Consider the following 63,399-nt stretch of genomic DNA (forward strand, 5'->3'; position numbering starts at 1 on the left):
TTTTTGGAAAATGATTTTTTTCTAAGTGTAAAGCTTAGGCATTCATCTAAACATTCAATCCTAAACATACATCTAAACATGCATATCCTAGCCATACATTTAACAATATCTATGTGATGTGTGTGCATGTGTCGGTGCTTGTGTCGGTGTACATCATTAGAGTCCATTGTCCTTTACATCATTGGCCTAGATACATTCTATGGTCTTGTAAGAAATTAAAAATTGCATGAAGTAAAATACACCACCCCTAAATTTTTACATTCTAAGTATTGCATGAATTGTAAAATGGAAGGAAATAAGGACTAAAAATGTGAGAGGGAGTATGAAATGTTTATGAAATGAATGGAACACAATGAAATTGTTAGTAGCATATGGTAATATAAAGAAAAATAAGGCAAGAAAGATACTATAGCAAAAGCATGGAACTAACACAAAATAAACCAAAACAAATGCAAAATATGACTAAAAATTCACCCATGGAATGCAAGCATCACATAGCTTATAACTCTCATAGTTCCATGCATTTTTCAAAAGTATACACTCAGTTCTTAAAATGAGAATTAAAGCCACATGATGAACCCTACATTTTCAAGTGAACTTAGACACATTTGCACTATTTATTTATAGACATAACTTGCAAAGCAAGTAACTAACCAAGATTCACACTCATGCAGCAAAATTATATACAACTAATAGCTAAAAAATTCCAAGAATCACATGACATGTACCTCAAACAATTTATCAAGAATTTTGAAAAGGGATTAGACAATTTTTATAAAAATTTTCATATAAAATCAAGAAATAAAGCAAGAAAATGTACTATAATTTTTTATTAAGATTTTCAGTAAACAAATTGCATAAAAACATCACAAAATTGACAAGAAATATACACAAAATTTTATAGAATTTTCAAGAAAGTTTTAAACATGAACAGAGGTGCAAAAAGTGAAGCAATGTCAGGAAATAGCAAAAAAAACTCAAAGAAACTAAAGCCTGCACATACCTAGGCCCAAGCCCACATCTACATGGATCCTGGATCATCCGAATGTACCAGAGACGTTGGATTGATCCAGGATCTGAAACCCTAGATCAAACGGTGGAGAGTCAACCAGAAGTGAACCAAGGTTGAACCGGTCCGGTTCAACAGCCTTTATAAAGATTTGAGGACCAGTCCACCTCATTCTTCACTTCCCTTTCTCTCTCTTCTCTCAAATCTAGTGAGAGAAGCTCTCACTTCTCTCTAAACTTCTCCGTCGGAGAAGATGACCGGAGGAAGCTCCGGTACGGTGGTTCGCCGGTGGCGCCACCGTATCGGAATCTTTCTGACACCTTTTCAAAATCTTTTTATATGATTCTCCTCGTCTTCTTCTCCTCTTCATGATTCTGAAACTCGTTTTTTGAAAACAGGCCTGGATTTGAACAGATCTACACTTGAATCTACGTCCTAGGGTTTCAAAATTTTTCCTAATATCTTTGAAACTAAACCCTAACTTGACTTATTTTTCATGCTGATGATGATTATGAACCTGGATTTATGAAATAAACGGTGAATCTTGGAGGATTTACATTTTAGGGTTCGGTCTTCAATCTTTTTCAAATCTTTTCAAAATTTTCGCTTTGATTCACCGTTTATTCTCAATTTCAAGCCTTCGATGATGATTATGAGCAAAAACGAGAAGGTTTTTATGAGTTTACCTGAATTTGATTGGAGATTCGAACGAACAGATCCTTGCGAAGGCTTCTGGTGAGTTCTTGAACTGAAAATAAATCAGTTATTCTCTCCTTCTTCTTCACCGGTCTGATTCTGCTTCGATTCTTCTTCTTCTCACTATCTCGTCTCTGTGATCGTTTGAGTTTGTCACTTTTGTGACGAATTCAAGCTTGAATTGCAGAGATATTGATTCGATGATGATGATTTCTCAAGAAATCACTGAGAATCAACATTAATTTGTTGAATTTTTGTTCAATTGATACGGTTAGGGTTTGTGTGTTCTTGAGTTTCTGGAGAATTCTGAATTTGATCTATGATTTTGGAGAGAGAATGTGAAATGGTGTTTGTTGAGTTGGCGGTTAGAGAAGGGTGTGATTCTGACACATGTGATGAGTTGGCTGGTATTTATAGGCCAGCTTGTAACTTCTGATCCAATAAGCCCTTGACACCTGTACTGGACTTGTGAGGAATTCGTCCTTGCTGGATTTTTGACAAAAGGACCTTTCTGCAAAATTAAATCTTACAAGGACCTATTTGCAAAACAACTAAAAAAATAGGACTAAAAAAAAACTGGACAAAAGGATTTAATTGCAATTGACCTAAAATAAAAGTTTGACCAAAAAGGACTAAAACCTAAATTTTTAAAAGAAATAAAAAAAATGAAAAGGGACTAAAGTGCAATTTTTAAAAGTTTAAAGGACTGAAATGCAAATTTAGAAATCTTGAGGACTAAAATGAAAAATTACAATAAAAATGAATTTAAAATTGGTAAATGGAAAATAACGTAAAGTGGAACCAATAAAAAACACAAAATGGACTAAAACGAACCACCTACTTAAATGAGGTACTTCAAAGTAACCTCTCTCTGTCAAAATTTCGTGTGAAATGACCAAAATGCCCTTGGGGACTAAAATGACTCAAAATGACTCAAATGCAAATTAAAAATGGATTTTATCATGAAATTTAAGCAGGAGTTTATTCAAACCAATTGAAATAACTCAGGGACAATTTTCAAAGATTAAAAGGAATCTTAACATATGAAATGACTAAAATGCCCCTAGGGGCTAAACTGACTCAAAAATGACTCAACTGGTATTTTTGGAATGGATTTTGCCATGAGATTGAAACAAGGACTTATACAAACCAATTGAAAAGACTCAAACAATTTTTAAAGGACTAAGATGAGTTTGGGTACAGGAAATGACTAAAATACCTTTTTTCATGAATTTTGCAAACAATATTGAAATAAGATGCAGAGGAAGATGCAATTGATCAGAGACAAATTCAAATGACTTGAAATGCAAGAAAAGAAGAATTGAGCTAGTATTTTTAGGTCCAAAATTAGGGTATAACAGCTGCCCCTATTTAAGTTTCTTTGTCCGGAGAGTCAAGAGACGAAGCCTTTGATTTGACGGGACGAAGATACTTAAATATTAACATTTGCACTATTTTTGGACATAAAAATATGGTTCTCACATTTTCAAAATATGAATGCCATGCAACATTTTTGATTATGAATGCAAGACAAGCAACTGGAGTCTATGGAGCATGTCATGTCACTGGGGATTCAGGTAGACATTGACAGGGTTGACAAACCAGGGGACAAAAGAGAGGTACAAGCTTGTTCTTTGGATCGAACTTGCCACTTGACCAAGAGATACAAACAAGAGGTGGATACAAGCTGTTCTTTGGATCGAACTTGCTGCTTGACCGGGAATAGAAATACAAGACAGGTACAAGCTGTTCTTTGGATCGAACTTGGCACTTGACCGGAAACATAGACATACAGGCAGATACAAGCTGTTCTTTGCATCGAACTTGTCGCTTGATTGAGGACACAGACAGATAGGCAGGTACAAACTGTTCTTCGGATCGAACTTGCCATTTGACTTGGAGACATAGACGATAGGCTGATACAAGTTGTTCTTTGGATCGAACTTGCTACTTGATTGAAAACACAAAGAGGTAGGCAGGTACAAACTGTTCTTTGGATCGAACTTGCTGTTTAACCAGAGATATAGACATGCAGGTAGATACAAGCTGTTCCTTGGATCGAACTTGCTGCTTGATTAGTATCACAATCATGCAGGTTGGTGCAAACTGTTCTTTGGATCTAACTTGTCGTTTGACCGATAACAAAACATAAGCAGGGTACAAACTGTTCTTTGGATCGAACTTGTCGTTTGTTTGGGAATGTAGGCATATAAGCAGGTACAAGCTGTTCTTTGGATCGAACTAGCCACTTGACTAATAACAAGCATATAAGCAGGTACAAGCTGTTCTTTGGATCGAACTAGCCACTTGACCGATAACAAGATACAAATTGGAAGTTTGAGTTGACAGGATACAAATTGAGTGTAAGTTGATATTAACTTGATTTGAAGATAGACATGACCATTTTTGTTGGCCCAAAAGCAAATTGAGAGTGAATTGACGGAGACATTGAATTGAATTGAAAGTTGACATTGAAAGTTGAAATTGAAGGTTGAAAACAATCAGAGACATAGACATAGGCATTGAATTGAATTGAGGGTTTAACAGAGACATAGCCATAAACATAGACATAGACATAGACATAGACATAGACATTGATATTGATATTTGATTTGAGAGTTGGAATTAAGTTGAATTGGGAGTTGAAAATGAATTGGAAATGCAACATGTATGCATGGTATAACAGTGTTATCAAATGTATGAACACGTAGAATGCATGATTATGCATGTATGAATGCTTGGAGATGCATGATTGGCTTGTAATTTGGCAGGGCAGTTTCACAGAGGCAGACAAGACATTGGAATATTGGGCACGTAGTGGCTCGTGCTATAACATAGAAATCCTCTTTGGGGATACCGTCGTTGAGAGACGTATCGAAACCATGGCTGAGGGCAATACATCACACATCACATATTTACAACTCGCAGAAGAGGGAACCTTAAAAAATTCTTTTGATACAGGTCGCCGTTGCTAGGCGTGTCAGTACTGGGTAAACATTGGATGCTCGCATCTGTGGTCAATGCTTTTTATATCATTTTTCACTTTCACTTTTCAATCCCTTTTTGCCTGAACCGCCCTTTTGGGTTTTCGATTCACCGGGAATAAATTCTTTTCATTGCCCCATTTTTGCCTGAATTGCCTTCATAGGTTGTCAATCAGCGGGGTGCTCATTTTTGCCTAAGCCGCCCTTTCGGGATTTCAACTTAGCGAACTTTTCATTTTCATTTTTCATTTTTCCACTTTCATTCTGTTTTTTCATTCTTGCCATTGACCACAGATCATCCTGGGGAATAACCTGCTCGTAACATGTATTGAAATGGATATTGATAGACATTTATTCATGCATGTTTCATTGAAATGTACCCTATTACTCAGGTTTGCTTTCAAAATAGACATAAAAAGATTTTTCAATTTTCAAAGATGTTTGTTTCAGATATTGTCATTATCAAACAGAAAATTAATATTTGTATATAGCATTGAAAGTAGAAAGAAAATAGAATTTCAAACAAAAGCACAGGCTCAAATTGATGTAGAAGAGTGAAAGTCAGCCAATGGCGTAACTTCACGGATTTACAAAGCTTGGAAAATGGTAATTTTATTGGTTGGTGATACATTGAGCACGATGACCACTACATTTCATAGAAATTTTGAATTCACAAATACAGAAGCTTCTGATGAAGACAATCATTGACAGTTGCAGATGCCCCAAGGGGTGATGGTGATTTGCCAGATATAGTTACTTGTCTTTTATTATCAACCTCATTTTTGCATGAACCGCCCTTTTGGGTTTTCGGCTCATCGAGGCGCTCATTTTTGCCTGAGTTGCGTACAATCTCAGCGAGCTTTTTCATATTCATTTTTTTGTTCCTAACTTTTGCCTGGATCGCCCTTTCGGGTTTTCGATCCACCGGGAAGCGCATTTTTGCCTAGGCCGCCCTTTCGGGATTTCGACCTACCACGCTGTTCTTTTCTTTTTAGACAAAGTATTTCTTGACTATATCGGCATTAACAGGATTTGGAAGCTCAACACCATCCATGCGTGTAAGAATCAAAGCACCACCAGAGAAGGACTTCTTGACAACGTAAGGACCATCGTAATTAGGTGTCCACTTGCCCCTTGGGTCGGGTTGCTGGCTTACCCTTCTTTTTAATACAAGTTCGCCTTCCTTGAATTCTCGAGGTCGGACTTTCTTGTCAAAAGCATTCTTCATTCGCACTTGGTACAACTGTCCATGAGCCATAGCATCCATACGTTTCTCTTCAATCAGATTCAATTGATCGTACCGACTTTGACACCATTCAGCCTCAGTTAATTTTGCTTCCATGATTACTCGAAGAGATGGAAACTCCACTTCTAGAGGGAGAACTGCTTCCATGCCATATACCAAAGAGAAAGGAGTTGCCCCGGTTGAACTGCGCACTGTAGTACGGTAACCATGCAAGGCAAACGGTAGCATCTCATGCCAGTCTTTGTAAGTAGTGACCATCTTCTGAACAATCTTCTTGATATTCTTGTTAGCGGCCTCAACTGCACCATTCATCTGAGGTCTATAATGAGAAGAGTTGTGATGTTCAATCTTGAATTCTTCACATAAAGCTTGCATCATGCTATTGTTCAGATTGGAACCATTGTCAGTGATGATTTTGTTGGGAACACCATATCGACAGATGATGTTATTCTTGATAAACTTTACTACCACTTGCTTGGTCACATTTGCATAGGAAGTAGCTTCAACCCACTTGGTGAAATAGTCAATTGCCACTAGCATGAAACGATGTCCGTTGGAAGCTTTTGGTTCAATTCTTCCCATCATGTCAATGCCCCACATAGAGAAAGGCCATGTGGAAGAGATAACATTGAGGGCATATGGAGGCACATGAATCTTATCAGCATAAATTTGACATTTGTGGCATCTCTTAGCATGTCTGTAGCAGTCACGCTCCATAGTTATCCAGTAATAGCCGGCTCTTAACAGTTTTCTTGACATAGTGTGACCCGAAGCATGGGTCGCAAAGGTACCGTCATGTACATCATGCATCAATTTCTCAGCTTCTTGTTTGTCAACACACCTTAACAAGACCACGTCGTAGTTCCTCTTGTATAGGATTTCTCCGTCCAGAAAGAATCTACTAGCCCACCTCCTCAAGGTCTTTTTATCCCTGTTGGAAGCACCAGGTGGATATTCACGATTTTGCAAGAATTGTTTGATGTTGTAATACCAAGGCTTTCTATCATTCACATCTTCATTAGCCTGATCTGGCACTTTTTCAATAGTAAACACATGAGCGGGTCTGTCAAGACGCTGTACTTTGATTACGGGCACGTCATTCCAATGATTCACACGAAACATGGAAGACAAAGTAGGAAGAGCATCAGCCATCTGATTTTCATCCCGAGGGATATGGTGCAGCTCAACCTTTGTAAAGTATGCCAACAGACGTCTTGCATAGTCACGGTATGGGATCAGCTTCTCATGATGAGTCTCCAATTCGCCTTTTATCTGGTTAATAATAAGTGCAGAATCTCCATAAATGTCAAGGTGCTTAATTCTCAAGTCAATTGCTTCTTCAATTCCCAAGATGCATGCTTCATATTCAGCCATATTGTTTGTGCATTCAAAAGTTATTCGAGCGGTAAAAGGGATGTGGTACCCCTGCGGAGTTACAATAATGGCCCCAATTCCTTTACCGTAAGCATTGACAGCACCATCAAAGACTAACCCCCACTTGCTATTGGGATCTGGCCCTTCACTGATCAATGGTTCTTCACAGTCTTTTGCTTTCAAGTACATGATCTCTTCATCAGGGAATTCAAACTCAATCGGCTGGCAATCATCAAGAGGTTGATAAGCAAGGTGTTCAGCGAGGATACTGCCTTTGATTGCTTTTTGAGCTTTATACACAATATCATATTCGGATAACAACATTTTCCAACGTGCAATCTTTCCAGTAACAGCAGGTTTTTCAAAGATGTACTTGATTGGATCCATTCGGGATATCAACCAAGTTGTATGATTCACCATATAATGACGCAGGCGTTTGGCAGCCCAGGCTAAAGCACAACATGTCTTCTCAAGCATCGTATACCGAGTCTCACAATCAGTGAACTTCTTGCTCAGATAGTAGATAGCATGTTCTTTCTTTCCAGTCTCGTCTTGTTGTCCGAGAACACAACCCATGGATTCATCTAACACTGACAGATACATAATCAAGGGCCTTCCTTCCACCGGCGGGACGAGGATAGGAGGTTCTAACAGGTATTCTTTGATGCTATCAAAAGCTTCCTGGCATTCATCATTCCATACAGCAGGCTGATTCTTTCTAAGCAATTTGAAAATTGGTCCACAGGTGGCAGTCATCTGAGATATAAATCTTGAGATGTAATTCAGGCGTCCGAGGAAACCTCTAACCTGCTTCTCAGTTTGAGGAGCCGGCATCTCTCTGATGGCCCGGACTTTGTCAGGATCAACTTCAATGCCTCTTTGGCTGACAATGAAGCCTAGCAACTTTCCAGATCTTACACCAAATGTGCATTTGTTGGGGTTCAATCGCAACTTGTACTTTCTCAACCTTTCAAACATCTTCTTCAAGTATACAACATGCTGCTCTTCATCACATGATTTCACAATCATGTCATCAACATATACTTCAATTTCTTTGTGAATCATATCATGAAACAGAGTGGTCATACCCCTTTGATAGGTAGCACCAGCATTTATCAAGCCGAAAGGCATCACTTTATAACAGAATGTTCCCCACGGAGTGATGAAAGACGTCTTTTCTCTATCTTCAGGTGACATCCGTATCTGATTATAGCCGGAGAAACCATCCATGAACGAGAACACTTTAGATTGAGCAGTACTGTCAACAAGCACATCAATATGAGGCAATGGGAAGTTGTCTTTTGGACTGGCTTTATTCAAATCTCTGTAATCAACACACATCCGAACTTTCCCATCTTTCTTTGGCACTGGTACAATGTTGGCAATCCACTCAGGATATTCAGCTGTCATGAGGAAACCCGCATCAATTTGTTTTTGCACCTCAGCCTTGATCTTAAGAGCCATGTTTGGACGAGATCTTCTCAATTTCTGTTTGACAGGAGGGCATTCGGGTCTTGTCGGTATTCTATGTTCCACAATCTTGGGATCTAGACCCGGCATATCTTCATAGGACCATGCAAAGACATCTGGATAGTCATGGAGAAGCTGAGTAATCTTCCTTTTCACTTCTGGCTCAAGTGCAGCACCAATTTTGATCTCTCGCTTGTTCTCTTCAGTACCCAGGTTGATAAGCTCAATCTCTTCCTGGTGAGGCTGAATGGCTCTTCTTTCTTGTTCGAGCAGTCGAGTGATCTCATACGGTATCTCTTCGTCATCATCCTCATCTTCAGCTTCATATATAGGGAATTCAAGATTTGGAGGAAACGTAGGGTTACCGTGCTCAACGGGTTTATTATGGTTCAATATGCATAATATGATTGGGATGATTTTAGAAAAGTTTTTTTTTTATGCAGATTTTTGAAATTAATAAGAAAATACAGACGTTTTGGTTTTTTCTGGCATTACCATTATTTCCAAGGAAAAAGGCACTAAAAAGTAAAAACAAAGAGTCGTGGAAAAAACGACAATTTTTATTAATAACGGCAATGCCGAAACAAACATGCCCTTACAAAGATATCACTTTCGCCTTGGGCAGAGCGAAAGGATTGTTATTTTGAAAACAAAAAACGTGAGCAACAAGACACATTACACGGAAGCATGCATGACTAAAGGGATGTCAATGGCCTCCCAATTTCTCACAGTGCCTCCTGGTACAACAAACGCAGGCACATGACTACTTTCAACATCATCTATAGCATTGATAAACCCAGCACTGTAGAAAGTTCTTGTTGATACGCCTGAGGTTGGGGAAAATCCAAGGCCTTCTTTGCGCTTATTCTTCAGAATCTGTATCACTTTGCCCCAGCCAGCAGCTTGCCCCTCTTGAACAGCCCTCTGAGCGTCCTTCAACGAGGCCATAGTAGCACCAGCTCTTCGAGGCTCCGCACCTTCGATAGTCAACCCTTGAAATGATGTCCCTTCAGCAGACCCTGCTTCAACACAAGAGAAAGATGACACTTGGCTAACCAGATACGCTTCTTCACCATGCACAGTAACAAGCTTACCATTCCTCACAAACTTGAGCTTTTGATGCAGAGTAGAAGTTACTGCCCCAGCATCGTGAATCCATGGTCTTCCAAGGAGGCAGCTATAGGAAGCATTGATGTCCATAACCTGGAAAATGATCTGGAATGTCTCAGGACCAACGGTGATTGGCAGGTCTACCTCACCAAGGACATCCTTACGGGATCCGTCAAAAGCCTTAACCAGGTAACTGCTTCCCCTTAGGGAAATTCCATGATGGCTCAACTGTCTCAGCGTAGATTCAGGCATTACATTCAAAGATGATCCAGTGTCCACCAGCACATTGGATAGCATATCAGATTTACATTGCACAGAGATGTGTAAGGCTAAGTTGTGGTGTTTCCCTGCTTCGGGGAGTTCATCATCACTAAACCACAGGTTATTACAGGCAGTAATGTTACCCACGATTCCGTCGAATTGATCCACAGAAACTTCATGATCAACATAAGCCTGTTCCAACACCTTCATTAACACTTTCCTGTGAGCTTCTGAGCTCAAGAGCAGAGACAAGATGGATATTTTTGACGGAGTTTGAAGCAGCTGGTCAACAATCTTATAATCGCTCTTTTTAATAAGCCTCAGAATTTCGTCCAGATTAGACTCTTCAATAGACTGGCCTGATGGGCCGGTGTTCTTGTCAATAGGAGGAGCAACCGGTGGAGTTACTGTGGCAGCAGGTGTAATAACCTTCTTCTGGAACAAGGGTGGACGGACTCTTCCACTTCTTAGAGTTGTAGTTGCTTCGGCAATGTTACTAACCGTAGCTGGGGATACCAAAGGTACTTCTACCCCATTCTCAATCATAGTTGCACCATACTTGTAAGGGATGGCTTTAGTAGAGGCATAAGATACCGGGCCAGGTAGTCTGATCACCAAAGGCTCGACCTTCTTAGTCTGAGGCACATCCTTGGCAGGGGAATCATGAAACACTGGCACAATCATACAAACGTCGCTGACGATCAAATGTCTGTTATCCATCAAGCTCTGTATATCCCCCTGCACTACACAACAACCCATAGGATTCCAAATACATTCTGAGCAAGAAGCATGATCATGATTAAACAGAGAAGCGTTGCAGAGTTTGACGTGTAGCGGGACCAGAGGAGTAACAACATTACGGACATCTAAATCGGGGGTTACCCAAGACACTTCCTCCTCATCAAAGTCACAGAATTTTTCAAAGGCCTCAATCATGTTGACACCCCCATGATCTGGAAGTGGATTATCAAGAACGTGCGGGACACTGTTTTCAAAAGTCAACCAACCCCTGTCCATTAGATCCTTCACAATATATTTCAGAGCATAGCACCCCTCAACATCATGACCTTGAGCGCCTTGATGGAATTCACACTTAAGATCTTGTCGGAACCTGGGAGGCAGTGGATTAGGCGGAGGCTTGCCTGGTCTAGTGACACAATGTCCCTTAGCAAGTAGAGATGGGAGCAGATCAGCATACCGCATTGGTATCGGTGGAAAATGAGTTCGGGGCCGTGGACCCTGCTGTTGTGGCTGCTGTTGTTGAGCAGGAGGCTGTTGTTGTACCTGTTGAGCAACGACATTAACGGGTGCTGGTGGTTGACCCGGTGGCAGAGGATATTGCTGGAAGAACGGTGCGAAGAAAGGATGTTGAGAGTATTGCATGTAGTGATAAGGTGAAGGTAACTGAGCATTTGGAGCGACTGCAGCTGTAGACTGACTACCGGATACCATCCCTACTTCGGTTTCCTTCTTCTTATGATGGCCGTTACCGTATTTCTTCGGTGCATTGGCTGAAGATTCACCTTTCTCAAGAACAATGATACCTTCTCTGACAGCCTCCTCTAAACGAGTTCCCATGGTAACCATGTCGGAGAAATTATTTGGTGCAGAGACTATCATTCTTTCCATGTATTCCTTCTTCAAAGTTTTCAGGAATGTCTGTGTCAATTCTTCCTCATCAAGCCGAGGTGTCACACGGGCAGCTGCCCCTCTCCATCTCTGGGCATATTCACGGAAAGTTTCGCCTGATTTCTGAGACAGAGCCTTAAGAGAATCCCTATTCGGCTTCAAGCGGGTGTTGAACTCATAATGACTTTCAAAAGCAGCAGCAAGTTCCTCAAAGGTATGGATATTATCTTTACTCAAGCTGGTGTGCCAGTCCGCCGCATCATCAATCAGACTATCCTGAAAGCAATGGATCATTAGTGCATCATTGTCCGCGTAATTGGCCATCTTCCGGACATACCGAATGACATGGCTATGTGGACAAGTGGTCCCATTGTATTTGTCAAAGTTTGGCATCTTGAACTTCTTAGAAATCTCAAATCGGGATACCAAGCATAGATCACGGGCCTTAGCAGAAACACCATTCCCACGGTTAGCTTTGACCTCACGGAGCTCTCCAGCTAGCTCTTTCAACTGTTCCTTCATAGCCTCCATTGCGGGGTCCTGTCCACGTGGAGTGTCAACTTCAATTACCTGAGGTACGGTGTGTACGACAGGATTGGTAACAACAGCAGTCACTTGAGGCATGGAAGTGTTTACGGAAGCAAAGTTTGTAGCAGGATTCTGTCCTTGATTGGCAACACCAGAAGCACCGGCTACAATATTTGGAGCATAGAAGGCTGAGAGTCCATAGGGACGGCCATTGGGCATAACAAAGCGAGCATCAGAAGCCACAATAGACAGTGGGATAGATGGAATCCCTTCAGTAGAAGCTGGGACAGATGTAGCTGGTTGTTCTTGTGCAGCTAGTAAGGCAGACATGGTGTCATGAGCCTTAGCCAAGTCTTCTTTCTTAGCAGCCAGTTCGGCGCGGAGCTGAGCATTCTCTTCTTCAACATTAGCCATATTCCTTCTCTTGTGTAATCTTGTTTGATGAATTCTATCTGGCTGGTAAACCTTGCGAGCGTGAGCCACCTTTCAGACTGCGGCAGAAGAACCAGGAGGTAATGAGCACAAGGGAAGTTCTTTTTGTGACCAATGAATGCATATGATGCATGATATGTGTCAATGCATATGCAAAAGACTCTTTTTGTGTTATCGAAGGGTTTTAGACAAATTAGAAGTTTGTAAACATTACTAAACAATATAAATGGGAAATAAACAACCAACATGTAGTTTTACAAGACGATTCCCTTTGAAATGCTAAGCCAAGGGATAGACTTTTAAAATGTAAACAACTTAAACCACAACTGGTAACAATCAACAGGAAACAGAAATCCTCAAGCATAGGAAGTAGAAGGATCATCCTCAGGCTCAGACTCAGATTCATAGCTGCAATATCGGGCATAGAAGTCATGGGCACCCCTAACCCTCTTGGAATCCCTCATAAGCAACTTATCCTTTTCCTCAATTTCTTTTCTAGCCTTAGCTAACTCCCTCTTCAATGTCAAGACTTCATGAGTCTTCTGCTCATCCTTTCCATCCAAAGTCATGATCAAGTTCTCAGCCTCATAATATCTAGACTTCCACTGATGCTTCTCTCGGCTCTCCATAGCTAGATGCTCCTGATACATCTCCTGAGTAGGCAAAGGCAAAGGCAAAGGCAAAGGCATGGATGGAGTAGATGCAGACACATATCTCATAGCAGGGTAAGGCATGCCAATCTTCTCGGCTTGGTTTATCACCCACTGAGTGTAGGCCTCATGAGCAATACCAGATCTCACACCCATATGCTTCACATCTTTCTTCCGAATCTTAGGCCAAGCATCTATGAAATCTTCCTTTATCCCGGTAGGAGCATTGGAGTAATGAAAGAAATAAGGAGATGTAGCAAGATTGATAGGCTTATCTTTCATCGGGAAACCAAATTGTCGCAAGGCGAGCTCCGGGTTATAATTGATTCCACCCCGGGTACCAAGAAGAGGTACATTGAGAAACTTTCCACCACCGAAGATAATTTCTTTGACCTTAGCTGCGGGAGTGAGCCAAACTACTTCATTAGGAGTGAGAGCCATAATCCGCTGTGAAATAGACCAATTCTCCGGATTATCATGGAAAGACTTTGGAAGGTGCGAAATAAACCACCTATATAGGAGAGGTATGCAGCAAAAGATGTATCCACGACCCTTGCCGGATCGATCATGAATAGCATGGTATGTGTCAGCTAGCAAAGTAGGAACCAGATTCTTGGAGCGGAAGATCATGATAGCATTCATATCCACGAAGTTGTCAAGATTCGAAAAGAGAATAAGCCCATAGATGAGTAGTGCAAGAATAGCCTCGAGAGTGTCTTGACAAGTGGTTTTGAGATTGGCTTTCTCAAGTAGATACTTCAAAGTGAACCCTCGGATGCGAGCCTTAGTGACAAGATTCTTGGAAACATCGGAGGTTGTAAGATGGAGATCCTTAGCAATAACCAAAGAAGTAGGAGGATGCTCAAGACCCGCGAAAGGTGTTCCCTTGGCTATAGGTAAACCGGTCAAGGAAGAATAAGCCTCAAGAGTAGGCACCAACTGAAAATCCGGAAAAGTGAAGCACCGATATTTCCGATCATAGAATTGCACTAGAGTGTGCACAAGCTTCTCATCCACATTAGTCCGGAGAATAGTGAGTAAGTCCCCATAACGATGTCGGAAACCAGTCGGATCCTCAATCTTGAGTGCCAAATCCCTCAAACTAGCCAAATCAACCTCCATGAACTTGTAAGACTTAGTCTTCCCCATTCCTACAATGTTTACAAATTCAATTTGTCTAAGCCCTTCGATAAATGCATGAAAAAAAGTTTATGCATGTATGCATGTATGCATGATCACGTTCAAGTACGGAGAAAACATGGAGGGTTAAGATTCAAAGTCAAGGAGTCAAAGGTGGACACGGTGTCCGGTGAAACTAGGGCTTTAGGAAATAGTAACCGGGTTCTAAAAGGTTCCCAAGTCGCAACCTCTCCGACGTATATCATGGTGCCACGAGACGACACTCGCTCCATGATTATCCGTAAGAAGGTATAACTTGAGCGTAGTATCGCGTGACGACTAAAACTCGAGACAACACTCGGCTTAGCCTCCGCACTACATCCTAGAAGAATGGGCATGGATGGGTTCGGTTATCTACGGTTCATAGCGTCATAGAACAATTGGAAATAAAGTGCCTAAACGCGACAAACACGCGTCGACAACATCACCTCCAAAATGCCTTAGCTATGTGGGATTGATCGCATAATCCAAAACACGAGGCAACCCCCGGAATGAATTGTCGATTATATCCCCCCAAAATCCTAAGTCCACTCAGCCCGGGTGCAGGGCTTTGATATTCTCACCCCCACACGTTTGCAAGAGTTTAAACATTTATTTACATAAGAAAGCCAGTAAAAGAAGCAAGTAAAAATACAAGCGCAAGCGTAAAAATAAAGACTAGGCGTAACTCTCAAATCTCCCCAGTGAAGTCGCCAACTGTTTTATCTTGGTTTTTCGGGTGTCAAACATTGATTAAGTTTGAACCTTTTTAACCTTTGATATCTCATTTTTTCTTGGGAAGGGTAAAATAAGAAAAACCCTTGAGAATCGAGGTTCGGGAGTTGTTTTCGTTATGGGAAGGTGTTAGGCACCCATAACGACTATAGTATTCTATAGGAACCGTCTTTAATTTCTACGCGCGCGCTTTATTTTTAAATGCTATTTTGAAAGATGATATTTACACCTAAGGGTTTACTAAATGAAGAATTGGAGGGAGAAGAGTGTTTGAATTTTTATTTTATTTGAATTGAAGGAATTTTGATTCCTTGCCTACGTACCCTTTTAAGGGATCAAATCCACCGTAGTTCTCTTCCAAAAAATGTTTTTGTTTTCGTTGGTTGATTTTAAGTTTGAAAATTGGAATTTTGAAGAATGGAGATTGAGAGGCCTTAAAGGCATGAGACTTTAAGAAAAAGTGAGGTTTGATTAGTGATTTTGGAAGAAAAAAAAAAGTCAAGTATGATTAATTTTCATTGAAATTTGATTAAGAAAATAAAGAGAAAAACAATGGGATTTTGATCCCAATGTTTTTTAGGAAAAAGATTTGAGTGATATTGTTCATATTTTTTGGAAAATGATTTTTTTCTAAGTGTAAAGCTTAGGCATTCATCTAAACATTCAATCCTAAACATACATCTAAACATGCATATCCTAGCCATACATTTAACAATATCTATGTGATGTGTGTGCATGTGTCGGTGCTTGTGTCGGTGTACATCATTAGAGTCCATTGTCCTTTACATCATTGGCCTAGATACATTCTATGGTCTTGTAAGAAATTAAAAATTGCATGAAGTAAAATACACCACCCTAAATTTTTACATTCTAAGTATTGCATGAATTGTAAAATGGAAGGAAATAAGGACTAAAAATGTGAGAGGGAGTATGAAATGTTTATGAAATGAATGGAACACAATGAAATTGTTAGTAGCATATGGTAATATAAAGAAAAATAAGGCAAGAAAGATACTATAGCAAAAGCATGGAACTAACACAAAATAAACCAAAACAAATGCAAAATATGACTAAAAATTCACCCATGGAATGCAAGCATCACATAGCTTATAACTCTCATAGTTCCATGCATTTTTCAAAAGTATACACTCAGTTCTTAAAATGAGAATTAAAGCCACATGATGAACCCTACATTTTCAAGTGAACTTAGACACATTTGCACTATTTATTTATAGACATAACTTGCAAAGCAAGTAACTAACCAAGATTCACACTCATGCAGCAAAATTATATACAACTAATAGCTAAAAATTAGGGTATAACACTTGCCTACGTACCCTTTTAAGGGATCAAATCCACCGTAGTTCTCTTCCAAAAATGTTTTTGTTTTTGTTGGTTGATTTTAAGTTTGAAAATTGGAATTTTGAAGAATGGGAGAGAGAGAGAGGCCTCAAGGGCATAAGATTTTGAAAAGGTGAGGTTGAATTAGTTATTTGCAAAAGAAATCCAAGTATGATTAGGATTCATTAAGATTTTTATTTAAGAAAATAAAAGGGAAAATACAATGGGGTTTTGGATCCCAAGGTTTATTTAGAAAAATATTTGAGTGATATTGTTCATATTTTTTGAAAATTGATTTTTCCTAAGTGTAAATCCTAAGCATTCATCTAAACATGCAATCCTAAACATACATCTAAACATGCATAACCTAAGCATACATCTAAAGTAACCATGTGAGGTGTGTGCTAGTGTCGGTGTGAGTGTCGGTGTACATATTTAGAGTCCATAGTCCATATTTCATCCTTCACCTACATACACACTACTTCCTTGTGGGAACTTAGTCCCACATAAATGAATTAAAAGCAAAAGGAATGTAAAGAAATGAGATGAGAAAGTGTGATGGAGAACATGCTTATGATGTATGAAACATGAAACAAGAAAATGTTAGTAGCATAGGGTAATATCAAAGAAAATAAAGCAAGTAAAATATCAAGGCAAAAGCATAGAAAACTTCACAAAATAAAGCCAAAAAGTGCAAAAATATAACTAAAATTTACTCACAAAATGCAAGCATCCTATTGCCTAAAATTCTCACATTCTAATACATTTTTCAAAGGCTTAGAATCAGGCCTTAAAATGAGAATTAAGGCAACATGATGAACTTGACATTTACAAAGTAAACTTAGGCATACTTGCATTATTTATTCACAAATGTAACTTGTAAACCAAGCAACTAATCAAGATTCACACACAAGCATCAAAATTATGTACAAACAGTAGCTAAAGATTCATAGAATCATATAACATGTATATCAAATAGTCATCAAGAACATAGAATGGAATTGAGCAATTTTTTAGAGGTTTTTTCACATAAAATCAAGAAATAATGCAAGAAAATGTGATAATATTTTTTAACAAAATTTTCAGTAAACAAAATGCATAAAAACATCACAAAAATAACAAGAAACATACATGAAAATTTTTAGAATTAATAAGGGATTTTTTAAGCTTGAGAACATATAAAACTTCACAAGTTTTAACAAAAATGGTAAACAATTAATAAGAAAATGCCACACATATTTTTAACCAAGATTTAACACATAACAACATCACAAAAATGTTAAGAAAATGATCAAGAACATATAGAAATTTTTTAGGAAATTTTTTATGAAAAGAAAATAGACAGACAGGGGTACAAGTAATGAAACAGTGTCAAGAAATAGCAAAAAAACACAAAAAAAGGCCTAAAGGCTGCGCATACATGAACCCAAGCCCACACCTGCATGGATCCTGAATCATCCAAACGCATCAGGGGCGTTGGATTGATCCAGTCCCTTAAACCCTAGATCAGACGGTGCAAACACATGGTCCAGGAGTGAACCAGACTGGTTCAGGTGAACCGGTCTGGTTCACGCTCCTTTAAAAGCTCAAGAGGCCGGTCCAAGGCCATTCCCCACTTCTATTTCTCTCTCTTCTCTCAAACCTAGTGAGAGAAGCTCTCACTTCTCTCTAAGATTCTTACGTCTTCTCCGACGAGCACAACGGTGCAGGTACGGTGGCCCGCCGGTGGCGCCGCCGTACCTGAAGTGGTTTTCTGAAAATTTTAACACCGTTATGTTCGTCTTTGCCTCTTCTTTATGGTTCTGATGCTGATTTTTTGAAACGAGGCTTTGATAAGAGCAGACCTATACGTGAATCTTACAGTTTCTTTAGGTTTTCAAAACTTTCGAAACTTCTCGAACTGAAACCCTAATCTACACTATTTTCTTCACTGATTATGGATTTGAACTCAGATTTGAAAGATAAACGGTGAATCTTTGTAGATCTACATTCTAAGGGTTCGGTTTCAATCTTTCCCAAACTTTTTCAAACTTTTTTGAAAGAACAAGTTCTAAACTTGTTAATCTACGTTGTTTCACCGTTTACTTTTGATCACGAACCTTCGATGATGATTTAGGATGAAAACGAGAAGGATTCATGTGTTTACCTGGATTTGAATGGAAATTTTGAGGGAGAAGACGAAGAAGATCTTCTCTAGGTCTCTGGTAAGTGCTTCGTTATTGTTCGTCTTCTTCTTCTCTGGTTCGCTTCGGATCCAATCTCTCTTCTTTTCTCTTTCACCAAAACCCTTCGTGATCGCAAGGAATTCATCTTTGTACGAGTTCTTGCTTGAATTGCGAAGGTGATGGTTCAATGATGATGATTTTCAAAGAAAATCACTGAGAAACTTCTGCAAATTCGAACTAATTTTGCTGCATTGAACACATTTTTGTTTCGATCTTCTGGAAATTTGAATTGATTTCGTATGTTGAATGATGAATTTGATGGAGAATTGGTATGAATTTGAGAGTTTGTGGTGGTGATTTGAGATGGTTAGATTCTGTTACGGTGGAGGAAGTGGTGGTGGGAAGTTTGTTACGGTGGTTAGGGTTTGGAGAAGAGAGAGAAAGTTTGTTAGAACTTTTTTGTGATGATGTGTCAATGAATGAATGGTATCTCCTCTGTGCAATTGATGAATTGGCTCCTTTTATAGGCTGTCATGTGTATTTGAGTCCCAATGGAATGGTGACATGTGTCCTGGACCTTAACTGATTCGGCCTTGACTGATTTTTGGACTTGAGGGCTTTTCTGCAAAAAATAGAAGTTGTGGACTAAACTGCAATTTGAAAAAAAAAAAGAACTGGACTGCAAAAATTTTAAGACTGAAGGACTTAATTGCAATTGACCTAAAAAGGACTTAAAATAAAAGTTTGACCTAAAAAGGACTAAAATTTAAAATAAAAAAGGAATTTAAAAGAAATAAAACGAAAAAGGACTTAAAGTGCAATTTTTTTAGAATTTCTAGGACTAAAAATGAAAAAATTAAAAATAAAATTGAGTTAAAATTTGATAAATGGAAAATAACGTAAAGTGAAACGACTAAAATTAACAAAACGGACTAAAATGAACCAACTACTAAATGAGGTACTTTAAAGTAACCTCTCTCTGTCAAAATTTCGTGTGAAATGACCAAAATGCCCCTAGGGACTAAAATGACTCAAAACGTCTCAGATGCAAATTTAAAATGGATTTTGACATGAGATTGAAACAAGGACTTTTACAAACCCATTGAAAAGACTCAAACAATTTTCAAGAATTAAAATGAGTTTGAATGCAGAAAATGACTAAAATACCCTTTTTCATGGATTTGGTAAATAACATTGAAATGAAATGCAGAGAAAGATGCAATTGACTAGAGACAAATTCAAATGACTTGAAATGCAAGAAAAATGTTCTGGGATGACTTGAAATACAAGAAAACATAGACAAATACACAGTTGAAAAGATTTTTAAAACTGAATTGAGAGATAAAGCAGGGTAAAATGTTAGTGTAAACAACATCAAATTGGCAATTCTTCAAGAGTGATAGACATATATCAAAGATGGAAGAAAATTTTGAACAAGTATTTTTATGTCCAAAATTAGGGTATAACAGATGCAAAGGTGGCTGTTGGATTAGTAGCTACAGCAACTTTAGAAGCTGGATCAGAATCAGACTCTGAAGATAAAAATGAGGTATATTCTAAAATTCCCAGAGATGAACTTGTTGAGTCACTTAAAGAACTTCTTACACATTTTGAAGTAAGAACCAATGAGTTGAAGGATTTAAAAGAAAAATATGCTGATTTGGTAAAACAGCAAAAATCAACTCTATTGGATCTGAAAGCTTCTGAAGAATGACTTAGGGGCTTTGACTTCATCTGTAAAACTTATGAAGATCAGCTCAGATTCTTATGTCAGAAGCTACAACAAAAGTGTAATGAAAAACCTTTAAGCAACCATGAAATTGCTCTTGAAGATTTTATCATGTTTGGCATTGACAGAAGCACAGTGGCTTCTATGATTTATAGCATTTACAGAAACAATGAAAAAAGGATTGGATTTTCAGGAGGGAAACCGAATGAAATCAGTCTCAAAACATGTTGTGAATGCATTAAGGAAGGATTGAAAACCTTCTTTGTTCCTGAAGGTGCTGAGTTGGAAACTGTTGTTCAATCAGAACCTGAAGCTTCTAGCTCTAAGGCTAAGATTACTTCAAAGCCAAAGAACTCTAAGCCAAAGGCTATGATCAAATCTGATTCTGAGACTTCAAAGATCAGGATCCTGAAAAGATCAAAACCTGTTCCTCAGAGTTTGGTGAAACCAAAATCTGAGGTTCTGAAGTCTAAGTTTCAGAAGAAGACAATTACTGCTTCTGAAGTACCAAAACCTAAGGTAATGGTTAATCAAAAGCAACCCAACCTACAACACAAGGTACAGGAAGTGAAGAGTAAAGCCTCAAGTACTAACCTTCCAGGACCCATAGGACAATGAGTACCTAAATCTCAAATTGTGAAAAATGCAGATATGTCTAAGAGCAGCGCCAAAGCAAAGATCATGGTACCTAGACAACAGTTGCTCAAGGTACATGACAGGAGAGAAGTCCATGTTCCTCAACCTAACAATGAAAGAGGGAGGAAATGTGAAGTTTGGAGGCAACCAGTTTGGCAAGATCATAGGTACAAGAACTATTGGTAATTCCTCTACCTCAATTAATAATGTATGGTTGGTAGACGGTCTTGAACATAACCTTTTGAGCATTAGTCAATTTTGTGATAATGGTTATGATGTGCTATTTGAGAAAACCAACTGTACTGTAATCAACAAGGAAGACAAATCCATTGTGTTCAAGGGAAAGAGGATTGATAATGTCTACAAAATCAATTTTTCTGAACTGGCTAATCAGAAGGTGATTTGTCTTCTATCAGTTAATGATAAGAAATGGATGTGGCACAGAAGGTTGGGACATGTCAACTGGAGATTAATCTCTAAGCTTAGTAAGTTACAATTTGTCAAAGGGCTACCAGACATTGACTATCATTCAGATGCACTCTGTGGTGCATGTCAGAGAGAGAAAATTGTGAAATCATCTTTTAAAACCAAAGACATTGTTTCAACCTCCAGACCCTTAGAACTACTCCATATTGATTTATTTGGACTAGTCTGTACTGCATCCTTATATGGAAGTAAATATGGATTAGTCATTGTTGATGATTATAGCATATGAACTTGGGTGAAATTCCTGAAAAGTAAAGATCATGCATATGATGTATTCAGTAACTTCTGCACACAAATTCAATCTAAAAAAGAGTCAAAGATTTTGAAAATCAGAAGTGATCATGGTGGAGAGTTTGAAAACGAGCCATTCGAAGCTTTTTGTGAAAAACATGGAATTGTCCGTGAATTCTCTTCTCCTAGAACTCCACAACAAAATGGGGTTGTAGAAATAAAGAATAGAACTTTACAAGAAATGGCCAGAACCATGATCCATGAAAACAATTTAGCAAAACATTTTTGGGCAGAAACAGTGAATACAACATGTTATGTCCAGAATAGGATCTATATCAGACCTATCTTGGAGAAAACAGCATATGAACTCTTTAAAGGAAGAAAACCCAATATCTCTTACTTTCATCAATTTGGATGTACATGTTACATTCTGAATAACAAGCTCTACCTAAAGAAATTTGATGCCAAGGCCCAAAGAGGAATCTTCTTAGGTTACTTTGAAAGGTCAAAGGCATACATAGTGTATAATTCAGAAACACTTTGTGTTGAAGAATTTATGCACGTTAAATTTGTTGACAAAGAGTTTGAAGATAAAAATTCAAAGCAAGGTGAAAGTTTTGCAGAGATACAGGTTCCTGAAGGTACTCCAGAACCTGATCAGATAGCTGAATCTGAAGACAGTCCAGATGCTGAACCCACATCAGAAGCATAAGATGAAGTTTCTTATGATGAAGCACAAGATGGCTCACATCAAGCAGATCCTCCCAGAAACACTTTCAAACACAAGTCTTCACATCCAGAAGAATTAATCATTGGAACATCAGTTAGAAGACTATCAGATAATTGCTAACAGTATTCCTATTTATTGTGATAATACTGCTGCTATTTGTTTGTCTAAAAATCCAATTTTGCATTCAAGAGCTAAGCATATTGAAATCAAACACCATTTTATCAGAGATTATGTTCAAAAAGGAGTTTTAGATATACAATTCATTGATACTGAGAATCAATGGGCTGATATATTTACTAAGCCTTTAACTGTTGAAAGGTTTGATTTTATAAAGAAAAATTTGAACATGCACTTCATGTCTGATTAAAGCTTGCTTGCTCCTGAATAGGATTTGAGGTTCTGAAGTCAGTTCAGAAGTTGTGGTCCATCAAAAGCTCTTTATTGAGGTTCTGAGGAAAATACGCTTCTGATGATGACGTCAGCATCTGAAGTCCAAAAGCTGGATTTTATGCTTCTGAATAGTAGAGTTAGTGGAGACGCTGGAAGTTACTTTTTGTAGTAACACTGGCCCACTAACTTGGCAGCTACTTTGAAAACTTCTGACGTGGCTTATCTGTATAGGTGTATAACTTAAAAGGGCAATGATGATTTAATAGCTTTGAAAGTACTTTCACGCGCCTCCAATGTCATTAATGTTATGTTTGTTTGTCTCTTTTGAATTGCAATCGTTTTTACTCTTAACACATTGTCAATTCACACACTACTCACTTCACAACAAACACTTTGCTTTCAAACCTGTTCTTGCGAAGTAAGCGCTATTCCAAAAACCCTAGAACCCTAAATCATCTTCATCATCATTCAATGGTGTCATCAAGCTCTAATCAACAAGACGTTCCAGAATCTGCTGTATAAGAGGCCCCTGCCTATGACATCAAAGGAAGAAGCATGGAACTAGAGGAATGGAATTTAATGGTTCAAATAGAAAATCCTGTGGATTTTGCATCTCTAGCCTTCCATGATTGCTGGATCAGAAGTTACTACGAAGAACAAGGTCTTATGCCATACTTCAGTATGTTGAATGGACCAACATACGAAGCCATGGTTAGGCACTTCTGGGTGAGAGCATAAATTTATGACAAAGCTGCATCAATTGCTGAAGAAAGGGAGAAGATTTTGCTTTATCTAAGTCTGAAAGGGATGACAAGAAAAGAAATGGGACTTAAATCATTCACTTGCATAGAAATCAGGTCTAGCATCTGTGGAATTCCAGTTGTTATTGCTGAATGGCAGATAGAAGTTGTACTCGGTGTAGAAGCGTCTGGGAAATATTCAGGGGTTGATATTTCAGGTTCTGAAGAACGCTTCTGGAAAGAAAAAGTAAACATGGTTATATACAACTCCACGAAGGAAGGAAAGTATGCTGACTTAAGAACTGAAAAGAAGCTGCTTATGAAGATTGAAAATGAGAATCTGCTCCCAAAAGGTGCAGGTGATAAACCTACCTTGGCGCAGAAAGTTTTTCTCCAGCACTTCATCAAGAAGGAAAAGGTGAATGTGCCCAAATACATGTTCAAGTATTTGATTGATTGTCTGAAAAAGAGTCAGTTGCAGAATAGACCCTGGGTACCTTATGGAAGGCTCTTATCAGAAATTTTCTATCAAGGAGGGATTTTGGATCGTCTCAGTAGTGTTGGAACCTACACAGATGAGCTGCTTGACACTAAGACTGGGAAGTTCATCAATGCTTATACACTCAAGCATATGAAGCTTATCAGCAATGTCACCAAGCTTGAAACTGACTTGAGTGAATCCAGTGCCAAGTCTGATCTCATGAAGGACTTTCCACCCATTTGCAAAAAGGATCCACATGATGTGCAGATGTATTACATCAAGGATCACTTTGAGGCAACTAACAAGTTCATCAGGTTGGAGGATGTACCTGAAGAAATGTATGGTGGTGCTCTGCCACGTGCTCGAGGCAGAAAATCAAAGAAGAAGTCATCTGGGTGCAAGCGGTTCTGAAGATGTTCTGATGGATTCTGATGCTAAGCCAGAAGATGTTATCAATGTATCATCAGATTCCTCATCCTCATCCTCATCATCTTCTGATTCTGATGATGATATACCCATAGGGCACCGTTTTCCAAATCCAGTAAAAAGCCATCCAACATCAACCAAAACATACAAAAAGCCCTCTCAGACATGTTCCTATGAGCCTGTTAGTCATGTGATTAATCAAAAATTAGATGAAATGTCTGAGAGAAGAAACAATGTCATTGATAGAATACTCCTCCATCACCCTCAACCTCTAAACATCAAACCCCTCAACATGGTTGTATCTAACAATGTTGATATTGAGTCTAACTTAGAAAAAGCCTCTGAAACAGCTTCTGAAGCAGTTGCTTCTGAGAAGGTTGTTTCAGAAAGCCCCCAACAACAAACACCTGAACCAAAACAGACTTCATCACCCCGACAACATCAATCAACACACACATTGAGCCACAACCAAAGCAAGCTATACCCCAACCTACATCAATGGATATTGACAATTCCCATGCTTCAACTTCATCTGAACAAATTAACCCTGACCAACCATCCTCTTCAACCCAATCTGATCATAACCTCACCATTCCAGAGTCTAACCCTGTTCAAGACCTTTCCCTTAGTGCTTCTGACCAACCCTCAGACCTAGAAATCCTTGAACAACCACCCCAAGACATCCTGGAATCTGAGTACACTGAATCTGAGCTACTCAAGATCAATTAAAAAATGCAAGATCTGATTCAACTCAGAAGATTGATTGACTTGCCAATTGCTTACGAAGAACAATGGGCATCCTTGAAGAAAAGAGCTTCTGACTTGTTAGAAGATGTGAGCAACAAGTGCATCAGAACCAAAGCTGCTACTGTCAGGAGATTCTTTAAGAATTCACAATCAGCTAAACGAGCTAGAGGTCCAAAGCTGCTTTTGACAAATGAGCCCTTCTACTCAGAAGCAGACTATGTGACAAGGGAAGCAAGAATGTTCAAGCTGCTGAAGCAGAAACTAGCATGGCAACAGGAGGAATCTAAGGCAAGGGAAAATGCTCTTCTTCAGAAGCAACAAGCTCTTGAAGATCTGGTAAAGATGCAAGCTGAACAAATGGAGAAGATGATGAACATGATGCAAAAACAACAACAAACCAAACCTTAGTTGCACACCCTAGTGTTTATCTTTGTTGTTTGTTTTAGTTGTTTTAGTTTTTGCTTCTGAACATCTCATGCTTTGAATTTCTTACTGTTTCTGAATGATATTGAATTGCTTAGTTGGTTCTGATTCATATTGCTTTGATATTTTGTTTATATATATATATATATATATATATATAGATATACATTGCTCTGATTCACTCTATTATTTGTGCTCTGATTATATTTTTTTTAAGATTATAGGTTCTGATTATATTTATACTCTCTTCATGTTTGAGTTTTTCTCAATATCTTTTTGTCTTAATGGTTAATTTCTTTTTGCTAATGACAAAAGGGGGAGTATATGTGATAGTATTTAAAGGCTCTGAGCCCCATTAATGATATTTGAAAATTATTTTTGAAAAACTTCTATCATTTTTACCTGAAAGGTATAAGCTATGAACGAAAGAAGGAGTATCAAATTTCAAATAAAATTAATTGAACCATTCTTCTTATCTATAATCTACTTCTCAATTAATTATTTTTAAAGCTCTGATATTATTGCGCGCTCAATGAATTTAATTAACCTGGATAGAACTTAGGGGGAGCTTACAAACCTCACCTTAAAGACTATCAGACTCAGGGGGAGTTAGAGCTTACAAACCTCAGACTCTGAGCTTACAAACCTCAGAACCCCAAAGTCAACTCGTTAATTAGATTAACAACAATTGATCAATTTTAAATACTATTGTTTGTCATCATCAAAAAGGGGGAGATTGTTGGAACAAAATGTGTTTAACAATGAACCTTGAGGAGTTTTGATGATAACAAGGTATTAAAAATTATAAATTGGACTAGGTAATATTTGTTCAAGTGTACAGGACCATAGTTAAAAATTTACATCATATAAAGGTTCTGAAGAACAAAAAGAGAGCTAAGGAATCAAGAAAAGGAAGCTTGAAAGCATCTGAAGAGAAGCGTATGAAGAGAAGTGCATCTGAAAGCAAAAGTTCATCTGAAGACAAAAGTGCTCCTGAAGAATGATGATGTCATCAGAAGCTGAAAATCATCAGAAGCTGAAAGTCATCAGAAGCTGAAAATCATCAGAAGCTGGAAGTCATCAGAAGCCGAAGAACGTCAGAAACAGATAGTTCAGAAGCGACCTCATCAGAAGCTGAAGCTCATCAGAAGCTGATTATCACCACAAGCTGAAGATTCAAGGATCAACACTTCAAAAGTTGTCTATTGGATTCGAAAACACTGCAGAAGACTAGTGGATGGTTGCAACGGTCATTTTGGTGAAGATTTGAAGGCATGGGAAGCTTATCTTCAAAAAGCGTTGACATTGTATTATGTACGAACTGTACAACCACCTTCTCCACTACTCTGTTTTGTGTCTACGCTACAGGACAAGAAACAGCTCCAGAATAACAGCTATGCCTGCAAAGATGTTCCTTCACAATGGGAATGGATTTCAAATTGGTTCTTCATAGGACAACAACCAAATCAGGCAAAAGATCATTGATGAAAGATCAAGCTTCAACAACGACTCTTTGATGTGCTGGCAATTTCACAACGTCTCTTTCACACCTCTATATAAAGGAGTGAGGACTTAGAGTTTTGGCAATGCAACATATACGACTCAACTACATTTTTACAAGTGCCAAACCTCTGCTGAAATTGTTCTGCATTCACTTAGAATTTTTGTTTCTCAAAGTCTCATCTTAGAAATTCTTAAGTCTTAGAGTCTGTATCTAATTTGTATTGTGAGCACTTCTGATTCTATATCAAATGTTCAACCTTAAACAATTTTCTGTGCAATTTTGTTTGCCTAGAAGTCTCTTGCAGTTCTGCTTGAGCATAGAAGTCTCTTGATTGTGTTCTTAAGCATTGGAAAACTCTTGCGAAGTGTGCTTGAGCAAAGGAAGTCTCTTGCTGTGTGCTTGAGCATTTGTAATCAGACATTACATTTTAGTGAACTCTCCTTGGAAGTGTAAGGGGGACATGACTACTTCCGGTTTGTGGAAGGAACCTGTATAATTGCTTTGTGTCGTTCTTCTTCTCTCTCTCTCTCTCTCTCTGTTTTATTCCGCTGCGTTCAGATTCTGTTTATCACTTCAGAAGTTGTTTCACTTAGCTTCTGACCAGTGTGTTCAGTTTTTAAAGAGAAACGAAGAATTTTCCAAAAACACAATTCAACCCCCCTTCTTGTGTTTTATTCACCTTCAATAACTTCTCTCTTAATTTTAATTGCTTACTGATCATGGCAATCTCTTTGTATATTATCATTTTTGTTGGCAAATTTATTTTATTATTTTAACTGAAAACAACTAATTAATTATTAAAAATAATTGTTTATTTTATTTTATATTTATCAACTAAATTTTTTAATTTCTGTGATTTAGACCATTATGATTTTATATTTAAGGAAGGAGAGGGGCCTTTTTTTTGTTTGACATCAAATATACATGGTGAGAGGAAGATGCTTAATTCTAATGCGGAGAAAACATTATAACTCAAAGAGCACATATAAATATATTTACATTTATCTCTTTCTAAATGCATTAAAAATGTTGAAATTGGAGTTTCTTGATTATCAGAGAAAGAGGAATTGAGATGTAATTCTCATTTTAAAAATGTTGAAATTGGAGTTTATTGATTATCAGAGAAAGAGGAATTGAGATGTAATTCTCATTTTATTGTTGTGTAAAAATCTGATTTACATAGAGAGTTGCTATTGATTTATATACAAAGTTATAAAACTATTGACGTACTGTAACTGATGTAAAACTAATAACTAGGTAAGAACTAACAAACTTCTCTACTATAAATGAGATAAATTAGCATAAGAACTAACAGACTTCTCTACTATAAATGAGATAAATTAGCATCTTTATTAGGTAATAGAGTTTAACTCATCCTTACAAAACCGACTTGTGAGATTAGGATTGTCCTTGTCTATAAACACATTGTCAATTTATCTTTTATCCGATGTGAGACTCTTTAACAAAAAAAGACTTGAATGTATACCCTTTTTAATTACCAATTTTACCAACAAAACAAAAATTAAGAACCAAACCATTTTTCAAATGAAAAATAAATAAAAGTAAGTATCCTATATGAAATTAGATATCCATACATACGCAAGAACGTTATGCAGAATATATAACTCATGCTCCTTCAGGTTCTTTAAAATCCGTGGGTGGCGTAGTTACAAAGATTAATGCAGTTAATTACGTTTCTCCTAAAAGTTGATTAACTACTTTTCATTTTGTTCTAGGATTCTTCCTATTCGTAGGTCATTTATGGCACACGGGAAGAGCTCGTGCAGCTGCCGCACTTACAAATCCTACAAATTGCATTTAGAATCATAGCATCGTTGTTTTGTTAGTAATTACTCCATCCGTTTCAAAATATAAGCAAAATTCACTTTTTAGGTTCATTCATTTAATGATGTATGTGGTCTATATTATGAACCACATACATCATTAAATGAATGAACCTAAAAAGTGAATTTACTTATATTTTGAAACGGAGGGAGTAGTTTAGATGCTGATTTTGTGCATTGGTTAGTACTCCTACAACTAGTAGGTAGACTTTGTGCAAAAGCAAAGGTCATGCTATCACATGTTAACAACATTTGTCACAAAATAAAGCACATGTTAAGAACTATTGAATGTTTATCTTTCAAAAAAAAAAAAAAAACTATTGAATGTTTAAACAAATTAATTACACAAGTTCTAAGACAGAATTGTACACTGACTTCCTTTATATGTGCTCTAATAACGTCCAAAAGTCATAAGGCAAATCAAGACAAAATTAAATTCATGGCAATCTAGCAAGTAAACAAACAGAACTTGTACAAATGTGTCATTCCATGCAAACAATTTTTTTTTGTTATAAGATTCTATGTACCTACTAGTATTATTCAAAGAGCATTCAAGTAAACCAAATATTATAACAAACATTGAGGAGCATATCATAGTTTCTGACTTTCAATGAACATCATTCGATATTACTTTCTGTCTTAAATTATAAGTCATTTTATAATACCGATGAAATATTAATATAATTTTTTTTATTATATCCTTAACTATTTATTACTCTTTCTTCTTTCAATTCTTTAACTTATACTCCCTCCGGTCCTATTTATAAGAGAAATTTTGGTCAACAAAAGTTAATGTATCTAGTTAAAAAATTGGTCCAGATACATCCAATTTTGTTGACTCAAATGTCTCTTGTAAATAGGACCCGAGGGAGTATTTTTCTTACAATTTATTAAAAACAATTTTATAAAACAACTTAGTGGGATTTGGTTAATACTCCTACAACTACTAGGTGGACTTTGTGCAAAAGCAAAGGTCATGCTAACACATGTTAACATCTATTGAATGTTTAAAAAATTAACTAATTGCACAAGTTCTAAGACAAAAAATTTACATAGACTTCCTTTATATGTTCTCTAACAACGGCCCAAAGGACATAATAACAATTCAAGACAAAGATAAATTCATGACAATTTAACAAGTAAACAAAGGTAACTTGCACAAAGGTGTCAATGCAAACTTTTTTTTGTTTGTCAAGTAGCCTAGTGGCTAGAGCTCACACATATTAAATATGGAGAAGTGGGGTGTCCGAGGTTCGAACCTCTGCCCCTGCATAAAATATGCATTATCCCTACGAACTGAGCTAAGCTCACGGGGATAAAATTGCATGTACCTACTAGTATTATTCAAAGAGCTTTTAAGTAAACCAAATATTATAACAAGCATTAACGAGCATATCATAGTTTCGGATTTTCAATGCACATCATTCAATAGTATTCGTTTTCTTAAATTATAAGTCACTTTGACAAAAATATTGGTTTTAAATTATATGTTGCTTTACAATACAATGAAACTTTAATATTATTTTAACTATCTTTTAATTAATAAATGTGTCATTCCAAGCAAACAAATCTAATTTTTCTCCCTATAAAAAATTGAAAAATTCTCTCTATTTCCCTCTCTCCCTTCTCTCCTTCTCAAACCTTAGTCGTCACCCCTTTCTTCTTCTTGTCTATCAAAGAGGGGTGATTTAGGGTCAATTTTAACCTTGAATCACCCATTAGAATTGTTTTTCCTTTGTTTCTAATTAAATAAGTGATTTTCACATATTTTCAGTCTTCTTTCGTTTGTTTATCTGATTTCGTCGTCTTTGTACGACTCTGTTTGTTTTGATTTTCCATCTTCGTACGATGTGTTTTTGATTTCCCGTCATAGTGCGGTGTTTATTTGATTCTGGTTGAAAGATTATCTTTGAGCAAGTGCAGATCCGATCAATGACTTTGACGTCATCAACGTTGCAGATCCGGAGACAAGAGTATTCCGGAGACATGATTACAGTCGTATTTGTAGGCATATGTACTTTGCCGTTTTATGCTATTAACATGGGTGTTGTGAGTTTGTTCGCAGATTCATCCTTTTTGTTTTTAGCGACTTTGGATTTGTATTGTATCGATGTACTCTATCAATTTAAATGAATGAATATCGTTTATTTTTGTAAAAAAAAATCTAATTTTTAATAAGATTCCATGTACATACAGTATGTTGGAACAAAATGTGTTTAACAATGAACCTTAAGGAGTTTTGATGATAACAAGGTATTAAAAATTGTAAATTGGACTAGCTAATATTTGTTCAAGTGTACAGGACCATAGTTAAAAAGTTACATCATTTATTGGTTCTGAATGAGCAAATAAAGAGCAAAGGAAACAACAAAATTGAAGCTTGGACGCTTCTGAAGGCAACGTGCTACTGAAGAGAAAAAGCGCTCCTGAAGTAAAGCCACTTCTGAAGGAAGAATAGTGCTCCTGAAGATTAGTGCCACTGAAGACAAGAGGTCCAGAATCCATTTCATCAGAAGCTACATCATCAGAAGCTGCATCATCAGAAGCTGCATTATCAGAAGCTGCCTCATCAGAAGCCATTTCACCAGAAGCTGAAGATCAACTGTATTTGCAAAGATTCAAGGATTGAAGAATCATCACTGCAAAAGTTGTCTATTGGATTCGAAAACACAACAAAAGATTAGTGGAATGTTGCAACGGTCATTTCAAAGGTGTTTGAAGGCATGTGCTTGCAATTTTGGATGAAAGCGTTGACATTGTACTTTGTACGAACTGTACAACCACCTTCTCCACTACTCTGTTTTGTGTCCACGCTACAAGACAAGAAAACAGCTCCAGAATACGGTTTCGCCTGCATATATGTTCCTTTGGATAAGGAATGGATTTCAAATTGGTTCTTCATAGGACAACAACCAAATCAGGCAAAAGATCAAAGGTGAAAGATCAAGCTTCAACAACGACTCTTTGATGTGCTGTCAATTTCACAACGTCTCTTTCACACCTCTATATAAAGGAGTGAAGACTTAGAGATTTGGTAATGCTGAACAACAGACTCTCAACATTTTTACAAGTGCCAAACCTCTGCTGAAATTATTCTGCATTCACTTAGAATTTCTCTGCATTGAGTCTGTATCTGATTTGTATTGTGAGCACCTCTGATTGTATATCAAGTGTTCAACCTTAAACAATTTTCTATGTAATTTTGTTTAGCTAGAAGTCTCTTGTAGTTGTGCTTGAGCAGAAAGTCTCTTGATTGTGTTCTTGAGCATAGGAAGTCTCTTGCTTGTGTGCTTGAGCAAAGGAAGTCTCTTGCTTGTGTGCTTGAGCAATTGTAATCAGATATTACTCTTAGTGAAATCTCCTTGGAAGTGCAAGGGGGACTGGACTACTTCCGGTTTGTGGAAGGAACCAGTATAATTGCTTTGTGTCGTTCTTCTTCTCTCTCTCTCTCTGTTTTATTCCGCTGCAATTAGATTCTGATTATCACTTCAGAAGCTGTCTCACTTAGCTTCTGACCAGTGTGTTCAGTTTTTAGAGAAACGAAGAATTTTTCAAAACACAATTCAACCCCCCTTCTTGTGTTTTTCTCACCTTCAATTGGTATCTAGAGCCTTGGTCTGTTGTGTAACACTTAACCGTGCAACAGTCAAAGATCTGAGAAAAACATGTCTACTCCTCCTCCTGGACCTGGTCAAACTAGCTATAATAATACCTCACATGATTATAGTGAGAGTAAAAGATCCAGTGTTGGAAAAGTTCCAAAGTTCAATGGAGATGCTGAAGAATTTTCTTGGTGGAAAACCAACTTCTATAGTTATATCATGAGCTTAGATGAAGAACTATGGGATATACTAGAAGATGGTGTTGGTGACTTAGTTCTTGATGAAGAAGGAGCTGCTGTGGATAGAAAGAAACATACTCCTGAGCTGAAGAAACTCTACAAGAAGCATCATATTATCAGAGGAGCTCTTGTCACTGCTATTCCTAAAATAGAGTACATGAAGATGAGTGACAAATCTACTGCTAAAGCTATGTTTGCTTCTCTCTGTTCAAACTACGAAGGCAGCAAGAAGGTCAAAGAAGCAAAGGCTCTGTTGCCCTTACATCAGTATGAGCTATTCAAGATGAAGGATGATGAAACCATTGAGGAGATGTACTCAAGGTTTCAAACCTTAGTCTCTGGGCTACAAATCCTGAAGAAGAGTTATGTTGCTTCTGACCATGTGAGTAAGATACTCAGAAGCTTGCCTGCCAGATGGAGACCAAAGGTGACTGCCATTGAGGAAGCTAAAGATTTAAACACTTTAAGTGTCGAAGATCTTGTTAGTTCTCTCAAAGTTCATGAGTTAAGTCTTAATGAACATGAGTCTACTAAGAAGAGTAAATCAATAGCTCTTCCATCCAAAGGCAAGTCATCAAAAGCTCTCAAAGTGGTTGAATCTGAAGAAGAAGAACAATCAAGTTCAGATTCTGAACCAGATCCTGCTGAGATGGCTATGCTCTCAAGCAGACTTCAGTATCTGGCCAAGAAGAACAGAAAGTTTCAAGCCAGAAAGGGAAACTCCAGAAGCTCAAGGAAAGAAGATCAGAAGGGATGCTTCAACTGTAAGAAGCCTGGACACTTCATTGCTGAATGCCCTGATCTTCAGAAAGAGAAATCAAAGGACAAGTCAAAGAAATCAACTTTCAAACCAAGCAAATACAAGAAGCAGATTAAGCAGAGTTTAATGGCAACCTGGGATGATTTGGAAAGTGAATCTGGATCTGATAAAGAGGAAGCTGATGAAGATCCAAAGGTAGCTGTTGGGTTGGTAGCAACAGCAACTTCAGAAGCTGGATCAGATTCAGACTCAGAAGATGAAAACGAGGTATATTCCAAAATTCTCAGAAATGAACTTGTTGAGTCACTTAAAGAACTTCTTTTACATTTTGAAGTAAGAACCAATGAGTTGAAGGATTTAAAAGAAAAATATGCTGATCTGGTACAACAGCAAAAATCAACTCTATTGGATCTGAAAGCTTCTGAACAAGGACTTAGGGGCTTTGACTTCATGTGTAAAACGTATGAAGATCAGCTCAGGTTTTTATGTCAGAAGCTACAAGAAAAGTGTAATGAAAAACCTTTAAGTAACCATGAAATTGCTCTTGAAGATTTTATTATATCTGGCATTGACAGAAGCAGAGTGGATTCTATGATTTATAGCATTTACAAGAACAATGGCAGAGGAATTGGTTTTCCAGAAGTGAAACTTGAGAAAACCAATCTAAAATCTTGTTGTGAATGCATCAAGGAAGGTCTGAAAACCTTCTTCGTACCAAAAGGTGCTGAGTTGGAAACTGTTGTTCAATCAGAACCTGAAGCTTCTAGTTCTAAGGCTAAGATTACTTCAAAGCCAAAGAACTCTAAGTTAAAGGCTATGATAAAATCTGATTCCAAGACTTCAAAAGGTTAGGATCCTGAAAAGATCAGAACCTATTCCTCAGAGTCTGGTGAAACCAAAATCTGAGGTTCTGAAGTCTAAGTTTCAGAAGAAGACAGTTACTGCTTCTGAAGTACCAAAACCTAAGGTGATGGTTAATCAGAAGCAACCCAACTCACATCACAAGGTACAAGAAGTGAAGAGTAAAGCCTTAAGTACTAACCTTCCAGGACCCATATAACAATGGGTACCTAAATCTAAAAATGTCAATGATGCAGGTATGTCTAAGAGCAGTGCCAAAGCAAAGATCATGGTACCTAGACAGCGGTTGCTCAAGACACATGACAGGAGAGAAGTCCATGTTCCTCAGCCTAACAATGAAAGAGGGAGGAAATGTGAAGTTTGGAGGCAACCAGTCAGGCAAGATCATAGGTACAGGAACTATTGGTAATTCCTCTACCTCAATTAATAATGTATGGTTGGTAGACGGTCTTGAACATAACCTTTTGAGCATTAGTCAATTTTGTGATAATGGTTATGATGTGCTTTTTGAGAAAACCAACTGTACAGTAATCAACAAGGAAGACAAATCCATTGTGTTCAAGGGAAAGAGAGTTGACAATGTCTACAAAATCAATTTTTCTGAACTGACTGATCAGAAGGTATTTTGCCTTCTATCAGTGAATGATAAGAAGTGGATGTGGCACAGAAGGTTGGGACATGCTAACTGGAGATTAATCTCTAAGCTTAGTAAGTTACAACTTGTCAAAGGCCTACCAGACATTGACTATCATTCAGATGCACTATGTAGTGCATGTAAGAGAGGGAAAATTGTGAAATCATCTTTTAAAACCAAAGACATTGTTTCAACCTCCAGACCCTTAGAACTACTCATATTGATTTGTTTGGACCAGTTAGTACTGCATCCTTATATGGAAGTAAATATGGATTAGTCATTGTTGATGATTACAGCAGATGGACTTGGGTAAAATTCATAAAGAGTAAAGATGTTGCTTGTGATGTATTTAGTAGTTTCTGCACTCAAATTCAATCTGAAAAAGAATCAAAAATTTTGAAAGTCAGAAGTGATCATGGTGGAGAATTTGAAAATGAGCCATTTGAAGCTTTTTGTGAAAAACATGAAATTGTCCATGAATTCTCTTCTCCTAGAACTCCACAACAAAATGGGGTTGTAGAGAGAAAGAATAGAACTTTACAAGAAATGGCCAGAACCATGATTCATGAAAACGATTTACCAAAACATTTTTGGGCAGAAGCAGTGAATACAACATGTTATGTTCAAAACAGGATCTATATTAGACCTATTTTGGAGAAAACATCATATGAACTCTTTATAGGAAGAAAACCCAATATCTCTTACTTTCATCAATTTGGATGTACATGTTACATTCTGAATAACAAGCTCTACCTAAAGAAATTTGATGCCAAGGCCCAAAGAGGAATCTTTGTAGGTTACTCTGAAAGGTCAAATGCATACAGAGTGTACAATTCAGAAACACTCTGTGTTGAAGAATCTATGCACGTTAAATTTGATGACAAAGAGCTTGAAGATAAAACTTCAAAGCAAGGTGAAAGTTTTGCAGAGATACAGGTTCCTGAAGCTACTCCAGAACCTGATCAGATAGCTGAATCTGAAGAAAGTCCAGAAGCTGAACCCACATCAGAAGCGCAAGATGAAACTGCTTCTGATGAAGCACAAGATGGCTCACATCAGGCATATCCTCCCAGAAACACATTCAAGCACAAGTCTTCACATCCTGAGGAGCTAATCATTGGAAACAAAGATAGTCCAAGAAGAACAAGATCTTACTTTAGACAAGAAGAATCAATGATTGGAATGATCTCAATGATTGAACCTACAACAGTTGATGAAGCACTTTCAGATGATGGATGGATCTTAGCTATGCAAGGAGAGTTGAATCAATTTCAAAGAAATGATGTGTGGGATCTGGTACCCAAACCTCAGCACAAGAACATTATTGGAACAAAATGGGTATTCAGAAACAAGTTGAATGAGCAAGGAGAAGTAACGAGAAACAAAGCCAGACTTGTTGCACAAGGGTATAGTCAACAAGAAGGCATTGATTACACTGAAACATTTGCTCCAGTTGCAAGATTGGAAGCAATCAGGTTACTTCTGTCTTATGCAGTTAATCATGGCATAATATTATATCAGATGGATGTCAAGAGTGCTTTTCTTAATGGTGTCATTGAAGAAGAAGTGTATGTTAAGCAACCTCCTGGATTTGAGGATATTAAATATCCTGACCATGTTTTTAAACTGAAGAAATCACTATATGGCTTGAAACAAGCTCCCAGAGCTTGGTATGATAGACTAAGTAATTTCTTAATCAAAAATGATTTTAAAAGAGGACAGGTTGATACAACACTCTTCAGAAGGACCCTTGGGAAAGATATTCTTGTTGTGCAAATATATGTTGATGATATAATATTTGGTTCTACTAATGCATCTCTTTGCAAGGAATTCTCTAAGTTGATGCAGGATGAATTTGAAATGAGCATGATGGGAGAGCTGAAGTTCTTCCTTGGCACTCAAATCAACCAATGCAAAGATGGAGTCTATGTTCATCAATCAAAGTATACAAAGGAGCTTCTGAAGAAGTTCAAGCTTGAAGATTGTAAAGTGATGAACACTCCAATGCATCCTACGTGCACCTTAAGCAAAGAAGATGAATGAGCTAAAGTAGATCAGAAGCTGTACAGAGGTATGATTGGTTCTTTGTTATACCTCACTGCATCTAGGCCAGATATTTTATTCAGTGTATGCTTGTGTGCAAGATTCCAATCAGATCCTAGAGAATCTCATATGACTGCTGTCAAGAGAATCTTCAGGTATTTGAAGGGAACAACTAATCTTGGACTCCTCTATAGGAAATCCTTAGATTATAAGCTAATTGGATTCTGTGATTCTGATTATGCTGGTGATAGGATTGAAAGAAAGTCAACCAGTGACAATTGTCAATTTCTGGGAGATAATCTTATATCCTGGGCTAGCAAAAGACAAACAACTATTGCTATGTCTACAGCAGAAGCAGAATACATTTCAGCTGCAAGTTATTGCACACAACTACTTTGGATGAAACATCAGTTGGAAGACTATCAGATAATTGCTAACAGTATTCCCATTTATTGTGATAATACTGCTGCTATTTGTTTGTCTAAAAATCCAATTTTGCATTCAAGAGCTAAGCACATTGAAATCAAACACCATTTTATCAAAGATTATGTTCAAAATGGAATTTTAGATATACAATTCATTGATACTGAGAATCAATGGGCTGATATATTTACTAAACCTTTAACTGTTGAAAGATTTGATTTTATAAAGAAAAATTTGAACATGCACTACGTGTCTGATTAAAGTTTGCTTGCTCCTGAATCGGATTTTAGGTTCTGAAGTCAGTTCGGAAGCAGTAGTCCATCAGAAGCTCTTTACTGAGGTTCTGAGGAAAACTCGCTTCTGATGATGACATCAGCATCTGAAGTCCAGAAGCTGGATTTTATGCTTCTGAATAGTAGAGTTAGTGGAAACGGTGGGAGTTACTTTTTATGGTAACTTCTGGCCCACTAACTTGGTAGTTACTCTGAGAGTTTATGACATGGCCTATCTGTATTGGTGTATAACTTAAAAGGGCAATGATGATTCACTAGCTTTGAAAGTATTTTCACGCGCCCCCAATTAGTCATTAATGTTATGTTTGTTTTTCTCTTTTGAATTGCAATCGTTTTACTCTTAACACTTTGTCAATTCACACACTACTCACTCACAACAAACACATTTGCTCTCAAACCTGTTATTGCGAAGTAAGCGCATTCTCTCAACCCTAGAACCCTAAAATCTTCATCTTCTTCAAATCTTCCTCAATCATCATCAAATGACATCATCAAGCTCAAAAGTATCAGGATCTACATCAACCATGCAAGGCGCATCAGAATCTGGGTATGTTTACAAAGAGAAGACTATGGATATTCCATGGGAATCCTTGATTGTCCAAATAGAATCTCCTGTGGATTTCGCGTCACTTAAAAAGTACAAAGTGAACATGGATGGTTTGGTAAATACTCAGAAGCTATCTGAGTACTTCAAGATGCTAAATGGGCCAACGTATGTGAACTTGGTCAAGGACTTTTGGTTAAGAGCTGAGGTGTACAATGAAAAACCTGCGAAGGTCGTAGGTAAACAAACCGGGTCAAAGAAAGGGAAGACGCCGGTGGATATGAATCCCACTTCTTTTGATAGCTTAGAAATAAGGTTTGAAGTGATGGGCATTCCTATAACCATCACTGAGGATGTTATAGCTAAAGCTTGCAGAGTGGATGCTGTAGGCAGGTTCCAAGAGATAGTAAAGACGGAAGATGTTTTGCTGAAAAGCTACTACAACTTGCTTCTGGATGGAGACTCAAAGGGCAAGCCTGCAGAAATGGAGATTCACAACAGGATGTTGGTGAAATTCTGCACTGATTGCTTCTTTCTAAGAGCAGGAGGGTCTGATCAACCAAATCACCAACAGAAACTGGCAATCTACTTCATGGCCATGCTTGAGAAGATTAATTTCCCCAGATATGTCATGGATTATCTCTGTTGGGCTACCAATGAAAGCACTGTCAGAGGAAGGAAACAAGTGCCCTGTGGGAGATTGCTATCTGAGATCTTTTATCAAGAAAGAGTGCTGGATTTCTTGAGAAAGACGAGGGATGCTTCTGATAAATGCTTCGAAGTTTCTACTGCTGAAAGGACTATCAGTAGCAGGAGTTTATTCTCTATGAAGTTTATCAAGGAAGCCCCTCAAGATGAAAAGTGGTTGGAGATGACCACAGAAGAGACTGAGATTATCAGGGACTTTCCTTCCATCTTTAAGGAAAGCAATCCTGAAATCTTAGCCAAATCAGTAGCTGAGTACGTCCTGGAAGAAGATGCTAGCCCTCAGGAGGAAGTTGCTCCTGGTAAAGGAAAGAAAATCAAGGGAACTACTGCATCAGCAACTGCTACTGAAAAGGGGAAGCAACAAAAGGTTGCTAAAAGGAAGAGAGGGAAAACTGAGACTGTTTTCCATAAAGAAAGGTTGGAGGAAGCTCTGGATGAGCTAGAGGAAGAAGAGGCTGAGCCAAAGCTGAAAAGGAAGAAAGCTCCTCTTGACATGAAAAGTTCCATGGTTGAAGTGACTCCAGCCATGAAGAGGATGGCTAAGGAACGTTCTGATGATTACCTAGCAAATTGGCGAGAAGCAAAAGCCTTGAAAGAATTTGCTGGTGCTGATAATGAAGAGCAAAGACATATGGATCAGAATGAGAATCTTAGAGCTCCAGAAGTTGATGCTTCAGAATCTGATGCTGCAAAGGATAAAGGAAAGAGGCAAAAAGTTGGTGCTGCCTCTATTCCCGTAAAAAGAAATAAAGGCATATCAGAACCCATCATAACCCAGAAGCATCTGAGTAAAGCTCTTGATGGGATAACGACAATAGAGCACGAGAAGAAAGCATCTGGGCCAATCTTCACTCCAATGATGGAAGTCACTGATGACATGAAGAAGAAGGCTGATGAAGAAGCTGCTCAGATGCTAGCTGAACTGCAGAAAAAGGAAGCTCAGAAGAGAAGGGATAGAGATGAAAGGCTTAAAGCCTCACGCCTTGATCATTGTGATGAGTTCTTCAAGGATAAATCTGTAGAAGTCAAGGAAGTGGCCGTTCAAGCGCTGAAGAAAGTTGGAACTTCAGTAGCTGGCTCTTCAGTCAAGGTAATTCAGATTCCAGTTACCTCTACCCCCATCTCATCCTCCTCACCACCCCCACCTGAACCAACAAAAGACACTTCTGTTTTAGACAATCTTGCTCTCCACTACTCAGGTGAGCTACCCAAAGACAAACCAACCTCAGAAAAAGCCTCTGAGACAACTCCAGAAGCAGCTGCTTCTGATAAAGTTATTTCAGAAAGCCCCCATCATCAAACACCTGAACCACACAAACCCACATCACCCCCACAACCACAACCACCAGTAGCAACCATTGACCCTCAACTCAACAATCAAACATCAACTTCACCTCAACAACCACCAACTTAAACTGAAACTGACCTTCAACTTAATCAACAACTAGAACTTTCACCAAAACCAACTCCCATGGATATTGACAATTCTCAAGTCAATGTCCAAGACTCAACCACTACCGTAACCATTGCTTTTGATCAGCCATCAACCTCAACCCCAATTCAACACATCACCATTCCAGTTTCTAGCCCTGTTCAAGATCTTGAAATTTGTGATTCTGACCTTGAAACACTAGAACAACCACCCCCAAACATCCTGGAATCTGGATATATTAATGCTGAGCTACTCACTATTCTTTCTCAAATGCATGATCTGGTGGATCAAAGAAGGATAATTGATCTCACTAATGCATATGAAGACTCCTGGGCATCACTTCAGAACAGAGCTGCTGAGTTTATAGAAGATGTAAGAGCTAAGTGCATCAGGATCAAGGAAACTTCTGTCAGAAAGTTAATGGAGCATCTGAAGCAAAGTCTCAGAGTTGGAAGTCCTACACTGCTCCTGGCAAACAAGCCGTTCTTCTCAGAAATGAACTACTTGACCAGAGAAGCAAGGATGTTTAAGCTTCTGAGGCAACAGATGGCAAGGCAGCAGCAAGAGGCTAGAGAAAGGGAACATGCTCTTCTCCAGAGGCAACAATTTCTTGAAGAACAGTTGCAGAAGAAAATTGAAGAAATGGAGAAGATGAAGAAACAACAACAAACCAACCCTTAGTTGCACACCTTAGTGTTTTCTTTTGTTTGTTGTTTGTTTTAAGTTCTTAGTCTTTGCTTCTGAAATTGTCTTGTGTTATTTTTCAATGCTTCTGAATGCTTAATGGTTCTGATTGCTTAACTGATTCTGATTCTGATTGCCTGGATAGTCTAGTTATTTACTTATTATACTCTCTTCATGTTTGAGTTTTTCTCACATCTTTTTGTCTCTTATGCTTATTTTCTTTTATTTCAATTTTTTTGATAATGACAAAAGGGGGAGTATATGTTAAAGTATTTAAAGGCTCTGAGCCCCATTAATGATATTTGAAAATTATTATGAAAAACTTCTATCATTTTTTTTTTTACCTTAAGGGTATAAGCTATGAACGAAAGAAGGAGTATCAAATTTCAAATAAAATTAATTGAACCATTCTTCTTATCTATAAGTTAATTCTTTCAATGATTCAATTTATTAAGCTCTGACAATTTTATTGTGCGTAAAATGAATTTAATTAACCTGGATAGAACTTAGGGGGAGCTTACAAACCTCACCATAAAGACTATCAGACTCAGGGGGAGTTTGAGCTTACAAACCTCAGATTCTGAGCTTACAAACCTCAGAACCCCAAAGTCAACTTGTTAATTAGATTAACAACAATTGATCAATTTTAAATACTATTGTTTGTCATCATCAAAAAGGGGGAGATTGTTTGAACAAAATGTGTTTAACAATGAACCTTAAGGAGTTTTGATGATAACAAGGTATTAAAAATTGTAAATTGGACTAGCTAATATTTGTTCAAGTGTACAGGACCATAGTTAAAAAGTTACATCATTTATTGGTTATGAATGAGCAAATAAAGAGCAAAGGAAACAACAAAATTGAAGCTTGGACGCTTCTGAAGGCAACGTGCTACTGAAGAGAAAAAGCGCTCCTGAAGTAAAGCCACTTCTGAAGGAAGAATAGTGCTCCTGAAGATTAGGGCTACTGAAGACAAGAGGTCCAGAAGCCATTTCATCAGAAGCTACATCATCAGAAGCTGCATCATCAGAAGCTGCATTATCAGAAGCTGCCTTATCAGAAGCCATTTCACCAGAAGCTGAAGATCAACTGTATTTGCAAAGATTCAAGGATTGAAGAATCATCACTGCAAAAGCTATCTATTGGATTCGAAAACACAACAAAAGATTAGTGGAATGTTGCAACGGTCATTTCAAAGGTGTTTGAAGGCATGTGCTTGCAATTTTGGATGAAAGCGTTGACATTGTACTTTGTACGAACTGTACAACCACCTTCTCCTCTACTCTGTTTTGTGTCCACGCTACAAGACAAGAAAACAGCTCCAGAATACGGTTTCGCCTGCATATATGTTCCTTTGGATAAGGAATGGATTTCAAATTGGTTCTTCATAGGACAACAACCAAATCAGGCAAAAGATCAAAGGTGAAAGATCAAGCTTCAACAACGACTCTTTGATGTGCTGGCAATTTCACAACGTCTCTTTCACACCTCTATATAAAGGAGTGAAGACTTAGAGACTTGGTAATGCTGAACAACAGACTCTCAACATTTTTACAAGTGCCGAACCTCTGCTGAAATTGTTCTGCATTCACTTAGAATTTCTGTGTATCAATTCATATCTTAGAAATTCTTAAGTCATTGAGTCTGTATCTGATTTGTATTGTGAGCACCTCTGATTGTATATCAATTGTTCAACCTTAAACAATTTTCTGTGTAATTTTGTTTAGCTAGAAGTCTCTTGCAATTGTGCTTGAGCAGGAAGTCTCTTGATTGTGTTCTTGAGCATAGGAAGTCTCTTGCTTGTGTGCTTGAGCAAAGGAAGTCTCTTGCTTGTGTGCTTGAGCAATTGTAATCAGATATTACTCTTAGTGAAATCTCCTTGGAAGTGCAAGGGGGACTGGACTACTTCCGGTTTGTGGAAGGAACCAGTATAATTGCTTTGTGTCGTTCTTCTTCTCTCTCTGTTTTATTCCGCTGCAATTAGATTTTGATTATCACTTCAGAAGCTGTTTCATTTAGCTTCTGACCAGTGTGTTCAGTTTTTAGAGAAACGAAGAATTTTTCAAAACACAATTCAACCCCCCTTCTTGTGTTTTTCTCACCTTCACAATATCATTCAAAGAGCATTCAACTAAACCAAATATTATAACAAGCATTAACGAGCAGATCATAGTTTCGGACTTTTAATGCACATCATTCAATAGTACTCTCTCTATTCCAAAGCTTCAGGAAAAAAAAATTATCCTAAATTATAAGTCACTTTACAATTCTAATGTAACATTAATGTTACTTTTCTTATTATATCCTTAACTATTTATTACTTTCTCTTTTTTTCGTTCTTTAATTTATCTTTGTCATACTATACCATTTATTAAGGACAAATTTGTAAAACAACTCATAATATCTCCTTTTCATACAAAATTAATTACATCTTTTAATATGTGTGAAATAGCTAAACCGACTTATAATTTTGGATGGAGAGAGTATTAGGAATAAAATATTTAGCACGATTTAACAATATGGGTTAATGACTTAAGATTTGTGATACATAGTGTGAGATTTTAGATATGGAAAATGCTAATGAGTGCCTTCAATACATCTTTAATTAAAGAATGTTCCAGAGACACTCGTTAAGGTAAGGTTTTATGAAAATTATACATTTAAGCCATTAGTAAATTATACATTTAAAGTAGGATTGCTATTTCTTTATAAACTCTTATCAAGAATCATATCTATCCTATCCGATGTGTGATTTGGATTTTTCCAATACACCCTCTCACGCCTAACACTATTAGGTTTGGTGCGTGTATATAAATTATGGTGGGTGACCCGATTGATAGGCTCTGCTACCATGTTGAAATTGGGGCCTAACTCATCATTACAAAACCGATTTATGAGGTGAGAATTGCTCCCACTTATAAGCATATTGCTAGTCTATCACTTATTCGATGTGAACTTTAACTAAAAAGACTCTAACCTTTTGACAGAAAAAAAAAAAACGAATCGAACCTAGACCCTTTTTAGTTACCAATTTTACCAATAAAACAAAAATTAAGAACAAAACCTTTTTTGAATGAAAGAAAAGAAGAAGAAGTAATGATGAAATTACGCATCAAGATCCTCTCCATTTATTTGTCTCTCCATTTCTTTCATTTGAAGAGATACAACACCCTTACAAATCCTACAAATTGCCTTTCGAATCATATCATCATTGTTTTGTTAATAATTAGGTGCTGATTATGTGGGATTGGTTAATACTCTTACAACTAGTAGGTAGACTTTGTGCAAAAGCAAAGGTCATCCTAACACACATGTTACCAACCATTGAATGTTTAAATAATGATTAATTGCACAAGTTCTAAGACAAAAATTTTATATATTAACATTCTTTATATCTAAGACAAACAATTTATATTGACATCCTCTATATGTGCTCTAATAACCGCCCAAAAGACATAAAAATAAATCAAGACAGAGTTAAATTCATGGCAATCTAGCAATTAAACAAACAGAACTTGAACAAAGGTGTCATTCCATGCAAACAGATCTACTTTTTAATAAGATTCCATGTACCTACTAGTATTATTCAAAGAGCATTCAAGTAAATCAAATATTTTGTAGAAAAAAAGAAAGTAAATCAGATATTTTTTTTTGAACAAGTAAACCAAATATTATAACAAGCATTAACGAGCTCATCATAGTTTTAGACTCTCAATGCACATCAAACAATATGACATAAACAATGCATTGTTCATTGTTACTATTATGGATTTATATATTTTACTTAAAATGGCAAGGAATTAAATTATCACTAACATGTTCCTTCAAAAAAATAAATTATCACTAATATGTTGATATATTCCCTCAAAAAAAAAAAAAAACTAATATGTTGATATATCGTGGTAAGCTTCTAAATGTACCTGTTAATGATGCAAGAACCCCTAATGGACAGAAAAGTAAATAAAAGTGCACTTTTCTTATTTGACATCAATAAACATCAAATACCATAACTTTATCTAAAATTTGAATGCTCTCAGAAATTTAGTGATGGTATCTGCAACCAATAATAACTTAAAGGTTTAACAGAAGTTTTATTCCCCTTACTATGTTAGTTTTATTTTATTTTGGTTCCCACATTTTTAATTTTGCTGTTTTTTTTTTTTTTTGCAATTTATGAAATTGGACGCAATACTTAAATAAGGAGAAATTCTAATATGGTCACGAGACCAAACAAATAGTGTTTGGTCACACACACATAAACAAATATTTTTTTAATGATGAAAAGAAAATTGATAACAAAATAATTAAATATTTTAAAGATAATATCTTCATGTGAGTGTGTCCAAAGACTATTTATGTGGTCTTGTGACCATGGAAGAATAGCTCTTAAATAAGGGGGTGTGGATAGATAAACCCAATTCCATTTTGTCTCTTATATATAAAAGATGAGGATAGGTAGAAGTAGTCTGAACTAAACATTTCAACAAACATGGAGGTAAAGAATCTCTCACACGCCGTCACCAAAAACCATTCTCAACGGTAAGACCACTTCATGAAATCCTTTACTTATTATTATTACTAGAACGCTAAACTAAAATCTTTTGTATTGATACTTCTAAAAAAAATTTGTTTGGAAACTCCACTTGATCTTCAAATTTCTAAAACATCACTAGTGCATCAAATCTTTGTAGCTTATGATTCTAAGTATTTACACTTATGCTTGCTTGAATTTGTCTTTGTAGTTCCCTTATGACTCTTTTCAATCGAGATGATCCCATTGATCGAATTAGTGACTTACCATGCAATGTCATTGACCGCATCCTAGCACACTTGGCCATCAAAGACCTAGTTAGAACTAGTGTTTTGTCAAAAAAGTGGAGGTATATGTGGACTAAAGCCCCAAAGATTTGGTTTGACGAAGACTTTTTTCTTGAGTACGAGGATGAGGATCTCGATGACCCTTGGCCTGGAACTTCTAAAATTATAACGGATGTTTTTATGCAACACAAAAGGCCGATAAATAAGTTTACTTTTTGTGCAAGTTCTCTCTGCGATTACAAGATCACGAATGAATCACTCAATATGTTTAACTTTCCAGTTCCACCTGATTTCTTTAAAAGATTGCTTATTCTTCGTTTATGGTTTGTTACATTCGAGCCTGGTGCACTTAAGAGTCTTATTTCTAGTTGTCCGTTGCTTAAAAAGCTCAAAATTCAAGGCTGTAATGGTTTTGAATATTTTGATTTTTCCACTCCTACTCTCAAAGTCTTGAAGCTAGATTTTGACGAAGATATGAAGTCAATTTGTCTCAAGAAAGCAAAGAATCTGATTGTTCTTAGAATCGTGGCTTTTGAAGATTGGGTATCTGGTTTGATTAAAAGTTTGCCAAAAAAAATTCAAAGGCTTACTATTGGTTCACTTTACTGTACTAACAAGGTTAGAAAACAACATCACTATAAATTGAATATTTATAGTGTTGTGTAACTTTTCACTTGTAAGTGTTGATATCTCATAGTTTTGTTGTATTGTATGCATAGATCATCCCGTATGCAGATATCATTCCTCTCAAGCTGGTAAATAGCTCATTCAGCTCCATAAAGTATCTTAAATTTGGTGGCTTGCATTTTAATGAAAGAGGAGAACTTTTGTATATCGTTAGTGTACTTAAAAGTGCTCCTAGCTTGGTTGAACTTGTTATACAGGTAAACATGAATAATACCTATGCTTCTTACTTTGTTTCTTATTGTTGTATTTTGACTCTTGAACTTTTACACTTGCAGATTGACGACGTTGATACCTCACAAGTGTCGGACCATCTAGACGAGTTAGAATGCAGTAGTTGTTGCCCTAAACTTGAGACGGTGAATATCTCTATTAGAGAGATTAGTGGTAGCTCTCAGCATGCAATGAGTTTGACACAATTCATACTTGCAAATTCTACATCATTAAAGACTCTTACTTTTAATGTTGGTTTATGTTCTGTGAATTTACATGCACCTATCTTGTTAAGAATTTCACAAGACTTGTTACGGATGAAACGAGCATCACAAAGAGTACGCGTTAAGTTCCTATATTCTGGTTATTTGGTGCACTGATAGACATCACAGCCCAGCTAATTATGTAAAGGAATAAGAGTATTTGGTGACAATGGATCTCAAATGGTACACTAATTGCAGCATGGTTTTAAAAATTGTTTTGTATTCTTATTTTTATTTTTTTCAGTCCATTTGGTATTATGTACTGGCCATTGTTTACAATAGTTTGTGAATCAGTGGACTCGTTAACTTTCTATTTTGGTTGTTTGTAGGCTGATTTATGGTCTACTCAATCTTTTCTAATTGGTATATTTGGTAGTTGTGTAAACTTGACCGTGTGTATGCTCTTAGAGGAAATTGATAAAATAATGATTGAATATTTTGAGGATGATCTTTTTATGTGTGTGTCCAAACACTATAGATTTGGTCTTGTGACCATAGAAGAATACCTCCTTAAACTAGTGCTTAGAGAAAGAGAGTGGCAAAGAGTGTGCTTTTTTTGTCATCCCTCAGTGTGGTGATAATAGCATTTTTCAACCATATAACTCTAGTTCTTATGTCAATGAGTGGTAGACTATCCCATTTTGCCATTTCTTTTTTATTTTTTTTGTCAAGTAGCTTAGCGGCTAGAAAAATTCACCTTAATAAATAAGTGAGGTGTTCGAGATTCGAACCCCGACCCCTGCATATAATATGCAATATCCTTTACCAAGTGAGCTAAGCTCACAAGGACCCATTTTGCCATTTCTAGTGTGGAGATAACAATTATTGAGAATGTTAGACATTGGGATACGTGACAACGCAACAAATCCATGCAACATATAGTTTATTTTTTTATTTTTTTAAGAAGCATACGACATACTAGTGATATTTTGCAATAGTGACTTTTTATTAAAACTAACTATAGTTTCTTTTTTTTATTTATTAAAAGTAAAATTACAACAATGTGACTATTTTTGAATAAGTTCACATGCAATAGCGATAATTTGCAGTTTTATTTTAATAAAAAATCACATTAATATTAAAGAGTTAAATGCCACTTCAATTAATTGTGTCATCTGAACATAAATTTAACTTTTAAGATATGAACTATAAAGAAAAATAGGAATGAGAAAAACTTAGGGGAAAATCGCTCCAAAAAAAGAAAGAATGGAGACTAAAATCGCATAATCAAATACTTGGAGGTTCAAATGTTTGAGCGGTCTCGAATTGAATTTATTCTACCTTAAATTATAGGAAAATGCTAACAAGTGCCCTAAAGGCATTGTTTAAGCATCTAAAAGTAGAAACTTTTGCATTGAAAATTGTACGGTTATGACTTTAACATGTGTTGGACTTGTATTTTCAAGACATAATTTCTTTTTGTGGGTTCCTTAAACAATGCCCTTAGGGCACTTGTTAGCAAGACCCTATATTATATTAGTCAACTCACTTTCTGTGAACCGTCTCGAGTAGTGTTTTTTTAGTTATGAAATTTCTCTGTTTCAATCCTGTTCTAGTGGCTTTTTCGATTGAAGTGTTGTCACCCTCCTCCTTCTACCCCAATTTTTTATTTTTATTTTGCTTTAATAAACACAAATGATATTTGAACATCATTTTCGCGACAACTATATCAACAACTCACTTAATGAGGGGTGTTTTTGTCAAAGCGTAAGAAAAACACATGCCACTTCGGCTTTGTTTAGTAAAAATAGCGGATAGCTGATAGCTGATAACTTATATCGGATAGCTAGTTGATAGCTTATGTCTGATAAGTTAATTGAAGTGTTTGACAAAATTAGCGGTTCAACTATAGCTGATAAATGTAAAATGACATAAAAAGACAATTAGTAAGTTAATTGTTTTAATTTATTACATATCTTATATATTATTAAATTAGTATTTTTTTTGTTAAAGTTTTATTTTAAATTTATTGATTTTAGTTTTTATAATTTATAAAAATTTAAAGTATAAAAGTTTATTTTTAAAAGCAAAACCTAGCATGATAATAAGTCATGTACATATAAACAAAAATATCAGCCATGTACACATAAACAAATATTAGCCATGCACAATAATTTATTTAAAGGGACGTCCTATATAATTTTTTTGGTAATGATTTTGTAAGGGACGTCCTATTAGCTAGGGCTGGACATAATGGGCCGACCCGTCCAAAATCGGCCGGCCCGCGAGCATGAAAAGGTAAACGGGCGGTTCAAACCGGGTTTGGCGGGTCGTTGGGTCTACTGGTTCGGTTTAGACTGGGTATGTCCGGTCGAGTTCGGACTTGAAAATCCAACCCATTGAACAACCGAACCCGTCCGTATACTAGCCATTAAATAATTAATTTTTATCTTCCCTATTCTTCTCACTCTACATTATACACGCTACCCCATTTCTTATCACATGTCTTTGTACTAGTCTCTCTAGACTTAGAGCATACCTTCTCTCTGCATCACTAGTAAAAAAGACCAACTATACTACCATTTTTTTAGATCTAGATCTACATTCTCTTTCTGTCCATTCCTTTTTTCTTCTCACGTTTTAGATCTACCCATTTTTCATACTAATTTGAGAATCCTTAAAAATCTTATCTTTCTTTCCAATGAATATGAAAAGGCTTGTTCTTTGCAAGAGCTTCCTTGAAGCACAACACATGAAGAAACACTTCATCATCAATATTCTAGAGATCACTTCAAATGAGAAACGACACCATTCATTATCATATTTTCAGATCTGTATGAGAATGAAAGTTTGTTTGGTTTTTATGTATATGGATGATGTTCCTTCTCTTCTTTTTTGAGGGAATGTTCCTTCTCTTCTTTAAAATCTGGGTTTTAGATTTTTTTTTTTTTTGGTTTCTTTTAAACCCGCGAAATCCGACCAAATGAACCGATAAAACCGTAACCGTTTAAACCGATCTAACAAAACGGACGAGTTTGGGGGTGGTTTTGTCACCCGCGGTTTACGGCGGAATGAGGTTTTGGCCCCAAAAACCGGCCGAAGCCGTCCGCTGTCCACCCCTACTATTAGCACAGTTGCTAGATAATAATAAAAATAAAAAATAAAAAATAAGTACGTAGACGTAATATCAACTTTCTTTATGTTTTAAATTAAGCCAAGTACATACAAACAAAAATATTAACCATCCACAGTATTTTATTTAAAGGGACGTCTTGTGCCGTTGCCAAATAATAATAATTACATTGTCATTTAAATATAAGGGTAAAACTGGTATTCAAATAAAATAATAAGGGTAAAAGTGGAAGAAAAAACGATAAGCTATAAGCTATAAGCTCAAACGCTACTTGGAATAGCTTCTGAAAAATAGCTTATTAGCTCCTTCAAGATTTATTGGGCCATCTATTATCCGATTTATTCTATCGGGGCAGTCACCATCCACGCATCAAGCTCAATAGTGTTGGACGTGAGAGAGTGTGTTAAAGAGTCCCACATCAGATAAAAAATAACCTAAACATGTGATTTGATGACAGGTCATCACACATTATTCTTCCAATATTTTTACTTAGTTTTTCATCAAGAATAGAGCAGTATTAGAGCAATTGTCTATGATTTTGGGACATTTTGTAATGTTTTCTATATAAGTCATGTAATTATACGTTTTTCGAAACATAACAATTCTAAGGTGTTTTACGAAGAAATCATGCAAATCAGCAAGACAAAACATTTTAAGACTTGTGAAAAATGCATAATATATTCTTTACATACAATAAAAATGGCATAATATATACATTCTTCACATATCTCTAGCTATAACGAAGAAATCATGCAAATCAGCAAGACAAATTTTTTTAAGACTTGTGAAAAATGTTGCATAATATATTCTTTACATACAATAAAAATGGCATAATGTTGTGAAAGTGCCTCAAAATTGAAGAAATTGAAATTCTGGTAGCAGAAAATCGGTGGCCGATTTTCAGAGCACGGTGGCCGATTTTGGACTCTGTTTTTTTTGTCTGTTGGTTCTGTAAAAATCAGTGGCCGATTTGCTGAGCACGGTGGCCGATTTTGACAGCATAAAATAAAACAGAAACGTATTTTCGAGCCTAGATTTGTTCCAGTTTTATTGAGGATTCTTTTACTATAAGAATAGACATTGTATCAGTGTAAACCTTGAGAGATAGAGGAGGCTGAAACAAGGGTTTAGAAATCAAACTAGGGTTTGTATAGAGTTTGTGTAACACCCTATTTCTATTAAGCGGTAAAACACGCGAATATACAACCATATTCTAGAAATAGATGATACGTCTCCGAATAAACCACAAATCATACATGCATAAAGATCATGTTACACAACATAGCAGCGGAACAACATATAATTCATAAACATATCTGGATCTCCAAACTAAATACAACTGTATCCTCCAAATCTCAATAACAGAATATCTCAACAACTCCAAAATACAAAGTCAAAAATAAAAACCAACATGCAAGAACTACCCTAGATCAGAGCCCTAATCTAGACACTTGCATATAAAAGAGGAACTCCACTCCTCGGCATCATCAAGCAAACAACTAAGCATCCTGCACGCCGTCTACCCGTCCATACAGAAAGGTAGGCGGTCCACCACAGACCACGGAGGGTTAGCATTACATCATCATAATCCACGAAAAATGTAACGCCCTCCTTTTATTTAATTATTTTAATTAGTTTTAGAATATATTTATATGATTGGTATGATTTACATGATTTATGTGATATTTTGTTATGTTATATGTTGGTATTTACTAGCATAATATAATTGTTATTTGGTGTAGAAATATATTTGTTATTTGTTATAGATATATTTGTTTTTTGGTGTAGAAATATATTTGTTATTTGTTAGAGATATATTTGTTATTGGTGTATTATTATTATTAAGTGGGGGAGAGATATATTTAATTTAGAAATAAATAAGATTATGAGGAATAGAGTAGTTTTGAGGTGTAAGAGAAATAAGAAGGGGGTTAGAATAGAAAGAAGAATAAGTTGTTGGCCAAAATAGATTTAGGAAGAGCATTTAGTATTATAAATAGAGAAGCTTAGGTTAGAAAGAGTTTACCGAAAACCGCTTTTTGGAAAAGAGGAGAACAAGAAAGAAGAGAAGAGGAGAAGACCTTAGGAAAGAAGAACGCTGCCGCTGATTCAGAAATTAATCTAAGGTGAGGGTGAGACTATCTTGCATTAATATTAAGTTGTTAAATCATTAGATTGCATCTAACAAGTTGGGGAAAGTTTGTGGGAATTTGAGAATTAGGGTTTTGAGAGAGATTTGATGATTAGATGATGAAAACTTGTTGAATTGATGTAGAAATTGTATACAGTCCTTAGATAACCCATATGACGATTATTGGATGTAGTTTTGAGGTTAGAACCATGGAATTGGATGAGATGTTGGTGAGTTTAAGAATTAGGGTTTAATAATTGTAATAGGTTGTTAATAGATTTGAGAACCCTTTGAATTTGCATACAGTAAGTTGATGAATAATTAGTGTTCTAATGATAGGGTAATCATAGGGTAATGATTAGGGTCAAGTTTGGAGAGTATTGGATCGAATAAGAAGTGGAAAAGATTTTCCCAAAGCGAAATCGCAGCTGAACTGCGATTTTGCTGTCAATGTGCAAAACGCGTTTTTATTGTCTCAGTTTGACAAGTTTAAGTTCCGAACTGGGTTTAGGTGTAAACACGAAAGTTGTAGGTATGGATGTTAGCTTTCTAATGCCGTTGGTCTCACGTCAATAGGATTTATAGAACTTGAGTTATGGTCAAATTACTGCACGTAGATCATAGTGAATTTTTATGGACTTTCAGCACAACTTTTCCGAATTTAAAATAAAAACTGGTACTGATCGGTACAGAATTGGTCTTAGACGTAAACATGAAAGTTTTAGATAATTTTGTTAGCTTTCTAGTGGCTTTGGTCTGACATGAAAATGATGTTTGGTCTTTGAGTTATGATTAAAATACTACAGGGAGGTCTTTGCAAAATTGTACGGTGACAGCATTCTCTGTTTCATGTTTTTGCGTTTTGTTCATATGTTTCTGTTTTGAATTGATCTTTGTTGTAAACATGAAATTTGTTGATATTTGTGATATCTTTCCAGTAGCTTTTGTTTGACATGAAAATATGTTGTGCATAATTTATTATGTTTTTACAAAGATACATAGTGAATTATTGTTGATGTTTAAATACGATGTTATATGAAGTTGTTTATGATTGATGAATATGATGTTTTAAGATGTTGTTTATTATCATTTGATATTGTTATATTATGATATGACATGAATTATTTATGTGATTCATATGTTGTCAAGATGCTAAGATGTTAAGACGTTAAGATGATAAGAGTTGTTAGGTCGTCGAGTCGTTATGAAGTCATCAAGTTGTTAAGATGTTATATTGTCAAGATGTCAAGATGTTAGGATGTCATAGATGTTCATGAAGTTTTCTAAGTTGTACGAAAGTTATGTCGTTGCATTAAAATTGTGTCGTTGCATAGTCAGAGATGGGGGCTTAATGCCCGACAGGTTCTTTATGACCTTAGCGATGGGGGCTTAATGCCCGACAGGTTCTTTATGGCCTTAGCGATGGGGGCTTAATGCCCGACAGGTCCAAATATGACCTTAGCGAAGGGGGCTTAATGCCCTGGTGGTACCACATGCATGTTGAAGTTGTCTAAGTTGTTTTTGAAGTTGTCTAAGTTGTTGTTGAAGTTGTTGTTGCATTGTAGAGTCGTCATAACTTATATTTAATTATGATTTAATGATGATGATGTTTGACGATGATGTTGTTCATGTTTGATGATGATGTTTGACGATGATGTTGTTCATGTTTGACGATGATGTTGTTCATGTTTGATGATGATGTTTGACGATGATGTTGTTCATGTTTGACGATGATGTTGTTTAGGATTGATGATGATGTTGATTATGATTTGTTTATGATGGTTGAATATGAAGTTGTTATGATAAGATGCTATGTGATTTATGATATGCTGATATGTGAATATGATAAGATGTTATACGTTTACTAATGATGATGTATGATGATTCCTCGTGATTATATTTAAGATGGATTGTTTGTGATTATGTTTATGGTTGATATATAATGTTATGAGATGGTTATGATTAGTACTTGATGTTATATGATGTTGTTTATGTCTATGATTAAGATGCTATGATTAAAAGGATATATGATAATGCTTATGACTAATATATGTAGATATGTGATGATATTTATATGATGATATAATATGAAGTATATGACTAATGTAGGAAGAATAATGATACTAGTTAAGGAAGTTTAAGTTGCTAGATATGATTAATGAATTATAGGATGTTTAAGTTGTTGAATGTACTTTACATAATTTATATGCTTTATATTATTGTTTGAGAAATCTCACCCCTCTGCTTGGAAATGTTGCTTTTCGTATGGGTAACTTGCAGGTAACCAGGATTAGTTGCGGTCGTGAGTGGACTCCTCACAAGTGTGTCTTAGGTGCTCTGATACGTAACGGGATGGGATTATGTCTTTACTTTCTATTCCTTACGTATTACTTTATGAATCTTTCAAGAATTGATGTTGAACTAAGTTTTATGAAATTTAATATTGAGGCCCTTGTGCCAAAGATTATTTAAGTTGTCAAACTATTCCGCTGCGAAGATTTAAAGATTATGTTGTTATATTTTTGAAGAATAAATTGTTATTTATTCCGTTTATAAATTTTTAAGAAGTGTAGCATTCCGTTTAAGGTTGAATTACTCTGATTTTTAATTATGAAATTTTTACGTTGGGAAAACGGGGTGTTACAATTGGTATCAGAGCAGGTCGGTCCGTCCGGCCAAGTAGAAGAGTCGTTGTGTAGTGTCGTCATGTTTTCTAGTTAGTAGTTATGTTTTATTATGTGATCATGTTTAACTGACTAACATTGATGTGGTTTTGTGTTTTGTTTGAAGAAACAATAATTAAATTTATTTTCTCTTGTGCTTGAATTTCGAGGACGAAATTCTTTTAAGTTGGGGAGAGTTGTAACGCCCTCCTTTTATTTAATTATTTTAATTAGTTTTAGAATATATTTATATGATTGGTATGATTTACATGATTTATGTGATATTTTGTTATGTTATATGTTGGTATTTACTAGCATAATATAATTGTTATTTGGTGTAGAAATATATTTGTTATTTGTTATAGATATATTTGTTATTTGGTGTAGAAATATATTTGTTATTTGTTAGAGATATATTTGTTATTGGTGTATTATTATTATTAAGTGGGGGAGAGATATATTTAATTTAGAAATAAATAAGATTATGAGGAATAGAGTAGTTTTGAGGTGTAAGAGAAATAAGAAGGGGGTTAGAATAGAAAGAAGAATAAGTTGTTGGGCCAAAATAGATTTAGGAAGAGCGTTTAGTATTATAAATAGAGAAGCTTAGGTTAGAAAGAGTTTACCGAAAACCGCTTTTTGGAAAAGAGGAGAACAATAAAGAAGAGAAGAGGAGAAGACCTTAGGAAATAAGAACGCTGCCGCTGATTCAGGAATTAATCTAAGGTGAGGGTGAGACTATCTTGCATTAATATTAAGTTGTTAAATCATTAGATTGCATCTAACAAGTTGGGGAAAGTTTGTGGGAATTTGAGAATTAGGGTTTTGAGAGAGATTTGATGATTAGATGATGAAAACTTGTTGAATTGATGTAGAAATTGTATACAGTCCTTAGATAACCCATATGACGATTATTGGATGTAGTTTTGAGGTTAGAACCATGGAATTGGATGAGATGTTGGTGAGTTTAAGAATTAGGGTTTAATAATTGTAATAGGTTGTTAATAGATTTGAGAACCCTTTGAATTTGCATACAGTAAGTTGATGAATAATTAGTGTTCTAATGATAGGGTAATCATAGGGTAATGATTAGGGTCAAGTTTGGAGAGTATTGGATCGAATAAGAAGTGGAAAAGATTTCCCCAAAGCGAAATCGCAGCTGAACTGCGATTTTGCTGTCAATGTGCAAAACGCGTTTTTATTGTCTCAGTTTGACAAGTTTAAGTTCCGAACTGGGTTTAGGTGTAAACACGAAAGTTGTAGGTATGGATGTTAGCTTTCTAATGCCGTTGGTCTCACGTCAATAGGATTTATAGAACTTGAGTTATGGTCAAATTACTGCACGTAGATCATAGTGAATTTTTATGGACTTTCAGCACAACTTTTCCGAATTTAAAATAAAAACTGGTACTGATCGGTACAGAATTGGTCTTAGACGTAAACATGAAAGTTTTAGATAATTTTGTTAGCTTTCTAGTGGCTTTGGTCTGACATGAAAATGATGTTTGGTCTTTGAGTTATGATTAAAATACTACAGGGAGGTCTTTGCAAAATTGTACGGTGACAGCATTCTCTGTTTCATGTTTTTGCGTTTTGTTCATATGTTTCTGTTTTGAATTGATCTTTGTTGTAAACATGAAATTTGTTGATATTTGTGATATCTTTCCAGTAGCTTTTGTTTGACATGAAAATATGTTGTGCATAATTTATTATGTTTTTACAAAGATACATAGTGAATTATTGTTGATGTTTAAATACGATGTTATATGAAGTTGTTTATGATTGATGAATATGATGTTTTAAGATGTTGTTTATTATCATTTGATATTGTTATATTATGATATGACATGAATTATTTATGTGATTCATATGTTGTCAAGATGCTAAGATGTTAAGACGTTAAGATGATAAGAGTTGTTAGGTCGTCGAGTCGTTATGAAGTCATCAAGTTGTTAAGATGTTATATTGTCAAGATGTCAAGATGTTAGGATGTCATAGATGTTCATGAAGTTTTCTAAGTTGTACGAAAGTTATGTCGTTGCATTAAAATTGTGTCGTTGCATAGTCAGAGATGGGGGCTTAATGCCCGACAGGTTCTTTATGACCTTAGCGATGGGGGCTTAATGCCCGACAGGTTCTTTATGGCCTTAGCGATGGGGGCTTAATGCCCGACAGGTCCAAATATGACCTTAGCGAAGGGGGCTTAATGCCCTGGTGGTACCACATGCATGTTGAAGTTGTCTAAGTTGTTTTTGAAGTTGTCTAAGTTGTTGTTGAAGTTGTTGTTGCATTGTAGAGTCGTCATAACTTATATTTAATTATGATTTAATGATGATGATGTTTGACGATGATGTTGTTCATGTTTGATGATGATGTTTGACGATGATGTTGTTCATGTTTGACGATGATGTTGTTCATGTTTGATGATGATGTTTGACGATGATGTTGTTCATGTTTGACGATGATGTTGTTTAGGATTGATGATGATGTTGATTATGATTTGTTTATGATGGTTGAATATGAAGTTGTTATGATAAGATGCTATGTGATTTATGATATGCTGATATGTGAATATGATAAGATGTTATACGTTTACTAATGATGATGTATGATGATTCCTCGTGATTATATTTAAGATGGATTGTTTGTGATTATGTTTATGGTTGATATATAATGTTATGAGATGGTTATGATTAGTACTTGATGTTATATGATGTTGTTTATGTCTATGATTAAGATGCTATGATTAAAAGGATATATGATAATGCTTATGACTAATATATGTAGATATGTGATGATATTTATATGATGATATAATATGAAGTATATGACTAATGTAGGAAGAATAATGATACTAGTTAAGGAAGTTTAAGTTGCTAGATATGATTAATGAATTATAGGATGTTTAAGTTGTTGAATGTACTTTACATAATTTATATGCTTTATATTATTGTTTGAGAAATCTCACCCCTCTGCTTGGAAATGTTGCTTTTCGTATGGGTAACTTGCAGGTAACCAGGATTAGTTGCGGTCGTGAGTGGACTCCTCACAAGTGTGTCTTAGGTGCTCTGATACGTAACGGGATGGGATTATGTCTTTACTTTCTATTCCTTACGTATTACTTTATGAATCTTTCAAGAATTGATGTTGAACTAAGTTTTATGAAATTTAATATTGAGGCCCTTGTGCCAAAGATTATTTAAGTTGTCAAACTATTCCGCTGCGAAGATTTAAAGATTATGTTGTTATATTTTTGAAGAATAAATTGTTATTTATTCCGTTTATAAATTTTTAAGAAGTGTAGCATTCCGTTTAAGGTTGAATTACTCTGATTTTTAATTATGAAATTTTTACGTTGGGAAAACGGGGTGTTACAATTGGTATCAGAGCAGGTCGGTCCGTCCGGCCAAGTAGAAGAGTCGTTGTGTAGTGTCGTCATGTTTTCTAGTTAGTAGTTATGTTTTATTATGTGATCATGTTTAACTGACTAACATTGATGTGGTTTTGTGTTTTGTTTGAAGAAACAATAATTAAATTTATTTTCTCTTGTGCTTGAATTTCGAGGACGAAATTCTTTTAAGTTGGGGAGAGTTGTAACGCCCTCCTTTTATTTAATTATTTTAATTAGTTTTAGAATATATTTATATGATTGGTATGATTTACATGATTTATGTGATATTTTGTTATGTTATATGTTGGTATTTACTAGCATAATATAATTGTTATTTGGTGTAGAAATATATTTGTTATTTGTTATAGATATATTTGTTATTTGGTGTAGAAATATATTTGTTATTTGTTAGAGATATATTTGTTATTGGTGTATTATTATTATTAAGTGGGGGAGAGATATATTTAATTTAGAAATAAATAAGATTATGAGGAATAGAGTAGTTTTGAGGTGTAAGAGAAATAAGAAGGGGGTTAGAATAGAAAGAAGAATAAGTTGTTGGGCCAAAATAGATTTAGGAAGAGCGTTTAGTATTATAAATAGAGAAGCTTAGGTTAGAAAGAGTTTACCGAAAACCGCTTTTTGGAAAAGAGGAGAACAATAAAGAAGAGAAGAGGAGAAGACCTTAGGAAATAAGAACGCTGCCGCTGATTCAGGAATTAATCTAAGGTGAGGGTGAGACTATCTTGCATTAATATTAAGTTGTTAAATCATTAGATTGCATCTAACAAGTTGGGGAAAGTTTGTGGGAATTTGAGAATTAGGGTTTTGAGAGAGATTTGATGATTAGATGATGAAAACTTGTTGAATTGATGTAGAAATTGTATACAGTCCTTAGATAACCCATATGACGATTATTGGATGTAGTTTTGAGGTTAGAACCATGGAATTGGATGAGATGTTGGTGAGTTTAAGAATTAGGGTTTAATAATTGTAATAGGTTGTTAATAGATTTGAGAACCCTTTGAATTTGCATACAGTAAGTTGATGAATAATTAGTGTTCTAATGATAGGGTAATCATAGGGTAATGATTAGGGTCAAGTTTGGAGAGTATTGGATCGAATAAGAAGTGGAAAAGATTTCCCCAAAGCGAAATCGCAGCTGAACTGCGATTTTGCTGTCAATGTGCAAAACGCGTTTTTATTGTCTCAGTTTGACAAGTTTAAGTTCCGAACTGGGTTTAGGTGTAAACACGAAAGTTGTAGGTATGGATGTTAGCTTTCTAATGCCGTTGGTCTCACGTCAATAGGATTTATAGAACATGAGTTATGGTCAAATTACTGCACGTAGATCACAGTGAATTTTTATGGACTTTCAGCACAACTTTTCCGAATTTAAAATAAAAACTGGTACTGATCGGTACAGAATTGGTCTTAGGCGTAAACATGAAAGTTTTAGATAATTTTGTTAGCTTTCTAGTGGCTTTGGTCTGACATGAAAATGATGTTTGGTCTTTGAGTTATGATTAAAATACTACAGGGAGGTCTTTGCAAAATTGTACGGTGACAGCATTCTCTGTTTCATGTTTTTGCGTTTTGTTCATATGTTTCTGTTTTGAATTGATCTTTGTTGTAAACATGAAATTTGTTGATATTTGTGATATCTTTCCAGTAGCTTTTGTTTGACATGAAAATATGTTGTGCATAATTTATTATGTTTTTACAAAGATACATAGTGAATTATTGTTGATGTTTAAATACGATGTTATATGAAGTTGTTTATGATTGATGAATATGATGTTTTAAGATGTTGTTTATTATCATTTGATATTGTTATATTATGATATGACATGAATTATTTATGTGATCCATATGTTGTCAAGATGCTAAGATGTTAAGACGTTAAGATGATAAGAGTTGTTAGGTCGTCGAGTCGTTATGAAGTCATCAAGTTGTTAAGATGTTATATTGTCAAGATGTCAAGATGTTAGGATGTCATAGATGTTCATGAAGTTGTCTAAGTTGTACGAAAGTTATGTCGTTGCATTAAAATTGTGTCGTTGCATAGTCAGAGATGGGGGCTTAATGCCCGACAGGTTCTTTATGACCTTAGCGATGGGGGCTTAATGCCCGACAGGTCCAAATATGACCTTAGCGAAGGGGGCTTAATGCCCTGGTGGTACCACATGCATGTTGAAGTTGTCTAAGTTGTTGTTGAAGTTGTTGTTGCATTGTAGAGTCGTCATAACTTATATTTAATTATGATTTAATGATGATGATGTTTGACGATGATGTTGTTCATGTTTGATGATGATGTTTGATTTTGATGATGATGTTTGACGATGATGTTGTTCATGTTTGACGATGATGTTGTTTAGGATTGATGATGATGTTGATTATGATTTGTTTATGATGGTTGAATATGAAGTTGTTATGATAAGATGCTATGTGATTTATGATATGCTGATATGTGAATATGATAAGATGTTATACATTTACTAATGATGATGTATGATGATTCCTCGTGATTATATTTAAGATGGATTGTTTGTGATTATGTTTATGGTTGATATATAATGTTATGAGATGGTTATGATTAGTACTTGATGTTATATGATGTTGTTTATGTCTATGATTAAGATGCTATGATTAAAATGATATATGATAATGCTTATGACTAATATATGTAGATATGTGATGATATTTATATGATGATATAATATGAAGTATATGACTAATGTAGGAAGAATAATGATACTAGTTAAGGAAGTTTAAGTTGCTAGATATGATTAATGAATTATAGGATGTTTAAGTTGTTGAATGTATTTTACATGATTTATATGCTTTATATTATTGTTTGAGAAATCTCACCCCTCTGCTTGGAAATGTTGCTTTTCGTATGGGTAACTTGCAGGTAACCAGGATTAGTTGCGGTCGTGAGTGGACTCCTCACAAGTGTGTCTTAGGTGCTCTGATACGTAACGGGATGGGATTATGTCTTTACTTTCTATTCCTTACGTATTACTTTATGAATCTTTCAAGAATTGATGTTGAACTAAGTTTTATGAAATTTTATATTGAGGCCCTTGTGCCAAAGATTATTTAAGTTGTCAAACTATTCCGCTGCGAAGATTTAAAGATTATGTTGTTATATTTTTGAAGAATAAATTGTTATTTATTCCGTTTATAAATTTTTAAGAAGTGTAGCATTCCGTTTAAGGTTGAATTACTCTGATTTTTAATTATGAAATTTTTACGTTGGGAAAACGGGGTGTTACAATTGGTATCAGAGCAGGTCGGTCCGTCCGGCCAAGTAGAAGAGTCGTTGTGTAGTGTCGTCATGTTTTCTAGTTAGTAGTTATGTTTTATTATGTGATCATGTTTAACTGACTAACATTGATGTGGTTTTGTGTTTTGTTTGAAGAAACAATAATTAAATTTATTTTCTCTTGTGCTTGAATTTCGAGGACGAAATTCTTTTAAGTTGGGGAGAGTTGTAACGCCCTCCTTTTATTTAATTATTTTAATTAGTTTTAGAATATATTTATATGATTGGTATGATTTACATGATTTATGTGATATTTTGTTATGTTATATGTTGGTATTTACTAGCATAATATAATTGTTATTTGGTGTAGAAATATATTTGTTATTTGTTATAGATATATTAGTTATTTGGTGTAGAAATATATTTGTTATTTGTTAGAGATATATTTGTTATTGGTGTATTATTATTATTAAGTGGGGGAGAGATATATTTAATTTAGAAATAAATAAGATTATGAGGAATAGAGTAGTTTTGAGGTGTAAGAGAAATAAGAAGGGGGTTAGAATAGAAAGAAGAATAAGTTGTTGGGCCAAAATAGATTTAGGAAGAGCGTTTAGTATTATAAATAGAGAAGCTTAGGTTAGAAAGAGTTTACCGAAAACCGCTTTTTTGGAAAAGAGGAGAACAAGAAAGAAGAGAAGAGGAGAAGACCTTAGGAAATAAGAACGCTGCCGCTGATTCAGGAATTAATCTAAGGTGATGGTGAGACTATCTTGCATTAATATTAAGTTGTTAAATCATTAGATTGCATCTAACAAGTTGGGGAAAGTTTGTGGGAATTTGAGAATTAGGGTTTTGAGAGAGATTTGATGATTAGATGATGAAAACTTGTTGAATTGATGTAGAAATTGTATACAGTCCTTAGATAACCCATATGACGATTATTGGATGTAGTTTTGAGGTTAGAACCATGGAATTGGATGAGATGTTGGTGAGTTTAAGAATTAGGGTTTAATAATTGTAATAGGTTGTTAATAGATTTGAGAACCCTTTGAATTTGCATACAGTAAGTTGATGAATAATTAGTGTTCTAATGATAGGGTAATCATAGGGTAATGATTAGGGTCAAGTTTGGAGAGTATTGGATCGAATAAGAAGTGGAAAAGATTTCCCCAAAGCGAAATCGCAGCTGAACTGCGATTTTGCTGTCAATGTGCAAAACGCGTTTTTATTGTCTCAGTTTGACAAGTTTAAGTTCCGAACTGGGTTTAGGTGTAAACTCGAAAGTTGTAGGTATGGATGTTAGCTTTCTAATTTCGTTGGTCTCACGTCAATAGGATTTATAGAACTTGAGTTATGGTCAAATTACTGCACGTAGATCACAGTGAATTTTTATGGACTTTCAGCACAACTTTTCCGAATTTAAAATAAAAACTGGTACTGATCGGTACAGAATTGGTCTTAGGCGTAAACATGAAAGTTTTAGATAATTTTGTTAGCTTTCTAGTGGCTTTGGT

General features: G+C 36.0%; 3 protein-coding genes across 3 annotated transcripts; 2 read left to right on the forward strand and 1 right to left on the reverse strand.

Moving 5' to 3' along the window:
- Positions 1 to 9,454: 9,454 nt before the first annotated feature.
- Positions 9,455 to 12,721, reverse strand: LOC146907252 (uncharacterized). Its single transcript, XM_085729062.1, has 2 exons — positions 10,506 to 12,721; positions 9,455 to 10,454 (listed from the first exon to the last, which is right to left on the reverse strand). The coding sequence occupies exons 1-2, from the start codon at positions 12,719 to 12,721 to the stop codon at positions 9,455 to 9,457; spliced, it is 3,216 nt and encodes a 1,071-aa protein (XP_085585188.1).
- A 10,824-nt stretch (positions 12,722 to 23,545) lies between these two features.
- Positions 23,546 to 24,622, forward strand: LOC146907253 (uncharacterized). The gene is made up of 3 exons (XM_085729063.1): positions 23,546 to 23,716; positions 23,891 to 24,115; positions 24,200 to 24,622. The coding sequence occupies exons 1-3, from the start codon at positions 23,546 to 23,548 to the stop codon at positions 24,620 to 24,622; spliced, it is 819 nt and encodes a 272-aa protein (XP_085585189.1).
- A 21,144-nt stretch (positions 24,623 to 45,766) lies between these two features.
- On the forward strand, positions 45,767 to 47,804 carry LOC146907254 (F-box/FBD/LRR-repeat protein At1g13570-like). The gene is made up of 4 exons (XM_085727152.1): positions 45,767 to 45,917; positions 46,121 to 46,814; positions 46,916 to 47,080; positions 47,159 to 47,804. Exons 1-4 carry the CDS (start codon positions 45,868 to 45,870, stop codon positions 47,471 to 47,473), a joined length of 1,224 nt encoding a protein of 407 aa, XP_085583278.1. The 5' UTR covers positions 45,767 to 45,867; the 3' UTR covers positions 47,474 to 47,804.
- The last annotated feature ends 15,595 nt before the right edge of the window (positions 47,805 to 63,399 follow it).

Source organism: Medicago sativa, chromosome 7 (genome assembly GCF_051527215.1).
Source record: "Medicago sativa cultivar Bolivia chromosome 7, Bolivia_mono, whole genome shotgun sequence".
NCBI classification, from domain to species: domain Eukaryota; kingdom Viridiplantae; phylum Streptophyta; class Magnoliopsida; order Fabales; family Fabaceae; genus Medicago; species Medicago sativa.

What these genes read in the sequence shown, in the direction of transcription:
- LOC146907252 (XM_085729062.1), bottom strand. Translation starts at nt 12,721, where the DNA reads ATGGCTAATGTTGAAGAAGAGAATGCTCAGCTCCGCGCCGAACTGGCT. An exon ending in AACACCGGCCCATCAGGCCA is followed by an intron (nt 10,455 to 10,505) that starts GTCTATTGAAGA and finishes TATTAAAAAGAG; the next exon opens with CGATTATAAGATTGTTGACC.
- LOC146907253 (XM_085729063.1), top strand. Translation starts at nt 23,546, where the DNA reads ATGGAACTAGAGGAATGGAATTTAATGGTTCAAATAGAAAATCCTGTG. An exon ending in CCATGGTTAGGCACTTCTGG is followed by an intron (nt 23,717 to 23,890) that starts GTGAGAGCATAA and finishes GCTGAATGGCAG; the next exon opens with ATAGAAGTTGTACTCGGTGT. An exon ending in AACCTACCTTGGCGCAGAAA is followed by an intron (nt 24,116 to 24,199) that starts GTTTTTCTCCAG and finishes TGTCTGAAAAAG; the next exon opens with AGTCAGTTGCAGAATAGACC.
- LOC146907254 (XM_085727152.1), top strand. Translation starts at nt 45,868, where the DNA reads ATGGAGGTAAAGAATCTCTCACACGCCGTCACCAAAAACCATTCTCAA. An exon ending in ACCAAAAACCATTCTCAACG is followed by an intron (nt 45,918 to 46,120) that starts GTAAGACCACTT and finishes TTGTCTTTGTAG; the next exon opens with TTCCCTTATGACTCTTTTCA. An exon ending in TGGTTGAACTTGTTATACAG is followed by an intron (nt 47,081 to 47,158) that starts GTAAACATGAAT and finishes TTACACTTGCAG; the next exon opens with ATTGACGACGTTGATACCTC.